The 72089-nt window shown below is 38.4% G+C and overlaps 1 protein-coding gene across 2 annotated transcripts; it reads right to left on the minus strand.

Moving 5' to 3' along the window:
• Nucleotides 1-43498: 43498 nt before the first annotated feature.
• MGST1 (microsomal glutathione S-transferase 1) lies at nucleotides 43499-59510 on the minus strand. Of its 2 annotated transcripts, none has more exons than XM_016197426.2 (4): nucleotides 59369-59510; nucleotides 52803-52951; nucleotides 50527-50621; nucleotides 43499-44104 (listed from the first exon to the last, which is right to left on the minus strand). In XM_016197426.2, the coding sequence occupies exons 2-4, from the start codon at nucleotides 52926-52928 to the stop codon at nucleotides 43858-43860; spliced, it is 468 nt and encodes a 155-aa protein (XP_016052912.1). In that variant the 5' UTR covers nucleotides 52929-52951; nucleotides 59369-59510; the 3' UTR covers nucleotides 43499-43857. The 2 variants fall into 2 exon arrangements, with proteins under 2 accessions (XP_016052912.1, XP_016052911.1); XM_016197425.2 differs by lacking the exon at nucleotides 59369-59510 and adding an exon at nucleotides 59194-59293.
• Nucleotides 59511-72089: the final 12579 nt, after the last annotated feature.

Below are 72089 nucleotides of genomic sequence, written 5' to 3' on the forward strand. Positions count from 1 at the left end.
GATAGGTCATCTGCATGTATGCATCCAAAAATTTAGGCTCCTCATACTCCTCTGAATCCTCAAGTCCTGCAAAGGTAGCCTTTTTAAGAGCTATACTTCCTGCATGTAAAAAAACACTGTAGAGTCCTGTGTTACAAGGCTACAGGGTCACCTTCAGGATTCCCCCCCAACCCCATCTTCTCTTCTGGATCCAGGCCAAAAATTTGGTTTAATCATAGCAAAAACAAGTCAAAGATACATTGGACCTGATTAGTGAGGAAAAGGACCATACTCCAAAAGAGCTTCAATAATTAAGCTCTTATGGGAAAGAGTCTGGAGAGTAGTTGGGAAACTAGATTTTGATGGTTCTTTGGTCAAGAGAACAAGACATAAAACTAGATAAAAATAGTTTATTTATTTGGAGGCATTTCTTTCAAGATACAAATTCTCTACTTGGCAAGTCCCCCAGAGGATAGTGCAAATTCGCTGCTATGCTGGCTTTTAGAAGTCTAGAGAAAGTAACCACCCATACTGAATGAACTGAGTCTCAATTATCATAAAGACTGTCAAAGTTAGAGTGGCAGGTAAGGGGGAATGACTTTTAGAGAATTGTGGAAATGGGTAATAGAATATAGCATCTCTAGAGGCAAATTGATGGGCAGTCAATACTGGTACTGCTTAATATACATAATTTTCTAAAAAACAGGAATGGGTGAACAAGAGGCTAAGGATGGTCACCTCAAATGAAAAAACAACTCATGGTAACTTGTCCAGTTCCTAGACCTGAGTGAAGTTTCAGATTCCAAATCTGTTAACTGAAATTATGACTATGTCTCAAGAAAAAAAGACTTTGCAATACCTTGACAAGTTTATACTCTAATAATTTCTCTAGTCATTCCTCAACTGGACCTACAGCCATTTGTTTGGGTAATTGTAAACTGGGAAACAGGGAATACCCAGACATTTCTACTGATCTTTTTTACACAGGCTCTAAATTGACATTGATACTTAGAAATCCAAAACCTTAAAGTTAGAGTGGAATTGTATGAGAGTTAGGAAGTACATGGAATTCTGTCAGCCTGGCTTAAATTGATCCACAAAACCTCCAAGGCCCAATGGATAATGAGCTTGACATACGTGGCAGTTAGAGTCACCTCCACATTAGTCCTTTGGGTTATGAGGTAAAAACTATCGTATTAGGCCCTGGCCAGTGTGACTCAGTTGGTGGGAGCATCACCACTTACACCAAAAGGTGGTGAGTTCCATTCCTGGTCAGGGCATATATCCAGGTTTCAGGTTCAATCCCTGATCAGGGTGCCTGCAGGAGCCAACCTATCAATGTTTCTTCCTCTCTCTCCCTCTTTTTCTCTCTCTAAGATCAATTTTAAAAGAACTATCATATTGGGAAAGGCCAAGTAGAAGACTGAAACTAACACCCCTGCCAAGTTAGTAAGTTGATGCTAATGTCACATTTCTGAAAATATAGAGGATAATAGTGGCATCCTTAAAGATTTTAAAAGTGTACATGTGGTAGTCCCTATGATAACTGGTCCTTTCCCAAACTTCAGGCTACCACAAACTTAAACAAATAGCATCCTCAATCACAGCTTCCATGCTAGCGATGCATCTTTGTTAGAACAGATTAATATTACCTCCAGTATATGGTGTGTGAGCACTGGTTTAGTGAAAGAGTTTTTCTCTGTCCCAATCAAGAAAAAGAACCAAACATTTTTCATTTACATAGATTGGACAAGTATATATTCAGTTTTTCTCAAGGACTTTTTAAACCGTTTACCCTTTCTCATAAATCCAAAGAGATCTAGATATCACATAGAATATCACATTGATCTATACATCAATAACATTGTTCTTATAAGACAAGATCAAACAAGAGATGGCCAGCATGCTGGAGAATTTGGTGAAACACATGAGCTCTAGAGGATGGAACAGAAATTCTATGGAAATTCAGGGACCTGTCCAATCAGTAAAGTTTCTGGTGCCCAATCATAAGAGATATTCCAAGACAACCTCATCAAAGTAGGCTATTTGCTATATCTTACATCCCTTGCCACAAAGAAGGAACCACACAACACCTAGTAGGCCGATTTGGGTTCTGGAGGCAATACACATTTTACACCTGAGAATATTTCTCTGGCCCATGTAGTAATTGACATAGTGAGCTAACAGCTTTGAATGGGCCTTAAAGCAGAAAAAAGGCCTACAGTAAGTCCAGGCTGTTGTATGAAAGCACACTAACATACCATTAGCATACAACACAGAAATTGTGCTTCTTGGTATTTACCCAAAGGAGCTAAAAACATGTCCGCACAAAGCCTTGCATGTGGATATTTATAACAGCTTGATTTATAACTGCTTGAATTTGGAAGCAATCAAGACATCCTTCAGCAGGTGAATAGATAATAAACTGTAACATCCACACAATGAAATATTATTTGGGACTAAAAATAAATGAGCTATCAAGCCACAAAAAGACATGGAGGAACTTTAAATACATATTGATAAGTGAAAGAAGACATTCTGAAAAGACTAAATATTCTATGACTTAAACTATGTAACACTTTGAAAAAGCAAACGATGGAAACAATAAAAAGGAACAGTGGTTGCCAGGGGTTAGGGTGAAGGAAGGAATGAATAGGAGAAGCAGAGGACTTTAAGGCCAGTGAAACTAACCTGCACGACGGTATAATGGTGGATATGTGTCATTACATGTTTGTACAAACCGTTAGGATGTACAACAGTGAGTGAACCCTAATGAGAACTATGGACTTTGGATGTGAAGGATGTGTCAATGTAGGTTCATCAATGGTAACAAATGTGCCATTCTGGTGTGGATGTCCATTGCGGAGGAGGGGGTGCATGTATGTATCATGTATGTATCTGGGAAGAGAGTATGAGGGAGCTCTGTAATTTCTACTCAATTTTGTTCTGAAACCTAAATCTGCTCTAAAAAATAAAAATATTTAAAAGAAAAAATGAATTGTTCAAAACTTAAAAAGGAAATCAATAAGAATAAAAAGATTTGAAGAATGGATGAACCAAATGTATCTAATTGACATAAATAGAACATTATATGCAACAACAGCAATATGAATATTCCTCTCTAGTTCACATAACACATTTACCAAAATAGACCATATTCTGTTCTTAAAATAAACCATGACAAATTCCTAAGGATTTAAATCATATTCTGATCATTCAAGTATTAAATTAAAACTGAATAACAGATAAATAACTAGAAAACCTATAAATATTTAGAAATTAAGAAACACACTTCTAAATAAGCCTTGATTCACAGAATAAATCACAAGGGAAATTAGAAAATATTTTGAGCTAAGTGATAATGAAAATACAACATGTCAAAATTTATGGGATTCTGCTAAAGCAGTCTTAGCAAGAATTTTATAGTTTTATAAGCATGTATTAGAAAAGAAGAATGGTCTAAAATCAGTAAATTTAGCTTCTACCTCAAAAAGCGAGAAAAAGAAGAGCAAACCATACTCAAAGAAAGTGTAAGGAAGGAAATAATCACAGTAAAAGCAGAATTGGGCATACAATAGACAATCAACAAAATCAAAAGTTGGTACTTTGAAAAGATAAATGAAATTCACAAACTACTAGTAAGAAGGACCTCCCCTTCCAAAAAAGGGAGAGAGAATAAAAAACATAAATTACCGCTATCCAAAGTAAAAAAGAGAACATAACTATTTACTATAAAGACATTTAAAAAGGTAATAAAGTGATTTTTTAAAAAAACTTGCATTCACTAAAATTAAAAAACCCAATGAAATAGAAAAAATTCTTGAAAAACACAAGTTATCCAAACTGACTCAGGAAGAAATAGAAAATCTAAGTAGCTTTAAATCTTTTAAAGTGTTTTTATCCAAATTAAAATCTATTTTTCTCAACATTATTCCAAACATAGAACAGTGTTTTTTGAAGGGTGGGTGGAAATTAACAAGTTGATTCTAAAATCTATGTGAAAAATTTAGGACCTAGCACATTCAAGAGAGACTTAATAAAGTTCAGTTAAAAGACTGTCTCTACCAGATTTCAAAATACAGTAGTTAAGACAAATCTATCAATGGAGTATCACAGATAATCTAAAAGTAAACCTACACATACATAGTTACCAAATTTATGACAAAGTTCCCAATACAAGCTAGTGGACATTATGATGGTCTTTTTAATAAATGGTTCTGGAGCAATTGCATGTATCTATGGAATATAAACAAACCTTGAACCTTTCCACACAACAAACAGAAAAATAAATTGGAGGTGGATAATAGACATAAAGTTGAAAGTAAAACAATCAAATTTCTAGACGGACACAGAACAGTTGTCAAGAACTTGGCTGAAGAAAAGATTTCTTGAAAGGACATAAAAATAACTAATAAATTAAAAATGATAAATTGGACACAATTAATAACTCCAGTTCATCAAATGAAGTCAAATCACATCTGAGAAAATATATTTCCAATACATATGACAAACGAGTTGTATCCAGATATATAAAGAACTCCAATAAATCAATAGGAAAAAGTCAAACTGCCCAATAAAAAACGTGCAAAAAGTGAAGAGACAGTTTTAAAAAGATTATATCCAAATGGCCAATAAGTATATAAAAATTTGCTCAACATTATTACTAATTAAGAAAATGTAAATTCAATCTATAAAACCACCAGAATGTCTAAAATCAATGGGGCTATGGGCTCACGAAACAGTGTGCAGATATTTTATTGAGTTGCACACTTGAAACCTGGATGGTTTTGCCAACCAAGGTCACCTCAATAAATTCAATTAAAAAATAAAATAAAAGTTGCATTAATCACTTCCAAAAAATAAAATAAATAAGATCAATAACTGACAATATTAATTGTTGACAAGGATATAGAACTTACACTCTCATATTTAGCTTTTGAGTGTATAAATTGACCCAGCCTTTTTTAGGAAGTAAAAATATGTTAAAAAGCTAATCCCATACCTATCCTTTGGCCCACCATTCCAATGCCTAAATATATATACTCAAGAAATAGTATAAATGTCCACAAAAATAATAGGTACAAAAATGTTAATAGTCACTTCACTACAAGAGCTTGAACAAGATGGCGAGTAGGTCACAGCAGCACCCGCCGCCTCCCGCAACCACATCAACATCACAACTAAAATCAGAACCACCGTCACTCAGAGCCTCCTGAGATCCGGCTGCACAGAAGCCCCACAGCCAGGGAGCTGAAGGAGCATCGAGACCGGGAGGAGGGGCGGAGACGCGGGCGGATCGGGGCTGAATCCCAGAGACGGGGCCGCGGGCCCACACCCAGTGCCGGAGGGTAAACCCGGGAGGGAATCTCCCTGGTGGGGGTTTCCTGGAGGAGGGAGGGGTCCCAGCCCCACAGCAGGCCCCCAGCCCAGGGCTCCAGGGCCAGAAGAGACGTCCCCACAACTCCGGGCTGTGAAACCAGCGGGGACTGTCCCTGAGGGTTGCGGAGGCTGCAGGAGCCCCAGCAGCTCCTCTCAAAGGGCCCGGCACGGACTCACTCGGACGCTCCCTCTGAGCCCAGCGCCGGGCAGCAGCCTGAAGGGACCTGGGACACTCGGGGAGGAACGAACCTGCCTGAGATCCGGGCGAGAGGCGGAGGGGCGGCTTCCTCCCAGGCAGAAGGGCTGGCGGAGGCCATGGCTCCTTTGGCGAGTCCTCCCCGCACACAGCCGGCAGGCAGGCGCCATATTTGAATCCCCAGCACCTGACTCGCACCTTTGGCCCCGCCCCGTGATTCCCGGAGGCCCCGCCCCTCCCCACCTGCAGCTCATCCAGGCCATTTCCAGGGGCTTTTCTGTGCAAGTGGCCTCTCGAGCCTCATGCTTAGGACTTTCCTAAAATCTCTCAAACAAGCAGCGGGCCCCATACGGCTTGATAAGCGGCCCCAGGCCTGGCACTAGCGGCAGCTGCATTGGCTCATAGCTTGGCCTCTCCTGGGCACCTCCAAGCCCAGCACAAGTAGCAGCCAACTACGGTTTGCTGTGTAGCTCATGCTGGGTGGCCCTGGGCAAGGCACTGGCACAGGCTGACTTTGCACCTCCAGGGAGGCCCCAGAGACAGTGCACCTGGTGGTCAGACTCGACCACGCTGGATTACAACCCTACCACATCCACAAGTGACACACTAAAGGGGCGCACTTGGTGAACACCAAAGCTCCACTGAAGTAAATCCTGCTCCATAGGGGTGTCTGCAGCACAGCAGCTCTCTGGCTATAGTTGCAGCTGGTCCTCACAGCTGATTGGCCTGGGGGTCAATTCCTCCCAGTGACACCAACAGCAACCAAGGCTCAACTACAACAGGTCAGAGCACACAGCCCACACAGGGGAGCACCTAGAAGGCCCAGCTCAGGTCACTGGGGAGACTGAGCCACTGGACCCTACAGGACACCTACTATACAAAGCCACCTACAAATTCCAGGAGACATAGCAGCTCTACCTAATACACAGAAACAGACACCTAGAAGCAGCCAAAATGTGGAGGCAAAGAAACATGTCACAAAGGAAAGAACAGAAGAAATCTTTAGAAAAGGAACTAAATGAAATAGAACCAAGCAAGCTAACAGATACAGAGTTCAGAATTATGGTTATAAGGATGCTCAAGGATATTAGTAAGAGTATTATAAAAACAACTGAGACCATCGATGACATAATAAAGTACCAATTTGAAATGAAGGCTACACAAACTTAAATGAAGAATAATTTACAGGGAAACAACAGTAGAGTAGAGGGTGCTGAGAATCAAATCAGCAATTTGGAAACATGAAGAAACAAAAAACACCCAACCAGAAGAGCAAAAAGAATCCAGAAATATGAAGATAGTATAAGGAGCCTCTGGGACAACTTCAAGGGGTGCAACATTCATATTATTGGGATCCAGAAGGGGAAAAAAGAGTACCAAAAAATTGAAAACCTATTTGAAAAAATAATTACAGAAAACTTCCCCTACCTGGGGAAAGAAATAGACATACAAGTCAAGGAAGCACAAAGGGTCCCAAACAAGAGGAACCCAAAGAGGCCCACAGCAAGACACATCATAATGAAAATGCCAAAGGTTAAAGACAAAGCGAATCTTAAAAGCAGCAAGAGAAAAGCAATTAGTTACCTACAAGGGAGCACCCATATGACTGTCAGCTAATTTCTCAACAGAAACTTTACAGGCCAGAAAGGAGTGGCAAGAAATATTCAAAGTGATGAGAACATGGAACTACAACCAAGATTGCTCTACCCAGCAAAGCTATCATTTAGAACTGAAGGTCAGATAAAGAGCTTCACAGATAAGAAAAAGCTAAAGGAGTTCATCACCACCAGACCAGCACTACAGGAAATGTTGAAGGGTCTTCTTTAAGAAGAAGCTAATGAACAAAAGAATCTAACAAACTAAATAGATCCAAAGACATTGATGCAGGCAACAGACGATCATATTTCAGAGAAAAGAGGGAAGGGGGGTGGAGGGTGGAAAGAGATTAACCAAAGAAGTTATATGCATAACGCATGGATACAGTCAATAATAAGGTGATGGCCTGGGGAGGGGATGGGAGCGAGGTGGAGAGGTTCAATTGGGGGGCGGGGAATGGGACACCTGTAATACTTTCAACAATAAAGATAAATTTTAAAAATTAAAAAGAAAAATAAATAAAAAGAATGAAAAACTGTAAATAGCCCATATGCTCATGGAGAAGATGATGTCTAAAATAAGCCATGACATGTTTATGTAACGGATTCTACACCATAGCACAAGAGTGGACATGTAATTCATGGATGAATCTCAAACATAGTATACTGAATGAAAGAAGTCAGACACAAAAAGGAAATACTGATTACATTTATAGAGCCCATATGTAGTTCAAGAACAGTAAAATAAATGTATTACATATACGTTAGAATAGAAGTTGCCTCTGGTGGTGGAAGAAGGTGTTGACTAGGAAGGGGCTTGAGGGAAACTTCTGAGCAGTTGGAATTGTTCTATACCTTCTTCAGAATAGTGGTTATATGGAGGTATACAAATGTAAAAATTTTTGAGCTCTACATTTAAGGTTTGCATATATACCTCTCTATATACATACACACATATATAATTTCTCCAAAATAAAAAATGCTCACATATACAGTTATTTATTCAACACTATAATATGGTTGTCACTATATTCGAAGTTAGGACTTACAAAGACAAATAAAAATCCTAACCCACAGTCTGGTGGTGGAGTTGCAAAGACAGCTCTTTAAACAGACAAGTTAGAATACCACACTAAAGATTCATTTTTGGAGTCATTATCATGTTTCTGTGGAAACATCTAGGACAAGAACGACTATCTTTTGGGGACTGATGGAGATGGGTTCATTCAAGAACCAATTTGGGGTGTGGAATTTTAAATGAAATAGAAATGTGGTGGGTAGAAAGAATAGGGTAGGTAGAATTTGATATTCCAGGTAGATGGAATAATATACATAAAAGGATAAGACTAAGAAAATATAAGTGGGGTTAATAATTGCTGATTTAAAGATTCCAGGGCATGAGTTAGAAAATAATAGACATATCAAAATCATGTTGAAACTTTCTTTAAAATACACATTACTCTAGAGATCTCATGTACCTCCTTGTACCTTCCACCCCTTCAGTTTGAGAAACACTGTCATAAGGAACCACTGTTACTGACAAGGATATATCAAGTACCGTGAGTGTTTGGGGACAGAAAGATTGAGAATCACTCTTTTGGAGCAAAGCTATAGTGAGCCAAGAGAGAAAAGATGAGAGTCTCATCAAAGGCAGAATCTTCAAGCTATTTCTGAATTAAATGTAATAGATGTGAAAGTCTGATTGGAGTTGCAAGACAAAGCCACTCTTCCAATCATGGGCAGTATTATCTTTGTATATTTCTTTCTGGGGTTCTACCTTGTTATCACATCAGAATAGACACTTTCTGAAATACCTAGTTCTTGATAAAATGATATTACATTAATTATAAATGCAATGAGAATCTTTCTCAAAGTACATATTTTTAATGTTCACTATGTTCTTCTTTGTATCTGGCAAATGCAACTCTGAAGTAGTCCTCTGGTCTTGTGGCAGGGTTTCCCAAAATCATAATGGAATGTAGTGTTCTCTCTGGCTTTTTTACATGTCTTCCTTTTTCCGTACAATTTATGCTACACGGAGAAGGTGGAGATTCCTCACCTTTCATCTACAAAAATATTCTGTGTTGTCAGACTCTTTGAGCAGTGCATTTGACAGGCTTTCGTGTTCCATCTATCCCATTAAAAATCTGCACCATGAATAAATACTGCCCCCAGTAGTTAGTTAAAATAGTATCCTGCCCCTTTCACCCCTTTTGCTCACAAGTAATCTAAACCTAGCACATTAAGGGAGAGATCAAAGTGGTGTTGCTGTTTTATGTACAGTAGGTGCAGCTGGCCCATTTGTGAGCTCCCACTCTCTCGGGCAGAGATAAGACATACAAACAGTTAGCTGTGGCCTTTCCCCCGCAAAATCGAGTTCATGGTGAAATATATGTGATGCACAAAGGAGATAAATAGGAAGAGATGGAGAAATCAACATAAAGAGGAAAAAGAGGCAGAAACTAGACCAGATTTAAACATTTTCTAGATATTAAAATGTCACAGTATTTATAATGAATAATTATGATAGAATTTAAATTTCTTTGTACGTGCTTCCATGGGGAATAGGTCATATTATCTCTGTCCAACAAAAAAAGGACAGACAGACAAGGCACAATGTAACCTCTGTTCCTGTGTTAACCCCTAAAACTACCCTGCGTAGCAACTTCTGAAAACTCTTTTCTAAATGAGAATCTGATTTTTCTCCCAAGCTATGGGGCTTCATCGCCAGAGTCTAGTTCAAACATCAAGTACTGTGCTCCAAAGGAGGAGAGTAACTCCCCCACTGTCAATGTAATTTTATCCCAGTGGCTGAGGACCACATTTTCCATTGTGGAGAACATTTTGCTTTTCCTTTTGTGCTCCTCTCCTTTTATAGAAAAATCACATTAACACCGGCCAGGATGTGGAATGCAGATGTCCAGCCACATCAGTGAGATCCTGCAAGGGAAATGGCAGGTATGACTAAAGTAGGCAGTGCACTTTCCTTGCCATATTTCTTTTGAGGACATCTCCAGGTTTGTGCCACGCAGTTGATTTTACAAGCTCTGGAGCGTGGCACTATATTTAGCATAATATTGTCTTCCAAGAGCAGGCAAAAGCTTTTTTTTAAAAAAAGTGCTGTACCACAGAGGTAAGCTCAGACATGCCAAAGAGTTTTCAAACAATGGGAACCCTGTGAGGACAGCTGGGTCCTATAGGAGAGACTTTCAGGAATACTTTAGAACTATGCATCTAGGTTTTTCACATTTTATGTGACAAAACACCAAGTCACCTTTCAATGAGACTCATGGATAAATAAACCTGTCAGGGGTTAATGTTTGTTTATTCTAACAGACTTTGTGATCCCTTGCCTCCGAGCATGTTTGCAAATGCTGGGAAGTCATCATTTGAAAATTCCTTAAGTTTTGGAAGGGATCACACTAGGTGCCCTGGACAAGTAGAAAGGATGGCCAGAAGGAAGAGGGAGCTATATCTAGGGAATCAAGAACTTGAAGTCCAGTTTGCATCAGCTGTCCATGGAGATGATAACACTGCAGAGACTGGGGTTTATTCCAGGTACAATTCCTGGAAGCCACTGAACCCTGGGCACAGAGTCTTCTTGTTTTGCCAAAGATTCAAGGGTCACCAGATCTGAAGGATCATGAAGAGACAAAGTTTCAGCCTGTTACTCAGGCTCCTCTACCACATGTTTCAAACAGATTTTTCTGCCCATATCCACCACTCTCAAACACAGAACTGTCATTCCAGACAATCTGGTCTATACATTTCTTTCCAGAGCATAGCCTTTTGTTGCTTAGATGTACCCTACTTTGATCCAGAACATGTCCTCTCTCTGGGATATGCTTTACACCTTTCTTCCTAACTGTCTAATCTCACTCATCTTCCCAGGGCTAAGTTCCTCTTCCTTCAGGAAGTCTTCCTGGAATAGTCCAGGTTTCAGTAATCACCCCTTTCTCTAATTGACTCATTTATGCCCTTGCTCCTCATTTAAAGATTAGTTGCAGTAGCTTCAATTTTAATGTATTTATTACTACTTGGTTATTAAAATGTCCCAAACTTACATAAATTTCCCCAGTTTGATTTTGAGCTCTTTGAAAGCAGTAATCATATCATATCATTCATATTACCCTCAGTACTTTGAAAAACATTTCTGAGTGGTGGTTAAGCTGACACCAGACTTCCTGGGATTAAGTCCTGGTTCAACCACTAACTAGTTGCATGAGAAGTTATTTAACTTTTATGCCCCAGTTTCCTCTTTAGTACAACTAGACATAATAATAGCAATTATTTCAATAGAATTGTTGTGAAAATTAAATGAGTCAATACATTTGAACAGTTAGAGCAGTGCCTAATAAATGCTAGCTGTAATAACAATTATTATTATAATTGTTGTTGAAATTATTTGTTCATATTTTCCCTGGAATTCCTTCTTTTACTGTTTTACCTGTGTGAGCTCAGTTAGAAAATGTTTTCTTAGTTTCTATTGATTGCAAAGCACCGTTCTATGCAGTATGGTGTCAGAAAGACATAGGCAACATATTTCCTTTGCTCGATGAATGTGAAGAGTATCTTTTCTTTAAGAAAAACTCATTCCATCTCCTTGATCAAGCCTTTCTGGAATCTTCCCCCAAAAGTAGCATATCACATTTCATAGCTTGCCTAGCCAGATTATAAAACACTTGAATATAGGGTATGCCTTATTGCCCATTTTATCACTCACAGTATGTACCACATGGTAAGCATTGTGTAAACATTTGTCATTATTTCTTTATTACAAATCTCTAGAAACACAAATACTAGTTCTACTAGAAATGTCTAATCTTGTTGGAAGAGGCTGAGTTTCCATAGTGCTGATGTCTGCAGTAATACTAATTAGAAGCTCTAATAATTTTAGGGGAGCCAAGAAATCATGATATCAATTTTGAAAAGCAGTTCTATAGTGATATATATGTATAGTTGCATCAGGTAGGAAATAACCTTTTTCAAGGATATCACATAGGTTCTATGTTTTGAAGTTTTTACATGAATCTATGGCTCAAGGGCTATTGAAAACTCAAGGCTATCCTAGAATAGTATCTGAAGTAACAATGCCCCGAAATACAACACAACATTTGATTCTGTATCTTATGTAAAGATCATAGACAACACAATCATATACAATTTTCAATTTTCCACACTTGAGCCTGAGTGGTTTGTTTTCTATCTTTGAGGTCTATGGTTACAACTGTTTTCACAACTTTTAGAATTATAGCTCTGATTTGATTATATGCCTTGTCTATTTATTACCATCCCTATAGCACTCAGCATGTAAGCAAAGATTAATAAATATTTGTTGAATGTTGAATGGATGAAAATTCTCTTTTATTAATACTCAGAATGTTGAAGAAAAAAGACTATTTGACAAAAGTGTCTTTAACATAGATAAATCAAAATTCATAGTAATAATTTGATTAAAATGATATATGTTTTAGCTATGAATTGGAGAAAATCAAATTTAGAATCTGAAATTCAGGGTGCAAGTTTATTTTATACACATTTCCCTGTAATTCTAAAAACATAATGTTTAATAATATTGTGAAAGTGTTATCTATAAGCTGTAAGTACAAATATGGGGAAATTATGAATAATTTATTATTTTCCCTGTGCTACTTCAACATACATCCATTTGTATTTGTTCTTGTTTCTCATTACTCTTTATTTGTACATTTAATTGGCATAGAGAATTAAATCAGAATACAGGTAATTAAGAATGAATAACAAGATGGTGTTGTGTAAAGTTATGATGTTAGTTGTGCCCCCAGGTCCTAGAATAGTGTCTGACACATTGGCATATAGTAGGAACCCAATAATAGGAGTTGATTTTTTTTCCTGAAAATTAAATTCGTGATAAAAAAAAAACACATCCTTTTGTTAGATATATTTAACAGGATTTCAGATAAATTTAAAAATAAATAATAAAAGAGTTATAAAAACCTGCCAGGTCAAGCTAACAAAGATATCACTTCTCTCACTTATATATCTTATAGTCTTTCAATTTCATAAGAAAATTGTTTTCTAAATCAAACTAATGTCAAATGTGATCTCTGCATATGAGAAAACCACACAGTGGAAGCTATCAAAGTAGGGTTGAATTTACATCCTGTCAAATTGTTTTTTCTCTAAGAGTCCTTGGAAGTCAAGAATGCTGGATAATCCCCCAAAGAGAACTGAATGCTCCAAAACAGTTCAGAACTCTCACTCTTCCTTACGAAAAGAAAAAGAAAGTAGAAAGAGAGCATAGGAAACAGGAGAGGAAATAAACAGTAAAGAAGAAGAATCACTGTTCAGTCAAGGTGACAATGAATCTCTGAATCACCTAGGGACTTAACACATCACGAAATAATTTCCTGAAAGTCTTTCCTAATATCCAGAATATCAGCACAAGCCAAATCTAACTGAAGCATGTTAAAAGTTGAACTGAAACACAAGCACACACACAAATTGAAATAAAATAAATGAGAATTACTTGAAACTATAATGAGACATAACAAGTGGTCACAAAAAACAGCAATTTCCATTGTTTAATCTTCTGTTTTAAAACTAGAAAGTATTTTTAATGCTTCACAACTCAACTATATGAATTTTGCCACTATTCATGAGATGCATTTTTCTCATTTGCATAATGCTGATAATTTCTTCATTAAACATTCTCAGTAATCATTTTATTCATCCATTCATTATTTATTCAGTTACCTGTTCATTCAATAAACATTTACGGTATTCCTATATGAAGAACATTCTTATTGGTCCATATAGAGTAGAAATAAATACATGCTTACATATATATACATACAAGGTACAACTCCTTAATGGGTTATTATAATGAACAATATAATAGGGACTGAGGAAAGGGTTGGAAAATAGAAGTTTTGGAAAATAAAAGCTATTTACTCTAAAACAGGATAAAAGTATTGGAGATGACATAAATAATCTGGGAACTAAAGGGAAGGTTCCTGACCAGATGAAAAATTAGCATGAGCTACTGACTTCCTCTACCAAAATCAATTATGAAGATATCAGAAAAGGGAGATAGAAGCATAGATATCATAAACCAACATTAAAGTTAAAAAAAGCTTTGGGGACATTGAAAGCTATCTTAGATTCGAGTGTGTGTGTTTGACCGCTAGCTTTATGTCAACTTGACAGGGTCACAAGGAGCACTGTCATTTGGTCAAATAGTACTCTGGGTGTTTCTCTGAAGGTATTTTTTAAAATGAGATTAACACTTAAATCTGTGGACTGAGTAATGCAGATCCAATCAGTTGAAGACCTGAATAGAACAGTAAGACTGACCCTCTCCTCAGTAAGAGAGAATTCATCTTACCTAACTGCCTTTGAACTCAGACATTGTTTTTTTTCTTTTCTTTAGACTTGAGCTAAAACATCAGCACTTCCTGGTTTTCAAGGCTGCTATTCTCCAGACTAGAACTAAGCCATCTGTTCTCCTGGTGCTCAGGCCTTCAGACTAAGGCTGGAACTCCACTATTGGCTCTTCTGGGTCTCTAGCTTGCCAACTGATTCTGCAGATCTTGGGACAGGTCAGCTTCCATAATCATTTATATTAAATGTAGTTCAACACCTAACTGATAATTGATTTCAGATAAAAGCAATTAATGTCATGCTATGAAATTTATCATAATGGCAATGAGATATCAAAGTTCTTTTTATCAGAAAATAAAGTGATCTGACCTTTCTTGAGAAAGATCTGTTGATAGCATGGATGATTACTGGCCAAGAGAAGAGACTCAATTCAAGGTGTCCATGAGGAGTCTACTGCAACAATCAAGGCAAGAGACATAAGACCACAACATATCAGTGATGGTAACAATGAATTAGAATGGGAATAAATAAATGTATGAATGTGGTATTTCAGAAATAAAATGGATATGAATTAACTCATTAGACTGAGAGAAAGGGATCTGAAAATGTATTTTAACACTTGAGTGAACAGAAAATAGGGAATCAAGAATGAACTGAACTGGGGAGAAATGAGGAGTTTGAATATATACAGAAGGAATGCCCAGCGGTAAGTTAGACATAAGGAACTGAAGCACAAGGAAGTTCTGAAGGAATATAGCATATTCTTAAGCAACTGCCTTTCTGCTAGACTATGCTTTTTGTGTAGTTGTCATCAGCTAATTAGAAATATCTATATTGGTGTGGTGTCCTATAGCTTAAGAATTAATAATGATTTTAGATCAAAGGAAGATTCTACTTAGTAATCAGTGTTTATACAAAAATAAATATTTATAAAAAATGAAACCAGAAGTCAACTCTTGTGTAAATATAAATAATAAATCACACAATTTGAAAAAAAGAATAAAGAAAAACAAATCTAGATTTCAAATATAGAGCATCCCTTTTAGAACTTTTACCTGTAGGATCTTGTGACTATCTTATCTTATTGCCTTATTATCCTTAAGTTGATAAAATATAAAAGAAATAAAAATAAACTAAACTAAAAGACTATAAAGGCTATAGAAAGAAGAATATTCATCCTGATCCTGAGTTCCTCCTACTTGAATCAAATCAGTTCAGGGTTAAAGCAAGAGATGTTAGGTTCCTAGAAACACCAACGAGAGGTGGTTGAATGAAACAGATTTCACTCCCTTCCTATAGATTAACTCTATTATTGAGCTCCAAGAATCTCTGTTTTGTTTCTTTGTTTAGCAAGTATATATATGAAGAAAGGTCAAGAAGCAGCTTTACTTTGGGGAACCGTGACTCATGTAGGCTTTATCTGTATGAGTAGAGTAATATAATAGAGGATATATCCCACTTTCTAAGTCTGAGGGTTGATGATCATTTTAATGATTATGGGGGAAAATGACAAGGTGACAGTTTAAAAGGTGAGAAGTTCAGTTTGTGCCAGATTTAGCTTTAATGGGTGGCAGTATATGTATATGCCTATGTCACTCAGGCAGGAGCAGATGTAAAACTGGAACACAGCTAAGAAATTACGCCTTGGAATAAAGATTAGGAAACCATCTTCATGCATACAGTAGGAAAAAGAAAGTAGAGCACAGATTTCAATCCTGGGCCTCAGAGTAAGAAGCAAGGAACTAGAAGAAAAGATAAAAATAGCAACTCAAGTGCCCAGGTGTGAAAAGTTGTCCAGGAGGGAAGAGAGTTGGGTGTTATCAATGACAACTAACAGATTTCAGAGGTTTTAGACCACTAAATTTTGCAGAGAGGGTTAGAGACTTTTGTATAGAGGTACATGAAGGGCTCTACTCCATTCCCATGTACTTCTGGAAAGTAAATACTGTTTATTTCAAAAGTTCTCTCAGGAAGGCTTAAGTTAAGGTAAAGATCATTTTAAGATTGCTCAGTTGAATTTAAAGAATGTTGCATGTTCATATAAAGAAATCATATATCCTTCCTTCACAAGAAAGGTGCTAAAAATATTTGATGATTGATTAAGATGAATACAGAATTTATTTAACATCTACATTTCTTCTTGGTCCTGCAGAAGACAAGATGAATAAACCATAGTTCTTGCTCTCTACTGGCTCACAGTTTAGTTTCAGAAGGAAATATACATGACCATAATGCAAAGCTAAATAGATCATTTTGTTGAGTGTAAATAGCAGAATTGCCCTTTGAATATTTTATGGGGAAAAAATATATTAGATGGATTGGGGGACCCTGAAAATTGATGGGATTTTGGAGAACCAGACTAGAGCACTAAGAGCCACCAAGACCAGGCAGGAGGCTAAGATGCAGAACCCCCACAGAGGAGTTATAGCAGAAAGGGTCTGGTGAGGTTGTGCCTGCTCAGGTAGAATGATCATTTTTGTCTAGGGAAGGAGCACATGATTGGCCTACCATGTATCAGGTGCCCTTGAATAGATGAGTGAAATGGAGAAGCTATTGTTCTAATAATAGAATTCAGGGAACCATTAGGAAGGAACAATGGATGTTGAGCAGCAAAATAACAAATCCCCAGGTAATTAGAATTATAATAAACGTACACACAAAAAGCTATAAAAGGGAGGAAGATGGGTAAAATAAGTCTAGGGATAAATAATAATCTATTACAACATGGGCCCTCTGTACATAAACTGTAGACATAAGGGACAACCAAAGTATCTGAGAATTATTTTTTGTTTCACATTTAAGTCAAAATGTTTGCTGTGACATACCTTATGCCTACTCCCATATACTGGAAAAAGGAAATAGCCAGATGATTATAGGATTGTTAAATATCATGTCTGAGCTTACATTAATACTTGAGAACATTGGTCAAAGTGGGGACCAAGTTAATACCCTCCCCAGCCCACCCCCCACATGAAACACCCAAATAAGTGAATAAAATACATGAAACAATGACTTTCAACACATTAGACATTAGGCAGTGAAAGACAGTGATCCCTGAGATTGCTCCAGGTTGTAGCTTACAGGTTGTAGCTCAAAAGGGGGAAACTGAAGCAGAGCTCAGCAAAGTTCCTTAGTTGAGGAAACAAACTGAGAGTCCAGAGGAGACAAAGCAGCTAGAGTTCCCAGGGCAGAGTGCTGTAGATCAGAGCGGTAGAGAGAGGAAGCTCAACAGATCTTCAGAGGCTCCCTTAGAACATTCAGCTGAGTATGATCAGCATATGCATGTGAGAAAAACAATCACCCAAGACCCAGAGAAGTACCAAAAAGATTAGAGAAAACAGTATCTAGAGCTCACAAACAGGAATGAGGCCTTGTTTCCACCCTAACTCATGAGACATTCAGTAGGGTACTCAGAAGAGTTTTGGCCCAAGCAGTCACTTAGTGTCAAATTGATTATCTTGACCCATCTTGACCAAATGGACACACATTCCAAGAATGGGTTTGCCTTGCTTGCTATGCTAGGGCTTACAGAGTGCCCCATCAGCATGAAATTCCATCTAACATTGCTCTAGACCAAGAAACACACTTTGCAGAACAAGAAGCATGGCAGTGATTATATGACTGTGGGCCAATCAGATACCATACCATCTGTTGGTTTGATAGACTGATGGAAGAGCCTTTTGAAGCCACAAGTGAAATAATGATTAAGAGATAATTTCATACCTGGATATGACAATGTCCTTTACATGCAGTTTATATCTTAAATATGCAACTTGCATTTTGTTGTGCCCTCAATAAATAGAATACATGGATCTAGAAACCATGAACTAGAAACAGAAGTGGTCTCACTTGGGCTTCTCAATCTTAAAACTCCAGGCTTTATAGGTTTACTGGACTAGTTCCCAAAAGTGGAATGCTTTCACCAGGGAACAAAACAAGTCTCATTAAACTTTAAGCTAAGGCTATTACCTGGTCATGTCAGAGTTCTCATGCGAAGAGAACAGCAGATAAGGAAAGGAGTAGCCCTCTTGTTAGAAGTAATGAATGAATAAGAAATGATAAGGCTGTTCTTAATCAAAGGGTTTATGTGTTTGATACTCGGGTGATCCACTGGAATGTCCCTTATTATTATTCCCTTGCCTAATTTTATTGATAAATAGACATATGCAACAGCTATTCAGACTCCTCAGGACTGAAGCCTGGATCAGGACAGGTAATCTACACCAAGAGAGATGGGAGCCAAGAATGAGGGAAGTAGGGGAAAGAGACAATGAGTATTAGCTGCAGTCTTGAGACCAATGCAGAGATGGGTTAGGGATGCATCCCACTAACCTTTCTCAGGCAAGTTTCCCCCTAAAAAAAAGACCAATCAGAATCCTGTAGTAGTTGTTCCCAGAACTTATGATGCAAAGCAAATGAATCTGAGAAACTCAATGGGTAGACTGTAATGGGTGATAAGACACTTATTACTTCAACTGCCGGGAATCTCAGCTAATGTTTGAAAGTGCTCAGTTGAGTCCGTCTCTGGCAGTTGCCTTCAGCAGAAGGAGCAGTCTCACCCAAGGCCACCTCCTCTTCCCATGAACAACTCAAACCCAATGACAGTTTGATGAATAGGAATAAAGGTCCAGCTCTAAAGAGCCATCCCAGTTCCAGAGCTCCCCTTAGGATCCAGGGAGGTTTTTTTGTGTGATTGCTTCACAATTCAGCTCCTCCCTCTGGCATTGTCCTTCTTTCACTCCATTACAGGTGTGTGTTGATCCTTGATCCTAAGAGCACTTCTTAATTAACATCTGCATGGAAACCTAAGTTTTATTTCCCAGGAAACCCAACTTAAGACAGTTTTCTATTTAGGTTAAAAAAAAAAAAAATTAAGAATTAGATATAATTGAGTCCTTCTCTTTATAAAAGTTCTTTATAAAAGTAAGTTCAGTGCCTTCCAAAGACAAATGATATAAAATTTCCTTAGATTATGAATTTACTCAAGGTTAAAGAATCAAGATGCAGTTGGCTTCCTCAATCAAAAATCCTGAATCTGCAGTTAGGGCATTTCACCCCCGTGGTAGTGAGCATATTGATGAGGTGATCTGAAATGTCAAAATGCTCCTGAGTGTGATTATTTAAATAGATTAGTATTTTAAGCCATTCATGAGAAAGATGAGAAAAATTATATTTTTCATGATTCTTAAAGCCAAACTTTCATCATACAGAAAGACAAACTTCAAATTAAATAAAATCAAAATAAATTGTTAGCATAAACCTTTCCTTATAAATCACCCTTAAGTCCCTGCACTAGAATCAAACTGCTTTCAGCATTAATATACTTTGCTTTTTTCACCAAAATCCCTCTAGACAGCCTTCATTAGCTGCCAATACGTCTCCATCACTGACCCAAGTAGTCTGTTCACTCTGATTAGACTGTTGGAGCTAATTTAAACTATGGCCTTTGTTATGTCTATAGCAGCTTAATCAGCCAGTAACATTTTCTGACACCCTGACATGCAAGCCATCTCCATGTCACTGAAGCAGAAAGATAAAGATTATGGCCATCAAAGTATATCTTCAGGCAGAGATATAACTCTCCAAACTATTGCTTAGTTAAAATTGTCATGTTTTAAAATCACTGTAAGGATATTCAGATTTTTGATAGAAATTTCAGGAAGCTCAGAAGTGTCTCAGTTGTTTTATCTTGACTAGGTCTTATTTCCCTAAGTATAGGGTGAGCTCCTTGAATGAATAGATCATAATTTTTTTCAATATTCCCTATGGTATCTTAAAGATAGAATGAGTTTATACATATTTATGTAACAGGGCAATTTACTGAGAAATTCCCTGTTGCTTTGAATTTTTTCTAACACAATCTCATCAGAAAATAATGAAGGCATTCCTCTTCCATCAGTAAAGATAGACCAGAACTGTGTTTCTAAACTTTTGGGTTCCGTCTCACCACTTCCACTCCTTGCTGAAGAAAGAATACTTTTTTCTCAAGGTTAGAGAAGAGAATATGCCAGACAAGTTTGGCTATCTTGAAAATAATATTACAGAGGTTTTCATGTTAAAAAGATGTAGGCTGAGGTATCTTAGAAGAGACAAGAACAGAGGATGTTGAAGAGGGAATTGTCTAAACTCAAAATGCATAGTTAGATCTCTAAGACTTGAAAAGTAGATCTTTAAATTTGACTTTCTTAGATTGGTGGTGACCTGACCCCAACCAAATGAGTGGTAGAACCCTGGAGAGAAATGGCTGCAATTTTAGAAGTGCTGGAGTACCTTCGGAAAGAGGCCCTATTTGGGGAATAGAGCCACCATCTCTGACTAGGCCATGTGAGCCTGGACATCAACAATGATCCTCCTCCAGTTTAGGAGTCATAAACTCTAAGCATGTACACTCCAAAGGTTAGGAATGAGATCTTCAAATTAATCAGTGGACTTCAAATTACCAGTTATTGAAATGGATCCAACTTTGTTTACAGTATAAAGATATGTGTTTTTTGCCTCTGAGTACAGGAAATCTATAGTTATTCTATTTGTTTTAAAGTAATAATAGAAAAACTAACATTTGTTGAACACTCACTTTGAACCAGATGCCGTGTTGAGTTTTTTTTTTTTTTTTACATGTATCATCTTATTTATTCGTCAAGTTTAGGAATAGGGCATTATTTAAATTATCTCCATTGAGACAACCAAAGCACAAGAAAGTTTAAAAATCTGTGTATGTATATTTGGTAACAAAGGCATCATTTAAACCCAGATCGTCTACCTCTAGAGCCCAGGATTTTATCTTCCTACTTCACAATGGATTCAATCTCTCAGAAAATTCTCTAAGAGTATTCTTGTTTGCTCCTGGATCCAGCACAAGTGAGTGAACTGAGCTTGGTTCCTGGTACTATTTGTTGAAAAGTGATTTTTGACCAGAGAATAATGAAGATTACAAACCCAGCCCTCCTGCTGATATATTTGTTAATTCAACAAAAATGTAAGTGTTAGCCTTTCCCTATTTCCATCTTCCTACTTCAACTTCATATGTTTTTTCTCTCATTTAAATCTTGCACTAATCCCTGGAGGTGACCTGATATGGTACAAAGAACATGAACCTTAGAATTAGACCAGCCTGGTTCCACTCCTGACTTTACCACTTGCAAACTATATCTCCTTGGGCATAGTATTTAAAATATTTAAATTTAGTTTTCAGTAAAAATGAAGACAATCATCTTTACTACAGAAGGTTGTTTTGATGAATCAATGACATGATACACATAAAGTTCAGAGCCCATGGATGATACTCAATAATTGTGAGTTCCCTTTGCGCTGCTTTGACTGCTTCACTTTCATGACAAAGAAATACAAGTGCAATTAGCCACCAAGTCTTAAGTCTCTCCCTACAGTAAGGAGCAAGGCAGAGCTGTTCAAGCTGGAAATTGAAGATTTCCTACCTCCCATATGTGGAATTGCTTTAACTGAGTAATTAAGAAAGGACCTCAATTTCATTTAAATACTTGTCTTGATACTTTAAATACTTGCTTTAGTGCTTTTGTCTTTTAAAACCAATACCTTTGATGTTTTAGTACTTGTGTTTGGGAATGTTTCTTAGATTTAGAATTTGATGGCTACTATAGAGACTTTATGGCCCATTACCTCAGGCTCTGTAGGTTTGCTTTAATAGTTCCAAAATACCTAGGCTCTTATTAACCTACCATGAGATAGGGGTAGTGATTTGCTTACATCACTGTTGAGTGTTCTCTGTCTTTGGTATTGGTCAGACTTTTAAACTTCAGAAGCAATGTGGTCTTGAAGAGCACTAAGCCAGGAATCATGACACCTGGATTCTTACCTGGGCTCTGCTCATCTCTATCATCAAGACCTTGGACAAATAGATCTCTGAGCACCTCCAGGAGACCACCATTTATCATTTATTTTTATACACAGAGTACCTAAAATAAAGTAAAAACTAAAAAAAGTGTTGAATCAAGAAATATTTTAGTCAATTAGATAATCAATTAATATAGGTATTATAGGCTAAAAAATCTGGTGCGTTTTAGCTGGCTATCTTGTGGTCATACTTTTAATCTGGACATGGTGTAGCATGCTGTCAATGAAAAAACATCCAGCCTAATAAAGAGTCATATAAAAGTTTATTTGAGCCAAACTGACAATTGCCAGGAAACAAAATCTCAACAGATTAAGGTATTGCTGGGGAGAATGGAAATTTTGCAGCTTATTTTACACACTAGAATCAAAGGAGGAGATGGAAGGGGGGTTACATGAAATTCATTGGTGGTAGATTAGGGAGGCAAGAGAAGGTAAAGCAGAGAAATCTCTGAGCTTGGATAGAAAGCAAAATAGAGAAACACATACTCTTTTCCATTGGTCGCTGCAGGATAGTTAACATTTATAGCACATAGAGATGGTATGTGGCCAATGAAATAGCAATGTGGCCTCCTGCTCTGGTGCTGGCTGCATGTTTTTGAGGGGTCTGGAAAAGAATATTACTCTGACATTTCAAAGGTATGTTATCTTAGATACACAAAGACAATAGACAATTTCAAAGTTAAAGATTGACCGTTGTCAAGGAAGCTGCTCATGACAATCCACCATGACCACCGTGTGTGTTTACTTTGGTTTGTAAGGCCCACCATATTGGTCTCCTCTGAGCTGGTCAGGTTTAGTATCTGGCTCCTTGTTCATCCACAATGCTAAATCTGCAAATTTCTAATTTCAGTTTTGACAATGAACTTTCAAGAAGTTTTCAACCAAATCTCTTCAGTCTTTGAGAACTTCCCCTCAATGGTTTCTCTCCAACTAAACCTCTCTAGTCTGTATCAATTCTTTCTACATCTACACCCTCATCCATTTCGTTGTTTACTTTCCTGTGAAAGAAATTTCTTCAAGTTTTCAATCCTTAACAATAGCAGTTCAATCTAGTTCAATATTTAGTTACACGGTTTTGTGGTTTTTTTCTAGGCTAAGTTTGACCTTTATGCATTTCCAGCTTTTGCAAACTATCTTCATTCACATTATTAAAACCACATACTTATAACAGAACATTTATAAAGAATAGTTTTAAGGAGACATATAACAAGTGTTTGAAATAAAGGTGTAAATTCACTTCATAATCAGTGAAATCTGTAACTACAAAGTTCTTTCTTTTCTACATGATCTCATTTTCTATCTTGTTCCCAAATTGAAAATTTAAATTCTCAAATAAAGATAAATAAGCCCAGCTGACCCTATGTTAAAAGCAACTATTTAGTTATTATATACTAACACATATAGAAAGGATTTCTAATCATATGTTGTTTATTTTATTAAAATCTCTCTAAATGAAATGAATTTACCAGTTATTTCTATAATATAGCTGCAAACATTTATGAAAGAAAATTTATAAAATCATATCTGAATTTTCTCCTACTGATGCTTGAAGATAAGCAAATTATTTCTTCCATTGAGAATTTTGGCTTCCCATCCCTTGCATGGTTAGGTATATTTCACTCATGGCCAAGGAAATCTGATGAATAAGAAAAAGGTTCCCTCAAATTAGTATAATTCGCAATGTGCTCTTCCTTATTATGGAAATTAATGAACTGGCATCATGAAATAAACAACATATACTCTGTATGTTACAGAGAAAAGTTCTTGCATTTGTGTTCAAACTAGAAAAATGGCAAGAAATATGTGAAGAGTATCTAAAATCTTAATGTTGTGCATGAAGGATAGATAGCAGAATGTGCTGCCCCAAAATATGTTGCTATGGTATATTGAGTTGTAGGCACTTGGGAAATAGCAAATGCAGGGATAGACTTTCTTTGAATCTCCCATTTACCTAAAGACAGATCCTCCAAAAGGAAGCTTATTGTTAAAAGTACCCTCCCAGGGAGTTTCATCAACCAGGAAAGATGAACTTTTATTACAGGACAGGAGACAAGAAGTCAAGGCCACACCCAGACAAACTTTGTCACAACTATCACACTTCCCATCTACTCTTCTAAGAACCCATTTATCTTTCCTAAAAATAATTTACTCTCCTGTAAGAGACCTATATCCGCTCTCCCCTTTCTTTATTAAAATGGTATTTAAGCCTGAATTCTAAGCCACCTTGGAGCATTACTAATTTTCCCTGGATATTTCTCATGTATATATGAGATATACATGTCAATAAACTTGTCTTGCTCTTGTTGACCTGTCTTTTATTATAGCTAAGAGCTCAAAAGTATAGAGGGAAAATTATTTTTCTTCCCCTATATGTAATTCCAGAAAATGTATATAACAACTAGGAAATGCAAATTTTGCTTTTAATGTTTGGTTCCTTATGTAAATGTTTTGACCTACCATAAATGCTAAAACATATAGTAATTATTCAAAAATATTTTAAAATAACTATATTGAGGCCCAGAAAAATCAAGTAATATGGAGGAAGACATGAATCTTTCACTTCTGGTCAATAGTTTAAACCTAATAAATGGTTTACCAATTGATTGTGAATCTCTGACCTGTGGAATCCACTTTTTAGGCTACAAAAAGCATAAATCTGTGTACATAAAACTAAAAGACAGTCGCTAAAATAGTTGATTGACATACTAAAGCAAGAAAGAGAGTAAGAATGCTTAGGGAACCTAATTATCTTTTTGGACACAAATATTATTTCCCTTGGTAGAATTAACAGTCCATCTTCCTCTTTTTGCAACACAATTCCCAAGTTAACCAACATGTTTTATTTTTATTTTCTACTTGGATCAGAAAAGTGTAGCAACCTATAGTTTTCAGGGAGTTTTGAAATCTAGACAGAAGTCACATACAGCAAATAATACAAGATAGAATAATAAATATAATATTTGAATCATAGTTTGCAATTTACAAAGTTCTCAGCATTTTATTTAATAAAGATAAATACTTACATGTTCAGTTACGTACTGTTGACTTTATTAATGTAGGAGTTTGAAGAATAAAAAGATTAGTATGAGTAATAATGGTCTTGAAAGTCTTTACTCATGGCTGGATTTTAAGAGGGTCTTGAAAAGTGACAAGGGAATAGATAGTGGTGGTCTAGTATGTTTGCAGCCTCTGAAGTAGCTTAACACTGGCATAAACATCTTTTGAAACATTTACATAGGCACCAAAAATCTACAGTATCTACTATTGGAAGGACTTTTTTCCCCCACTACCCACATAGTCCATTGGTTGTGCAAAACATCTTCTGTGAAAGAGACATAATATACACCTGCTACCCTGAGTATTAAATTTGAATCTGGATAGAATATCAGAATCAATTTGGGACTTTTTAAAAATACAAGCAATTCCTCAGGCCTACTGAAACAAAATTTGCCAAGGGGTGAAGAATTTGTATTTTTATAAGCTCCGGGTATATGCTGGAGATGCCAAGATTAAATAACATCTTTAATTTGGTAGTCTAGAAGTGGAAACAAGTGAAACAAATACTGGCAACACACTATAGCAAGAGGTAGGAATACAAGATACAGTGGCTTACCCAGAAGGAAGAGGTAATCAACACTCCCTTGAGAATGTGTAGAAAGAAAAGTAGATGAGGCATTTGAGTTGTATCTATGAGGAAAAGTGGAATTTACTTAAATGACTTGAAGGAAGGGATAAAAAAGTGTTTTAGTGGAATGGGTATTTCATCACCATCCTTTCTTTTCCAGATGCTGGTGCTGGGATATTTCTCTCTCATCAACCTGCACAACCATGTACCTGGTATTCCCAGGGTTCAAAAAATACCTGATCCATGAAAAATTGGTGATCTGTTCACAATGGGGCTGCTGGGATGAGAGTCAGCAAAGTGTTAGGCAATAGACTCATGTCTTTTCTACTGAAGAATTCATAGGCACCATGCAGGTAGCTGTGGATATGATTCTCTCCAGACAGCTACACGAGCAACAGCCAAGACGATTCCTTAACACAAGTGGCATGTGGTAGTCACCAAAATGGCAACACAGCATCCACAGGCATCAGCTTAGCTGCCTCACAGCAAACTGTGGTCAACAAAGAACAGTGATAGTGGCTTTCTTGATTCTAATTTGCTGGCCTCATCTTTTTGCTAAGTAGCCACACCCCAATAGTGACCATTATTACCACCATCAAGGGTGGGTATCCTAAGGAGTTCCCTACATGATTTTCAGTTTATTATTATGGCATATACTGTTTGTTCTGCCTCCCCCAAAGTTGTTGTTCTTGTGTCTTAACAGCCTTTCCTTCTCTCCATATGAAGCAGACATTTCCAAATAAAAAATATTGTTTTCACCCGGCTGGGTGTGGCTCAGCGGTTGAGCGTCGACCTAGGATCTAGGAGATCACGGTTTGATTCCCGGTCAGGGCACATGCCCGGGTTGTAGGCTTGATCCCCAGTCGGGGGCTTGCAGGAGGCAGCCGATCAATGACTCTCTCATCATTGTCTCTCTCTCTCCCTCTCCCTTCCTTTCTCTAAAATCAATATATATATCTATAGGCACCAATATGTATGTGTGTGTGTATGTGTATATATATATATATATATTGTTTTCAAAATTATTGCATTTGACAAAGGCTACAAAAGCCTAATCTGGAGGTCAAAAAAAGGAAATACTTGTTGTTTCTTTCTCCAAATGCTTGTTGTCCATAATTTTTTTTAATGGATAAAAAATCCTCACCCAAGGATATGCTTATTGATTTTAAAGAGAGGGGAAAGGACTCCCAGATTAAGCTTTTGGATAGCATGGATGGACCTGGAGAGTATTATGCTAAGTGAAATATACCAGTTAGAGAAAGACAAGTACCATATGATTTCACTCATATGTGGAGTCTAATGAACAAAATGGACTAACAAGCAAAGTAGAGACAGGCTCATAGATAGAGAGCAGGCAGACAGCTCTCGGGGTGGGGGTGGGGGATGGAGGGATTGAACAAAAAAAGAAAAGAGAAGGAACTCTTGGACGGGGACAACTGTGGTAATTGAGAGGGGTGGATGGAGTGGTGGAGATGGAGGAGGGTATAGGGGAGTTAAATGGTGATGGGGAAAAAATAAATAGCTATTAAAAATAAATTTAAGAAAATGTATAGGGGCTAGTTTTCAGAATATATAAAGTACCTCTATGAATCAAAAAGAAAAAGACAGCCCTGGTCGGTGTGGCTCAGTTGTTGGGCATCATCCCATGCACCAAATGGTCACCGGTTCAATTCCGTCAGGGCACATGCTCAGGTGGCAGTTGGATCCCCAGTGGTGGGCATGCAGGAGGCAGCCGATCAATGTTTCTCTCTCACATCAATGTTTCTCTCTCTCTCTCTCCCCCTTCTTCTCTCTCTAAAGTCAATAAAAACATGAGGAAAAGAAGAAAGGAAAGGAAGGGGAGGGGAGGGGAGGGGAGGGGAGGGGAGGGGAGGGGAGGGGAGGGGAGGGGAGGGGAGGGGAGGGGAAAGGAAAGGAAGGGGAAAGGAAAGGAAGGGGAAAGGAAGGGGAAAGATGGGTAAATCATTAGGGAGATTACCAGAAGATTTGAATGAGTGCTTCCAAGAAGACAAACTCCATTGGCCAAAAAAGTAACAAATAAGATAATTAGTAAACTAAAACCACAATGAGATACCATTACCATTCACAAATTTGAGAAATAGTAAGAAGTCTAACAGTATCAAGTGTTGATGAAAATGTAGTGTAACAGGAACTCTCATATACTCCTGGTGGAAGTGTTTCTTAATGCCGTCTCTTTGGAAAGCTGTAATTACCTAGCAAAATTGGAAATGTGTGTATTCTACAGTCCATTAATTTGTCTCCTATTTATGTGTGCCAGAGAATATATTGCATGTTAGCACAAGGACACATGTGTCTGAATGCTCACAGCTGCATTTATAATAGCAAAAAGTAGAAGCAACCTAATTGTTTATAAACTGGTTAAATAAATTGTGATCTATTAGCAACAACATGGATAAACCTAGAGGGTATTATGCTAAGTGAAATAAGTCAGACAGAGAAAGAATACCATATGATTTCACTTATATGTGGAATCTAAAGAATGAAATAAGTGAACAAACAGAACATAAGCAGACTCATAGATACAGGAAGTAGACTGATAGCTGCCAGATGGGAGGGACATTGGAAGGCTGGATGAAAAATATGAAGAGCCTGGCCAGGCATGGCTCAGTGGTTGGGAGTCGACCTAGGATCCAGGTGATCAGGGTTCGATTCCCAGTTGGGGCACATGCCCAGGTTGCGGGCTGGGCAGCCGATCAGTGACTCTCTCATCATTGATGTTTCTATCTCTCTCTCTCCCCCTCCTTTCCTCTCTCTGAAATCAATAAAGATATATTAAAAAAAAAATAAAAATATGAAGAGATTAAGAGGTTCTAATTGGTAGTTAGAAAATAGCCGTGGGGATGTAAAGTATAGCATAGGGAATGTAGTCAATAATATTGTAATAAATACGTATGGTGCCAGGTGAGCACTAGACTTTAGGGGGGAATCACTTTGTAAATTATATAAATGTCTAAATGTTGAACATCAACTGTAATAAAAAATAGATAAAAAAGAAAAAATCTATTAATACAGTAGATTACTAAAAATAATTGACAAGAAAGGAACTGTACCATTAAGTTGGGGGACTGGGTTTGAGTTGAGTTTTAACTGATACAATATCTTAGTGGTTTAAATGAATTACTAATGTTTAAGTGTGGCAAACATTTTCTGGGCCACTGACGTAGGGAAAGCATAATACGAGAGTATGAGTCAGAATAATACAATAGGCTAAGCCCCAACTACTATAATATCTGGAATCTTATGCTCCTTTCTTCCCTCAAACCCAGGTGGCTGTCAAAGGTTTACAAACGTTCTGATTACAACCATCAACTCTGTTACCTGCTGTTCCTCCAGGCCTCAGGTTTGCTGAAACTATGCCCCAAATCTGTTGTTTCCCTTGCATTTTTGCGTCTGTAGCTGTCACCACAGCAATGGTAGTCTCAGACTCACTGCCCCCAAGAGAGCCTCTGCTCCTGTTTCCTTGCTCTGCAGGTAAAGAAGGGATGGCTGTTCCTCCATGCTCTCCTCCTGCATTTCACTCTTTGGGAGCTGAGGAGGTAAAAGAGCAAGAAGCTCATGCTTCTCACATAACAGGGTAGATTTCTCTTTATTCCTCACATTTCTAGGGACAAACTCTCCTGCTACTGTCACCTTTCACGGATTTATTATGAAGCTAATGAGGCTTATTTGCACAGGTTTCTTCAAAAGGCCCAGAAGGAGCCCTAGCAATGTGTTCACATGGTCTTATTTTTACAAAATTTGCAAAACTAAGGTATTTTAATGGGAATAAGTTAAGACCCCTGTCAATTTCTACCTTAACACCCCCTTCATAAAACTTCAACTCATGACGGGTGACATTAGAATAGCCCAGAGTATTTTTCATACTTGGTTATGGGAAAGTTGAGCTGGAAATACATTGTATATAATATTAGTAGAATATGGATAAATATCTACATCTATCTATTGATCTATCTAAGCCAGATCTATCTATCTACTATCTATCTATTGTAGATTGATAAATAAATGCATATAATTATATAGTAGATACATAGATAATTATATAATATACCTACACAAAGATATAGATCTGGAGTGGGGGGAGAGAAACAGATATTGTTTGTCGCCATTTTGGGGTATGGTTGAATGATTGCTAAGCTTCAATGCATAGGATGGCTTGCAGGAATATTCTTTTTTTTTAAATTCTCACCCGAAGATATTTTTTCTTTGCTTTTCAGAAAGAGTGGAAGGGAGAAAGAGACATTGATGTGAGGGCTGGAGATCGAGCCTACAACAGGTACTTGCCCTTAACCAGAATCGAACCCGAGACCCTTATGTCCTTTTGCCTTTGGAGATAAAGATGCTCCTTTCCTCCAGGTATAGGGAGGGCACCTCTCAATGAGGGTTTCCTGATCTTTTTCATGGGAGAATGGGACGAGGGAAGTCAGGCTGACCTGCTTCTGCTGTTTTCTCAAACTCCTTCATCTTAAAATATTCACTATGCCAAGGCACCATATTTGGGGGAGCATGTCCTGAACCCTATCACATGCTAGAGTTTAAAGAAAAAATTATCCTTCTGTTCTTACAACAGATAATCATTTTCCACAACCATTGTCATTTGGAGAGGCACTCAAAGAAGATGCAATAAAAATACGTAGAAAAAAATCTTAGAGATATACGTGACAATTAAAAATAGTGCTATTTTTATGTATTTTGTACTCTTTCTTAGCTTTTGAAAATTGATATTATGGTTTCATTTATTTATTTTCTCACCTAAATAAATGTTTATTTTCATACTTGCTTTTAAATTTTTAGGTTTGCTTTTTCTTTTGAGATACCACAAGTTATATAAGCTCCAGGCCCCATAAAACATGGATCTACCCCTGCCTCTATTACATTTGCCAAGGGGGATGCTATGGATGTCAGCCCTCACTAGAGTCATCGTTCTAGGAGTATATTTAGGGCCTCTCCCTGGGAGCCCTGGCCACATAAATGTGAACATCTAAAATCAGCCTTAACCTGTGGAATTTCAATCCCTGACTCATAGAGCCATATGTAGCACCCTCACCTCCTTCTCACACTGGCATTTCTCTCTTCTTCCCTTTGCATGCTCGCAGCCCCTCCCGACTCTTCCTCATCACTTCTATTTGATAATCCCTGGTCCAGTACTTCTGGCACTTGCTACTCTATTTTTCCTTCTTCAAGAGATCCAGTGTCTCACTCGGCCACCCCTGGCAGAGTTGACCACAAAAGCTCTGACGATGCCCATCAAACATGGTGTTGGACTTCAACCCCTAAAGAAACAGCTACTGAAACCCTTCTTCGATGTTCCCCTTCATCTGGAATCCTGTCTCTCTGCTGGTTACTGCCATGGGGACTCATGCATTATTGTCATCCCTGCCAGAGCAAGGAAGGTCAGAGAAACCCATTTCTCCACTGGCTATCCCGAGAAAGAGAGGGAAAACCCTTAGACCACAATTTGAAATTGAGACTTCAAGAATTTGGAACAGAGAATGTAATGTTCTCTGCAGCTGTCTTGATATGACCCACAGAATCATAAAAAAGGAGAAAAATATTGCTTCATTATTTTATTTCAGTTACTGTACTGCCTGGTTTAAATGGCTCTCTGTGAACAGAAAACTTAACCCTACTCTCAACATTGTGTTTTGGGCAAACTGTGCTCTTGCATTACAAATAACTGGCTTAATAAATGATTGTTTGGACACTAATGGTTGTTGCATTGAGTAAACAGACTATTTCTTTTCAGTTTGTGAAGCTAGAACTCCCTTGCACTATTTCTGTAATTGCAGCTGGTTGCTGGGTAAGCCATCACACTGTCTATCACCTAGGCGTCACTATGGCTAATTAGTAAAATGAATCCAAGTACATGGTATTTACCATCCCTATGACACCTTTATTTCTATTCTAAAGTACAAAGTGACCCTTTACAAGATTCACTTAATTTCTGCAAGAAAGTTCAGAAGCTGTAAGAACTTACATTCTCTCTTCATTGCTGTTGCTGATGGGGATCGCCCATTGTTTTCTGTCTGCAGGAGCCTTAATCTGAGATTCAGTGCAGTAGCTCAGCGGAAGGTCCAGGCCGGGCCTAGAACAGGAGCCCTGGAGGGACAGAGCACAGCCCTCTGCACATTGCATGAGTCCCCCATTCAAGTCTTCTAAAGTTTCCTTGAAACTCCGCAGTTCCTCATGGTCCACTAGTTTTCATCATGAATGCAGAACTAAGCCTTAGGCTAACACCTATGCCAGTGCCACTCAAATTGTGCTCCTCAAACCAGTGTGGTTTACAAACTGCTACTGGTCAATGACAAAGTCAATACAGAAATTGAACATCTGCATTATAAAACTTTTATAGTCAGCTGGCATGGCTGCGCACGGTCCCATCCAAGCACATAATCAGTGAACCCCTTTCATTAGACAGAAAATACTCAGTGTGGGTGTTATCTAACTCACATGGTGAGTTACATGGGAAGTAAGCTACAGACTGGTCATGAACTGTGAGGCCTGCTCTGCAGGAGATCAGAAGTGCAAAAACTATTTCTTAAAAGCTAGTTCTTCATGATAAATAGTTTTAAAAGCTTTGGTGCAGACTATTAGGAGTGGGCTGAGCGGTGGGGAGAGTTTAATGAATTCAAGTGAGAAAGAACCCAGGGACCCCTATAGAGATAGTCCCAATTTCTGTGCAGTCTCAGAGTCATTTTCAGCTCTGCCATGACCTACTTGAAATCAGGGCACAAGGGCCAAGGTGTGTCAGGTCGTAGGTTGGATGATATTTCAGTGTCAACTGCCTCTTCAGAGACTGCGGAGAACTTTCTTCTATCCAGCAGAGCAGAAATAACTTGCCGTGTGCAGAGCACTGATGACCAAAAGAAAAGCCACACAGGGACATCTAGTGGCAATGGGAAATCACCAAACTACTCAACCGAGTCCAAGAATTTCCAAACCACAAGCTGCTTAGTCTTTAGCTTCACTTATTGAACTTTACCTCACACCCTCACAAATTAGCCACTGCATTTGAAGGCAAGCAGGGGTCAGAGTGATCTGCAGACTCTCTGGCCACTTGTTAGGCCACACCTAATAAGTCACTGTAAAGCCAAATGAAGCAGAGTGAAGGCAATAGTTAAATTCTTTTTAAAAATATATGTATTTTTTACTGATTTAGAGAGGGGGGAAGGAGGAGAGGGAGAGAGAGAGAGAGAGAGGGAGAGAGGGAGAGAGGGAGAGAGAGAAACATCTATGTGAGAGAGAAACATCAATCAGTTGCCTCCTGTATGCACTCCAGCCGGGGATGGAACCTGCAACCTGGGCATGTGCCCTGAGCGAGGATCGAACCAATAACCTTTTGGCGCATGGGACATGCTCAACCAACTGAGCCACACTGGCCAGGGCTAGATAAATACTTTAGGCCAGTGTGCTGAGGAGCAAATAGAGATAGGAGACCCTCATTTTATGGGCAAGTATTTCAATGCTCCCTTTCTAGTTGGCTATAAAACAGACCTGACCCTGGAGAGGCAGAAAAGATGCAAAGCTCCGAAATAAGCTAATACATTTAAAACAGTCCTTCTAATTTGCTGATCTAAAAATTAGCATCAGCAGAACTCTTAATGAGAGTTGCTTGTGAGCCTCGCAGCAAGATGACACAGCTAAATCAAAGCTAGCCACCCAGACTGATAAAACAAAGCCCTTAGAAGAGGCATGCTTCTCCCAGCCTTTGATGGTCAGAGTGAAGCAAAAATAGATACAGTCGCATCAGATTTTTACTGTCAAAAGTTGACTTTTTCACAGGCAGACAAATGTGCAAATAAATTAAATTAGGTCTAAATTAGCTGGTAAAACTCATAGTGGATCTTATTATGAGAAAAATATTGAAAGTCTATTACCACTGATTTTTGCCTCACTACATTTAGCAAGGTCAAATTTTACATAGTAAGATTCATGTGCTCTAATGTAGCTTTTAAAAAATTATCCAATTGATGTAATCTCAAAGTCCTTCCTTTGACCCACCAATCCCCACCCATCTAATGACAAGAAAGCTCTTAAACCTGTCCATTCATGTTCACTAAACCTCTTCTCGATTACAATTGCCCATTACAGTTGAACTCATATTGCAGTTCAAACTATGTATTCTAACAATTTCTCTCTTCAAGTTTCTCCTCCTTTCCCAAATGAAATTTGGGCAAAAGAAGATTATATAGGGGATGTGGTCTAGACATGTATTTCTCCCCTGGCTTCTGCTTCCCTGAGCTCTAACTGCTTTTTCCTGCTCTCTGACCTCAGACTGTCCTGTCAAATCTATTCTAACAAGTCCACACTGGTGAAATCCATGGTCTGTTCCCCAAGCACATTGTTTAATATCATCTCACCCTTCCCACCCAACCCCTGTCCCTTCTTAGGTTTCTACCTCTACTCTCTTACCTCCACCAATGGCCTCTAAGGTAGCCCTCACTGGAGTGATCCCTTGCTATAGGGATTTCTAACACTGCTCCACCAGTCCTTAACTGTCCCTCTGGAAGCATGTCAGAAGTCCAGGAAACAGTCTATGAGTGAACCAAGACAGACTTAGGGGTCTTATTTCTGGATCTTTCTTTTCCAATCCACATGACACTCATATTATTACATAAATAACAGTAAAGAGAACAGTATAACAATTCGTGTACTTGTCACTTAGCTTGGACAGTTCACAATTCACAGTGAACCCATCTCAGACATCACATCATCTGTAAACATTTCAGAGATGTGGCTAAAAGATACCCTTTTTTGCATGTTCAATAACATTATCACACCTGAAAATGTTGAAAACAATTCTTTCATATAAAATATTCTATCATGTTTGCATTTCCTCCAATTGCTTACCATTTTTCACTTTGTTTTTTGAATTAGAATCCCAATGACATCTATACATTAAGAGATGATAAATCTCTCAAAAATTTTTTTTTTTTTATTGTTCAAAATATTACAGATGTCCCTTTTTCTCCCCATTGATCCCTTCCACCCCGCCCGATCTCCCTCCTCAGTCCCTCACCACTCCATTGTCTGTGTCCTTGGGTTATGCATATAAATTCTTAGGTTAACCTCTCCTCCCCCCCCGCCTCCCACCCCCTTCTACCTTCTGAGATTCCTCAGTCCAATCTGCGCCTCCATGTTCTCAAATTTCTTTTAATCTGTAGGTTCTCCCTCTGTGTTTGTCTCTCTCTTTTTCTCTGTCTTTCACTTCAAGTTTTTGTTGAAGAAATGTGTTTCTTATAAAGTTTTCCTTAGTCTGAATTTTTCTGACTTCATCTTCTTGGTGATTTTTGTCTTCTGAATTTCCTATAAATTTGTACTCAAAATTAGAGATGCGTGGAGGTTCATCCTGGCTTTTCTGTCTAGACAGCTTCATAGGTGGTGTTGCAGACTAGCCTCAGGAATAAATGATCCTTGTTTATCTTCTTTTTGTGATGTTAACAGCCATTGATAAGCATTGCTTAGATCTATTAATTTGTTATGTATTGAGAAGATAAATTACTACTTCAGTTTTTAACTGAAATGCTTCAACAAAGAGACAGTTCTTCCCCAACAATGATTGGTTGTGCTAATGTACAGTTTGCACAGCACAGGCAAGATAAAGGCTTGGTTCTTTTTTTTTCTTTTTAAGTTTTCAAAAAGATCCCTAACATTCTTTAAAGAGGACTATATATATGATCTTTTATAAATATTATGTATATAATATATATGTATATACATGTATGTACATGTGTATATTTTATGAACTCATGGATTTAAACATCTTTGATGTCTTGTAATTGATTGCAACTCTTACACTTACTAATACTCAATTCATCCTGACTTTGACATGAAAGTTCATTCATTTTGGCCCCAGAGTCCTTTTCAGATGACACCAGTAGTATTGAACAGCATTCTTATTTTCTGATATGACAAGTTATGTACAAAGTTCACCTTACATTTTCTGCATCTGGCTGCTAGTTCTTTTTAGTGGACATAGATAGAAAACATGGTTATCTTTGTTTTCTTTTAAATAAGACTCATCATAAATTTGAGCTGATACTTGCAATTCAAATTAGGAAGGCTGCTCTTTTCACTTAACCAACTGATTTCCCATCTGTATCTCTCCTGCCATGTCCCAAATACTAGTTTACAAAGACACCAATATAATCACGCATTTGCTTTATCCCATACTACATACACAACGGTCTCAGAGTAATATCAACATTATCACCAATTTTTTAATTACTGAAAATAACTTTTTTAAGTTCTTTTGTCGCCACTAGGGATACACAATCAAATTTTTATGGTTTAAAGTATCTTGGGATAACTTCACTGTGGGAGGTTATGCCATCAACAAGATACACTCTTGTTTCATTTTCTTTGTATTTAATTATTTTCAATTATTATGTAAAATATTTACATTTCAAAAGTCACATCTTCAAAACAAAGCATTAAAAAAATAGTTTCTATCCCTCTCCCACTCTATTCTTTTCTTCCTCTTATAGTTAAGTTTTTTTTAAACTTTGTGATTTGTCTTTTTACTGATTTTTAAAATATCAGCACAAATATACACACATGCATGCTTGTGTGTGCATATTCTTATATTTGGGAGATTATTCAATAGTAAAATATAGAGATTTTAAAAATTATTTTACACAGCTTCATAATAATCCATTGTATGTCTACATTGTAAGTTATTCAACCACTCCCTATTGGTGAATATTTAAATTGTTTGCAGTATTTTGCCATTACAAATGGTGCTTCCATGAATAGCCTTGTTCATAAGTACTTTTGTATCTTTGAGTGGTGTGATTTTGGGTTAAATTCTTAAAAATGGGAATCTATGTAGATTTTTTAGTTCATATTTTGAAATATATTTAAAAACTCAAACTCAGAATTCAAAACAAAATTGTTACTTATGTTTTTGATAGAAGGTTTGGGGTGATTTTTGAATTAGTGAATTTAAAATTTGTTTGTGGGGCAGAGCAATGAGAATTCATGATTTTCCTAGGGGAGCAATATACTATTTCTCCATAAAATAGTAATAAATTTAAATCTATCAAAGAAACTAGGAGCAATTTTAAAGGCAATAACCATAACTATATTATATGCATGCAATATAAAATCACAACCATGAGCATAAATGTCCCAGGAAAAAACAAAGATGTTAAATTAGACCTCATCAGCTGTTTCTGAGTTTTTCATTCAGTTTCATTTGGCCATCACTTATTCTGCTTTCTGTTAGTGTACTACTTGGCTTTGGGTATGAAGTGATTAAAAATTAATGGTTTTAACTACCATTTCTGAGAAGTGAGTGATTTAATAGTGTTACACTGGAAACATCATAATTTCTGTATATCTACTCCAAGCAAAAAGAGACTTTTCCAGCAAAAGAGGCTGTAAAATTTCAATATCCATCATTGTAACACTAATGATGAGTACTAATCTCAGGGAGAAAACTCTGCTACTAGGCCGAGTATATACAGACTCAACAAGCTGTGTTTTCATAAAGGTCAATTAACAATATCTCAGTCCTCAAACAATTGAGCAAATACTTAAATGATTACCAAGTATTCCAGTATATCCCCTACCATATGGGACATAGTAATTTGAAACAAAAATAGATCATTTGAGCCAAATACAAGAGGATCAATATTAAAATAAAGTGGTTTTCTTGGTCACTTTGATTAAATTCTAGCAACAGCTACTTAGTGAAAAAGAATTAGACTAATTTCTGTATTTATTTGTTCTTTTTTTACTCTATTGTATAGCTCAAGGATTGACAAACGTTTTGCTAAAGGTCAGATAGCAAATATTTAAACTTTGTGAGCTCAGAAGCAAAATCAAGTATGTTACGTAAGTACTTACATAAAAAGAGAGAAAACAGATTTCCACATTTTTATTGATGAAATTCAAAAGATAAGAATAATAATGAAGCACAGTTTTGCTTTTATAATTCAGATCTACTAGTAAGAAGAATGGAATTTTATTCAAAGGATAACATATTGCTTAATTGAGCTTCAAGGTTAGTGTTCCCAATCATCAAGTTTATTGCAAATGTTCATTAGTAAAAACCATTTCTAGCTTATAGGGCAAACAAAATACGTAGCAGGCCAGATTTGGCCCACAGGCCATAGTGGACTGACGTCTGGCATAGGTTATTTCCATTATAGTATGGGTTCAGCCAGTTCAAAAATCTTTTGCTTTCTTTACAAGCCCTAGATTAAAGAATCCTCACTAGAATACAGACTCTACAAGGTAGAGATTCATTTGTTTATTCATTGATGTATATCAAGCACCTGGCACACAGGATGCCCTCTGTAAATATTTATTTTATGAAGCAATGAGTAAAATATTTTCTGCTATTTTATGGATAGGTATTTGGGCTAGGTGGACCTAACTCTTTGAAATCAAGATTCTGGGATCCCAGAATGAAAAAGACCAAGATATCCTACTTCACTTACTTCCAGGCATTCTAGTTGTTTGGCCCACAAACAATTGTGACTACTAGTGACTGGTCTACTCAAGTGAGAGCATGTTCAATGTCTGAATGTCTGAAGAAAATTTAATAGAAGGACATCTTAAAACAAGGTAACTCAATGCATTTAATTTTTTCAGACAATTGACAAATGACCATTTGGTTTGGGTGGCATCACATTGGTGATTCAGAGAAAATTATTTTAAAAATTATTATTCTAAGACATTAGCCATAAAATGTTATTAAACTCACAAACTTAGCTTTGGCCTCATTCATAGAGGCTACAAGCTTTCTACTATAATTACTCCCACATCTTGTTACTCATATCTTATCACTGGAAAAGAGGAGATTTACACCTGCCTCCAGAACAAACAGAATGCTTAGAGTCGGGATATTTCAAGTATGTTTTTAATTCAATCTATTTTAAATGTAAGGAAACAGAGAGAGCAAAAGTAGGTGATTTGCCTGCATGTCTCTAATAGTGGCAAAGCTACCATTAGACCAATTCTTGGTTCTCAACTCCAACTATGTTGCCATGAAAGATGAGTTTTAAAGAAAAAGTAAATTACATTCTATTAGTGATCAAGTATATAGATTTAGTAGCTCAGACAGGGATTTAGCAAAGTTCTTATTTTCATAATTAATACAACCCCTAGAAAGATAATATACAATTATTTCAGCAAATACTAACAAACATTTTACATTTGGGCCAGTAATAATATTGTCTGTTTTACATTCAATACGCCAATAGTCAGAAATTGATTAATTTTTATGAAACACTTGGTTGGTAGCCTGGTGCAGATGATAATTTCAAAAGAACAGACTGGGCACAGTTTGGGAAGCAACTTGATTACGGAGGCAATAAGGCTATCCAAATATTTGTTCCTTGCCCCATCTGTCTCCCTAAGGCAACACATTGCAAATGAGAGAGAGAAGGCCAAGTTCACACACCCAGTGTGGCATTTTTTTATTTAGTTATAACTACTGCTATCATACTGAGGATATAACATATTACCACTAATCTGACAAAATTATCACACACAAGAATGAATGCTGTTTTAACTGCATAATGCTGTAGATGCTTTATATGTGTCTGAATTAAACCTCATAACAACTCCGTAAAAGTGAGCAGGTGCTGTAGATTGCATCGATAGCCTAAATTCTTCATCTCTCCATGCATCCATGCCCTTGTGCCATGCGACTTCACAGTTCTTCTCACTAATGGGGTTGAGTCTGTTTCCTAGCACTTTAATCCTGCAGTCATAGATAGGACTTCCTCTGGCCACTAGCATCTTAGTGGCTGCGATGAATGCAGAATCATCTGAAGGTGCTTACACGTTCCCACTTCCTTTCTTACCTCTGTCATGGCCAAAGCACACAGAAGCTAGCCTACTGGAGCCGCCAGAGTCAGCAAACTTTCTCTGTAAAAGACCAAAGAGTACATCTTTTTGGTTTTGTGGGCCATGTGGTCTCAACTAGTCAACTACTCAACTCTGCCATCGTGACACAAAGGGAACCATAAAAGATATGAAAATGAATGAGCACAATTGTGTCCCAATGAAACATTATTTATAAAAGCAGTCTGTGGGCTGGACTAGGTGGATGAGCCACAGTTTTCTGACCCCTGGACTAGAGAGTGAGATACATAGAGTTGATGGCCCCAGTAATGCTGGTTGAGGTCACTCGCAATCAGCCGAGCTCCAGCCAGTTTCCAGGCGTGTGAGCCAACCAGACACACCCAGGGCTGGCCGGCCGGCCTGCAGCTCCCGGCACACCCGCGGGCAAGCCCGGCCAGCGCCAGCTCAGCCTTGCAGAGTCACTAGCAAAGCCACTGAGTCGCGAGTGATTGTGACACAGAATTATGATGGCAAAAGATTATTAATACAGTAGCTAAAGTATTAATGTTGTCATTTTAGAATAAAAGATGAGGCTTAAGGGCATTAAGTACCTTGGTCAGTTTCTCACGCAGCCAGAAAGGGTCAGAGCCAAGACTCCGAAACCCACCGTTCTGCTCTACAAAACAGTTTCAGTCCTTTATTTTTCTCTTTATCTTAGGTGGTTTTGTTTATATAGAGATATAGTTACAGATCATTTAGGCTAATAGATGAAAAATTTTAGGCAGCTACATCTAAATCTCCATTGACTCCCCTCTTAACTTTTAGCTATTAAAAATCATGTCACCCTGGCTTAAAGTTTGGGTTGTATTTTTTAAATTGCTAATGCAGATCTTCTTGTAGTGTATCATAGTCTATACTGTCTTAGCTCATATTTTCCAAAACTCCAGTAAAAGGAAATAACTTAAATGGCCCACTCTTGCACACAGCTCCTCTCTCTCTATTTTACTGCTCCCACTTTATGCAGGGCTGTCAGGGCTTTCTGAATTAAATGTGACTTAGGGCCTGCGCTCGCTGACTGAGGAGGCTCATAGGTCCTATAGCTCATCCACAATCTTGTACTTGAGCTGTCAAGCATGAGAGATTGGTGCCAAATTCAACCCAACGTAGCCCCTTCCCAGCAGTCTGCCTTCGACAACTCCTCCTTGTCAAATCCAACAGTTTACATAGGATATATAGTGAATAAAATGCTCTGGAAGGTACGAATGTTGAGGTGCTTCCTCCGCTGATAGCAGGAACACCTATCAGCTTCCCAGAGGGCTGACATTTCAGGCTGGCAGGGGAGAGATGATCATAGGATTTTCGTGCTGCTGTTTCTAAATGGATTGTAGAGACTCCCAAGGCAAATTGCCTCACTTCTCACCATCTGCCTCCAAGAAGGGTGGGTGCGATGCAACTATGCAACTCAAAAAACTTTTTTTTCCCTGGTATTTAAAAGTAGAATCCTCAGGTGAATGGTTTATGTAATGCATGCAGGATTCCCCAGGCTTGAGTCTCTCTGCATTAAAGTTTAATGTCTAGGGTGCCAGAAACTCTATGCCCTTCTCACTGCCTGGAGAAACATCTGGCTTTAGAATCATTGAATGTTAGTGGGGGGGTAGCTGTTAATAGTGCTTAGGTGTTTCTTGAGGTTAACTAGGAACCAAAGGTCGTATAATGACTCTTTAATAGTTAATCTCCTAGCTGAACACAGCGTAGACATGCCAAGTCACTAGCAGCCAGGTTAATGAGACACGAGAGGTATACTCTTTGTGTTTGAATATGGAAAAAGGAAGAATGTTTCAATCAGAGGAGAGGTTAGATAGCCAAGGAAACAGTGAAAGAGAATAGAAAGATAAGCACCGACTGTGTCTGAAGCACACAGCAGCGAGGCCGCTCGTGTTGCTGTGGTCTTGCCAGTTCCCTTCGCGAGGCGCTTCCAAGTGAGGAGATGAATGCAGGGTGCTATAGACAACGGACCATGAGCATTTCAGTCACGTTCACGAGATCACCTCTATCTTGAAATGGATGTGTTAGATTATCTCAGCCTTATGCCATTTAACATTAGCCTCATCTAACTCTCTTTGGTTGAGACCCATACTCACCAAGCTTTTTTGTCACACAGGCCTACCTACAATGTGCAAAGCACTGAGTCATGGAGTCACTTTGGTTCTTTTGGCCCTGCTTCCTCAGAGAAAATCAACACAGCCTTTCTGATCATGATTTAGCTTCCCAGGCAGCTCGACCACAGGGGATCCTGGCATTTAGAGCACCAGACCATGGAGCGGGAGAGACAGGACCAGTACGTATTCTTTCCCTTCTTCCATTAAAAAATTCACTGATGAATCCTCCAACATCTACAGCTTCTCTTGTGAGTGCGAATACGGTTAGAAACTATTTTAAAGCTGTCTTTATAACTATTATTCAAACTTGGAAATTGAAATGGATAACCTCCAGATTTTTTCCTTATGTGTTCTGGGCATATACATAGTTCTTACACCTCAGAATACAATATTTAAAAGCCTTTTTTATCCTGACAGTTGTCTAATAACGGATATCAAATACTAGTGGCTGAAAGAATAACCATTACAATAACAGCAATCCACTTTGCTAGAACTCTGAGAAGCATTACCAGGGAAATAGAAATAAAAACAAAAAAAATAATGAGAGAAGCAAATGGGTAAAGAAGTGTCTCACATGAAGCTGGGAAAAACTCAGGCATCTGAATCTTTATGATTGATGGATTACTCAAATGCTTTACACATGGAGAACACTTTATTGTTCAGAGAGTACTTTTCATGTGCTTCGCATACATATCATCTGACCTTCAGAAAAAGTTTGAAGAAAACTACTGATCAGACAGGATAAATAGGTTGGCCAAATTTTCAAATTTAGATAATGCAGCGGGGGGGGGGGGGGGGGGGGCGGGGAGGTATTAAGCAGGTATATCCAATTCTTGAATTTTGGACTTGTCACTTCTCAGCTCATGGTCTTTTCCATTAATTATACCACAAAGCTCTCTTGAAGCCAACACCCATGATATGAGAAACTGCTTTTAACATTACAGAAGAAGTGAAGAGAAACTGGTACAGAATCCTCCATAATCAAGGGTCATTTTGTAAAACAACCAGTCTATACGCCTCAAAAAATGTGAAGGCCATAAAATGCAAAGAAAAAAAAAGTTAAAGAACTCTTTCATTTTATCAAAAATTAAATAGAAATGATAACCAAATGCTTGTGTGGTTCCTGTTTGATTCCTGGATCAAAAATAAAGCAGTTATAAAGGACATTACTAAGAAAATTGGGGAAATTTAAATATGAATTATATAATGAATTAATGTTATTGTATTAATATTAAATTTCTCAGGTGTGATAATGGTATTATGGTTATGTACAGACTGTCTTATTCATAGGACACACATGGTGAAGTATTTCAGAGTGAAGTATATTGATATCTGCAACCTACCTTCCGATTATTCAGAAAAACCATTGAATGATAGAGCTAAAGCAAATATGGCAAAATGTTAACAATTAGTAAATCTAGGTGAAAGACATGTAAAGGTTCATTGTATTACTTTTCCACTTTCCCATACGTTTGAAACTTCTGAAAATACAAGTTGGAAAAAGTAAAACCAAATAAAATTATTCTTTAAATTCTTTATTTCATATGCCTATTTCAGCAACATTAAAATAAGTTTCTCATACACTCGCCCTTTTTATAGATTTAAAATATGAAATGGTGAACAAATGTTACAAATTATAATCAAAATTTACAACAACGTACTTTAAGGAGAAGAAAAAACATTTAAGAATTACATTAAATTTCTAGCACAAATATAAACACAAGAGTAAAGGATATTGGTGATGTTAAGATTCAAAATAGGTTGTCCCCACCCTAATTTCTCTGCTCCCTCCCACTTAAAATCTTAAAAAGTATTCATTATAAAATTGTAAGTACAGAATCTTAGAAAATAATTGGATGGTGAGTTGTATGACTCTCCTTACAGGTACAGTCTAGTCTTCAGCAATCTGTAAGCCATTGAAAAAGTAACTCCAAATCCAACAAAAAAGGCTAAAGCGCGATTTGGCTGGGGAAGGGGTAACAAATATGCAATTGTGTGGTAGATCCGTGCTCCGACAAAGAGTCTGAAGTGCAGGATAGCTGTAGAGAGATCTGGACCACTTAAGGAATACAGGAGGCCAATACCAAGAAATGGCACAATATTTTCAAGATCATTCAGGTGGGCCCTGTGGAAAAAGATGATTGGTAAAACACTAATTTTATAATCAGCATAAATATATTCACTTTTCCTCTCCTCTACAACTAACTATAAGTGTTAATAGGTTTTTAAAATGCAAAGAAATATTCATTTTATTTCTCTCAAATAGCCTTGCTTCCTTGCCTGGTTTTTATTTAGATTGTCTCATTAGTTTTGTTTCTTTTTATTTTTAGCGTATCTCAACATATAACAGAGAAGGCATTTTGCACTGTTAAGAACATTAAAATTGCATCTATATAGTAAAACTCACTTCATTTTGTAGATGTGAAATACTCTTTCTTCCAGGGTTCATAAAACAGCAATTCAAAATTCTTCTCATAAAAACTCTTCCGCCCGAAAGAGGGTAGTCCTTCTGGTTATGATCTTTCTAAAGACTCCTCCCTCACTTCTGTTAGTCCTACTGAGACAATCCTGGCTCATTCACCCAAACCACGGGCTGCCAAGAATTAATTTACCAACTTAATATCAAGAATCTCATGCTCTCAACATCCAAATAACAGAATATATAACTAGCCTTTCAAATATGGTAAGATCTTAGCAAATGTATCCTCAAATTATAAAAGGAATTAGCTAAGTGAAGAGGCAAAGTAGAAAGAATATGTAAAAATGGTAGACAACAGAGAGAAAGGTATGTTTCCTAAGTTTTATCTTTATACCACAGCTAGAAGAAAAAAAAAGTACAGTTTAACCACAAGTTTTCCTCCAACTCATAGCACCTTGGGTTTCTCTGGCTAAGAGTGTGAATATAAGACACATCTATTACTGACGATATATTTTTTAATCACTCGATTTTAAAATCCGATGTTCCTGTTTAAGTCTCCAGAGTTAAAAATTACTTTAGAATCCAGGGTAGAAATTAAGATTTTATAGAGTTTACCAGCTATTGACACATATTCAAAATGAAAAATATTTCTGCTTTATGCTACTCTCCTATCTTTTAGCCAAAAAAAAAAAAATGAATAGTGACCTACTGTCTACTCAGTGATTTTCCCCTCCTTTCCTTTCTCCTGTTTTCCATAGATTATCTATAAGGTTGCCTGACAGAGATGATGATGATAACATAAAGGTATAAAGAAGGTGACAGTAATCAAGAGAAGTAACAGTTATAAAGGTTTAAAATAAAGAACTACATGTTCCTAAATAAAAGCAAAGATAGAAAGATAGGAGTGTTCCTGTTCCCTTTTTTCCTGGAACAACCCAAGGGCTCCTGAAAATAAAGTGGACAAGAAAAGACAGAAATACTATTTTCTACTAAAGAAGGGCCTGCTTCGCCAGTGACATCAGGGATATTTGCTTTGGTTTTCTGGATTCTGCTGGACCACAGATAAAACTTCACCTCCAATCGTGGGTGGGCATGTTAGTTTTCTCCTTCACAACATTCTAAAAGGACAGATATTTCACATTTGGGGAGGAACCTTCAAAAAGAAGACCCTGTGGAAATCAATTCACTTCTAAGCCTGTATCAAGTGATTGGAAGACAGAAAGCAGTGTTAGAGAAGAAAGCCAAGCACAATAAGGGATAATAAGCCTTATTGGGACCAGAGAGAAGGAAGGTCAGGGGCAAGGCTCCCTTTGACCTTACTGGCCTCTTCATTTTTTCTGACCTCCCTCTCTTAATCTTATTTCTTTTCTACAATTTTCTTTCCGTTCTCAGCCCACAAAATATTCTCACAGATAATATTCCTTATTGTACTGTAAAAGCCTGTTTTCAACAGACCCTCATAGTCTTTGCTAATTTATTCTATTTCATATGACTACTTTTTAGAGCCTGCCCCAGGCATACACTTGCGCAGCTCCGCCAGTGAGCCCCTGCTGTAGCTCGGTATCACCCTTGCACTGGAACCCCTTCTCTGCTCCGACAGAGCTCATCCTAGAGAGGCAGCTTCCTTCATTTTCATGTCATTTCTAGATGGCTGTCGAATCTATTACTCGTGGACATCAGTTGTTATGTGTGACCACTTTCTATCTGGGTCTACTCCCCACACTATGATTCATGTTCCCATTTTCCTCTCTCCTTTGGACACATATCCCTTGGAGTATGTGGCTGACCTTCCCACCAGCGCTGCTCTATGCTCATGACGCTCCAATCACGCCTCTGTCTCAGACCAGAAACTCTTGAATCTCGGTGTCAACCTGTCCTGGGCCGGGGTGTTACATGCCTTCCAGAATAGTCAGGGTGTGGCCAACGGCAAAGGCAGCTTCACCCCAGGCTTGTCCTGTCTCCTGTCTCGCCGCATTGAAAAGCTAGTGTCTTACCACCAGGGGGTGCTATGCACACCTGCTGCACCTCCTCACTGTCTCATTTCACAACTATTGGCAATTATTTCACTAAAATTTATTTGTTGCTCACAACTGGACTAGAAGATCAGCTTAGATAATGGAAGTTTCCTTTAGAAGTACAATCCCATGGGGGAGGGGGGGCGGTGAAAGAAGGGGGCAGGAAGGAGAATGGAGAAGAATTTCCAGCTGATACCTGAAATATAGAAATGAAACTCTTTTCCCTCCGTCTCCACTTTGCTCTCTATTCATACTCAACAAACTGAGGAAGAGTAGTCAAATTTACTCATGATGTTTCCCATCTTAACTCTGCCTCATAAACCTAAATATATGCTCACTTAAGTATGGCTAGAAAAACTCTTGTTTCTGTAATTTTATATAATTTTATTTATTCCTTGAAATATGCTTAGAATTGTGCCAGTTTAGATGAGCATTAGAAAATACTAAATGAGAAAATGGTATGTAACTTTTGTTTCACATGTTAGAAAAGGTAACTCATGGACGGGCAATGCAATCTCAATATAAAAATTCTGCAGGCGGGTCAACCAAGACACAGCATAGGAGGCTTTGAATTCCCCTCTGCCCACGGGCGCACTGAATGTACAGCTATTCATGGAGCAATTACATCTAAAATAAATCCAGATACCAGTTGAACAACCCCTACACATCCAGTGAATGAAAAAATACCCACATCGAAATAGGTAGAAAAAACTGAGATACACTCTCACCATAAACCTCACCCCTGGCACAGAGCCATACAATTAGGAGGGAACTCTCAAATTCCAGCTCCTTCCTCAGGAGTAAAGGGTTGGACCTCACATTTACATCCCCAATTTTAAGACTCCCATTCTCAATCGAGTGATGGGTCCCCAAAGGATGTAGCTGTGAAAGCCAGAAACTTGAGTCCATGAGGACTCAGGAGACTATCCTACACAAAGGAGCAATGGTTAATGGTCGCATAAGCACTTGCTGAGGCTATCACCCCAGGCTCACTGAAGGGGCAGCAAAATCTCCCACACTTTTCCAGAAAAAGGCCCATCTGCATACTCTGGAAGCTGCTGCCTGATGGCCAGGCTTCTAACTCAGCACGCCTCTACAGGCCGGCTGTAATCCTCCCTGGAGGTTAGGAAGCTGGCGCACGCATCCCTGCCACCTCCCCGTAGCCCGCTCCAAGTCTCCCGTATCTACTTGGAAGGAACTTACACATGTCTGTGCTCCAACTTTTTTCGCTTCCACCTGAAGGACAGATGGGTCCCAGGAGAGCCTGGAGCTGAAGGCCAATATTGTTTCCATTCCTAAGTCCCACCAACTGTAGCAAACAAAGGAGTTCTTAACTAGTTACCACCAGGGGCTCAGCAGAGAGTGAAGAGATAAAAACACTCATCTCCCATGATTTCCCTGAAAGGAATCCAGTTGCATACTTTAAAAGCTGCTACCTGAGGGTTAGGCTTCCAATCTAGCACTCACCTAAAGGCTGGCTTTAATCCTTTCTACAGCAGGAAAGCCAGCACACACCTCCCCTGCCTTTACCCTTCACCCACTCCAAGTGACCTCCAAGTTACTGGTATCTTCCTGGAGGGAGCTGTGCACACATCTGTGCCCCAGCTTTTGTACCTGCAGCACAAGGGACAGGTCCCTGGATTACCTGGCTCTCATAGACAACAGGGCTTCCATTTAATAAACTGTGTTGGAAAAAACTAGATTTTCAAAGGCAAAAGAATGAAACTCAAAATGGATTAAAGGCTTGCACATAAGATCTGAAACCATAAAACTCCAAGTTTATGAGTCCAAATTTCCATGAGTCTTGGAAATGATTTTTTTTTATTTAGCACCAAGAGCAAAGGCAACTAAAGCAAGCAAACAAACCCACAAACTAAAAAAACTTCTGCTCAGCAAAGGAAACCATCAATAAAATGGAAAGGCAACCTATTTAATGGGGGAAAGTATTTGTAAACCACATATCTGATAAGCAGTTAATATCCAAAATACACAAGGAACCCATACAACTCAATAGCAAAAAAAACAAAATAAACTAATTTAAAAATGAGAAAAGAACCCGAATAGACTTTTTTTTCAAAGAAGACAAACAGTTGGCCAACAGGTACGTGAAAAGGTGTCCAACATCACTAATTGTCAGGGAAATGCCTATCAAAACCATAATGAGTTACCACCTCACATCTTTTAGGATGGTTATCAAAAAGACTAGAAATAACAAATGCTGTCAAGCAAGTGGAGAAAAGGGAACCCTTGTACACTTTTTTAGGGAATGAAAACTGGTATAGCCATTATGGAAAACAGTATAGAGGTTCTTCAAGAAATTAGTAGCCCGGCCGGCGTGGCTCAGTGGTTGAGCATCGACCTATGATCCAGGAGATCACGGTTCAATTCCTGGTCAGGGCACATGCCTGGGTCGTGGGCTTGGTCCCCAGTAGGGGGCGTGCAGGAGGCAGCCAATCAATGACCTCTCAGCATTGATGTTTCTATCTCTCCCTCTCCCTCTCCCTTTCTCTCTCTGAAATCATTAAAGATATATTTTTAAAAATATTTTTAAAAAAGAAATTAATAATAGAACTACCATACAATCCAACAATCCCACTCTGCATATATATTCAAAGGAAAAGAAAGCATTGCCTTGAAGAAATGTGTTTTCTCATTCCCTTGTTCATTGCAGCATTATTCATAACAACCAAGTTCTGGAAAGAACCAGTGTCCAGCAATGAGTGAATGGATAAAGAAAATGTGATACAGTGAAATATTATTCAGCATTAAAAAAAGAAAATCCTGCCATTTGCAAGAATTTGAATAAGACTGGAGGGCATTATGCTAAGTAAAATAAGACAAAGACAAATATTGTATGGTATCACTTATATGGGGAAATCTAAAGAAAAAAAATAAACAAGTCAAACTTATAGAAATAGGGTAGAAGCAGTTGCCAGGAGTTGGGGTGGCGTGGGGGGGATAATTAGGGGAGTTTTCTAAAAGGATATAAACTTTTAGTCAAAAGATGAATAAGGTCTGAAGATCTAATGTATTACATGTCTATAGCTGATAACAATGTGCTATATAATTAAAATTTGCCAAGAGTAGGGCTTAAATGTTCTCACCAAAAAAAGGAGGGGTTAACTATGTGAGGTGATAGATGTGTTAATTAACCTGATGGGGGGAATACTTTCACTAGATATGTATATGAGATCATAATGTTGTATACGTTAAATGTCTTCCAGTTGTATTTGCCAATTATACCTCAATAAAGTTGAATTTTTTTTTAATTTACTAGACTTTATAACAAAAATTAAGAAATATACCTCCAGAATAAAATTCCATGTGCTTTTAAAATAAGTATATTAATTGTATTGCTAGGAAGCTGTGTAGATGATATCTAGGCTTATTGGTTTTCATTGTTCATTGAATTCTCAGTGCATTAAACATAATATCTACAAAGGAGATATATATAAATGTGGGATATCTCTCTCCCTCTCCCTTCCTTTCTCTTCCTCTCTCTGAAATCAATATAGACATATTTATTGAGAGAGGAAGGGAGAGGGGGTGAGAGAGAGAGAGAAAAACATCAATGATGAGAGCTAGTCATTGATCGGCTGCCTCCTGCACGCCCCCTACTGGAGACCAAGCCCGCAACCCGGGCATGTGCCCTGACCAGGAATCGAACCACAATCTCCCGGATCCTAGGTCGATGCTCAACCGCTGAGCCACGCCCGGCCAGGCCCACATTTATATTTTGAATCATAAGCAAAAATACCTAGTTCTTCATCCTTTTACATAAGTTGACAGCTTCACCTCTGGAGAAAGATAAAATTGCAAGAGCCTACCATGCTCACTTTCCCTCCCACCTATCAGTAGTTCTGGAACACTCCTACACAGAACAGTCATTAACCCCAACCAAGTGCACGGCGGTGTAGCAAAACTGGCAACGGCTGTAACTGCCGTGGTAGTTGAAGACTTCTAGATCCTGTAATAATTTCTGTAATTATTATATGGACTAGGTAAGAGGACTGACTTTTCTTCATTCTTCCTCGGTATCCCAACATCCTCACTGAATTCCTTTGACCAAAATTCTTTGACCAAGTGAATGATTTCGGGAGATAGTGAGTTTACCTTCGTACGCGTTCTACTCTGTCATCTACCCGAACATACTTCTTGGCATTTTCTCCTTTGCCAAAGGATGCACAGTCTTCCGGGTTGGCAAAAGCCTATTCCAAATACCAAGAAAAAAATCTTTCAAATATCAGATAACACTGGGGTATTCTACCTAAGTTATTTTCATTTTAACAGAAAAAACAGGCATCCAGGATGGCCCTATGGAAAGAAAATTTGAAGCAGTAGATCAAACACAGGGGGAGAAGAGAGCATCCATAGTTTAAATCTGAATTTTTACGAACAGTGCAAAAATTTTTTGAAAAGAGAAGCATAAATAAGAACTTAAATTAAAAGCCAATGTATAAAGATAATGAAAAGGAAGCAAAATGGAAAAGAGGGCACAATTCTAAGTCATCTTGACTGTTTTTATGGTGAACTGGCATTTTTCCTAGTGATGTTCATGTAACTTCTTCTCAAGGGCATTAACATTTCCAACTGATTGCTCACCTGAAAGTCATAAGTTTACTTGCTAAAGATATTAGAAGGGCAAAGGGCAGGAAATGTATTCTGTACTTTGTTAGGATATGGGTACCTCTTTTCTTTTTCTGAATTAACTAAAACTTTGGGTTGAATAATATAGTGAAATATAAGAAGTTGATTACACTCCTATAAGTACCAAGTACACATCCCAGGGAATATGTTCATGTCTTCCTTTCTGTAATTATTATTCTGTCTGAGATGATTTCCCCATCCCTTGAAACTTGAAATGTGCATTTTAAAAATATTTAAGTATGGTCCATTGCTTTATAATTTATAGTAAATTAATAAATAAAAACATGAAGTATAAAATTAACTGTAATATAAGCTCAGAAATCTCATAAATATTTTAATATTATTCTTAATGTGATATGAGTGTTTATTCCAGATAAAGATGTTGAGAACTGATGGACAGGCATGCGATAAGGCATCAGCTCTAGAGGTCAGGTCTGCCCATCCTGTTCCTAAATAAAAACCTGGCATATACTAGATAGCCAATAAATATATTTTGAGTAAGTAAATAACTGTATTATAATGGAAAGTATGTGAGATTTGAGTTTAAACAAATATGAATTTGAATCTCAGACTCACCCTGTACTGATATGAAACCTTGAATAAGCTTTACTCCTCTGACTTTCAGTTCCTCAGCTATGAAGTGAGGACATTAATGAGGAACTCACATAATGCTGACAATTATGTGAAACGATTCTGGGATCTGGTACTTTTAGAAAGAGCATCCTGACCCCTGGCACATATCACAAGCACTCTACAAATCCGAATTCCTTTGTCTTTTTCTTGTAAGACAGGGTACATTTCTGCTATCTTTGGAGCCACTGTGCTTCTGGAGGACAGCGGGGACCCGGTGGTAGGCTGCTCCAACACCTTGTCCCATTAGAGAGTTAAACATGTGGGTATGTGCCCCATTAAAATGCAAATAGCCTTGGGGAAGGAATCACACCTCAAGGAAGCACAGGGAGCACAAAGAAATGCCTTAGGAAGGACTATGACCTCTAGATAAAAGCAAGGCCCTAGAGGCCAAAACGGACAGGCACTGAGAGAGAAAGAGATGGTAAAGAAATAGATGGTAAGGAAAAAGAAATTGCTGAACAGGCACAGGGACCACACCAATGACAATCATTTCATGCTGTCAAGGTCGATTTGCTCAGCTCCCCTCGCCGGGTCATACACCTTGATTGAAAACAGGCTATGTGCTCCAAAGCTTTCTGCCACCTTCCCCATGCCTCCAGTTGTTTGTTTGAATCATTCTTATAATGCTGGGTAATAATATTATTCACTTAAGAAATCAGAAATATAAAAAATTCAAACTATACAAAATGCCTTGTCCCACAAGAAGCTCTGCCATGGGAATAAGAACTTAAATTTTGTCCCTAAAGGCGTATCCTGACCTGTAACAGAAATGAAAATACCAGTTAATTATCTGAAAAATGGCTATTTTATTATCTCTCGTTGGCAAAATTAACTTCAAAATCACAGATAGCTTCCTCAAAAACTTTGATACTCCAGAAATCTCATATGCTGGAACAGCATGACAAAAGGTAAAATCCACAATGAAAAAAAAAATTTACTAGCTTTTGGGGGAAAATACTTGTTCCATAAATATATCAAATCCATTTGTACCAATGATCACATACTTCATTGGCAGCACTAAACAATGTGGCATTGGACTATACAAAAAAAATTGCTTTTCAGAATTCCAACTCTTAAAAGTAAGAAAATATTTCCTTCAAACTTCATACCTTTCTTGTCATTCTATAGAATGCAGTTGCAGTGCTCATAAGCATCATTTTTGAAAGAACGATCGTTGTGTAGGAGGCAAATGCCATGAATACTTCATTTTCCATTAGCTGGGCAAGGTCAACCATTTTTTCCACTTTGATCTGGAATCCTAAAAAAAATGTAGACAAGATTAAAAAAAAAAAAAAGCAGATATAAATATCCCAAATAACTTGATGGTCACTTGGTGTGCTTATATTGCAGTATTAACTGTACTGTTCTTTAAAATATCTTCGGTTACTTACAGAAAAAATAATCACTTAGTTTTTCTAAAATTTCAAAAATAAACCTTTTTTTCTAGTTTTGTGTCATCAAGCTTGAAAACATCAAATGAGTAGAATGAAAATGAAAATGTAAGGGGTATTACAAGTCAAAATAATTAGGCAAAATGCTGTAAAGATAGACTCAAGTCATATTTTTATATCAAGACGAACCACAAGTTGGACACAAAAGACGAGAGTTCATGGATTGAGCCCTTTAGAAACATCAAACTGTGTACATAGTAGTACCACTAATGTTTGATTAGGAATGCCTAAGTTCTCATGTATGTTCTGCTTTAGAAACCAAACTTACAGCTTTTTTCATTTCAGTAGTATTCAAGAATTCAGGTTCCAGGAATTGAATTTCAATCCCACCATTTGGTTATTAACCTTGTTTGAGAGATTTGGCCTCTCTGAGGCTAAATTTCTTTATTTATAAGATGGGACTAGTAATAGCTCCTAACTTATTGGGTTGTTGTCATGATTAAATTGAGACAACACGTGGGATATACTTAGCACAGCACCTGGCCTGTGAAAAATCCTCAATAAAATGTATGATATCCTTATCAGGATCATCACTATCACCATGATCATGGTCATCATTAATAAAATGAAACTGGAGAAAAAGATGAAGGAATGGAAACAAAGATAAGATAGGCTTGCAAATGCAGGGTGAGAAATCAGCATTTATGGTGCTTTCATTGAAGGAATAAGGGAAGGAGGATTAGCTTTACATAGTTCTTAGGTTACTTCACATGCCATATCTATTTCCATCTAAAAGATGTCAAGAGTAAATTGAATGTAACTATCTTAGTCTAGAGTTGAACATATAATTGGGAATGTGCTCAGGAGGAAAGCTAAGGCACACTGGTGATACTGAAGTCAAAGTGGGTAGGAATTTAGGGTAAATCTTAAAACTTAAACACCTTGTGATAGGGACACTTAGGGTGTCCAAAGATTGAGCACCTGAATTAATCTGAAATATACTTATATTACTTATAAAATTGTAGAGCACATATACTTATGTGAGCAGGAATTTAAGTTTCTTTTTCCTTAAGTTTTTTTTTCCTAGGCCTTTACGCCTATACACTCTCCTTGACTGCGGACAAAGCAATTAAGGAGGTGACACAGCTGTGGACAATGTATCCTTGAACAGGCATGGTCAGGCCGGCCCAAACCAGGAGTCAAGATGTCACCTTACCCAGACATCACTAGATGACCAAGAACAATAGCTGACGCCTGTGGACCTCCAGGGCTGCACAATAGCTGCATTCCGTTCCCAGCCTCAGTTTACCCCATTTCCCTATATAACCCTATCCCTTGGGCCATTCCTTAAGACAGGTTTTGGATGGTCATATGCTCCCTGTCTTCTCGGTTGGCCAGCCTTCTCAGTAAATGCCTTATATGATTCAACCCTGCCTCCGTTGAATTGGATACAGCGACAGGCAGCCTGAACCCCACCAGGGTTTTCTAGTAACACTTGCACTATCTGAGAGTCATGATTTTTAACCAATTTGTGTTCTATTATTGACTCTGCTATCTGCTTCTTCTACCTCTTTCCCCAAAACACATCTTTTCTTGTACCCACGCTTAAACACTATTTAAGCTGCTTAGCATGGAGAGCAGGCTCTTCTAGACAATGTTCATTCCTAACTTGAAAATTCAATCCCTGCATGCAATTGTATTAGACCGACCACTGTCAAATTCTAATCATTTTCTCCATCTACTAATAATCTATAAATCTGTATATCTTTCTCTATTCTGTTACCGGTCATATAGTGGCCTATGTGCTACTGATGAGTGTGATATAAGCCACATACTATATATATATATATATATATATATATATATATATATATTTAATTTTATGTGTCAACTGTGAGTCCAACTATGCCATGTACTTTATGTGCATTGCCTTACATAATCTTTGTAACTATAATATTAAAATCCTCATAACTAGATCTATTTTAATTTGAATACAGTGGGAATTAGATATGTTAAGCAGCCAAGTCTGAACACAAACCCATGTCTCTGACCTCACATTTCATACATGAACCGCACTGCACTGTCTCCTTCAAGAGATTGCAAACTGCTTCATTCTGATTCAACTAACAATGACTGAATGCATACTCTGTGGCTGGCACTGTTGGTGCCCCTTACATCTGTTATCTCCTTCCCTCTTCCAATTATGCTACAAGATGGGTATTATTATTCCCATTTTGCAGATAAACCAAAGTTTTCTAAGTAACCATTCCTTTAAAGGGTAAACCAAAAATGTACTCTTTAGATTTAGGCAAACAGAAATAATATATAGGGTGTCCCCAAAAATGTACACACACTTTGAATAATTATTAATTCCAATGGGTTAAATCTGAAAGAAAAGAAACATCAATTGAGCTATCAGAAAAAAAAAGTGTATACATTTTGGGGGGACACCTCATATTCTAGTTTAAAAAACAAAACAAAATACATGTGATAAATTAATTCACCTCCACAAGTTAGTAGTCTTGAAAGCACAGTATGTCAGATAAATGCTCTGTGCAAGGTAATACTGTTAGTAACATTTAATTAGTCTGCACTTGTTCTAGTACTGAGGGGTGAAAGTCATGAATAAGTGGCTCTGTCCTTCAGAGCTCAAGTAAAGTAATTAGCTTAATAAGGGATTCTAAAGTCCTATGCTTCTGGAATGAGACCTGAAACAGTGAGGAAATTAATTTTTAAAAATTAAGAAAAGTTTATCAAGTAAGAAGTGTTGCTATTTAACAATAATTTTAAAACATAACAGTTCCTGTAGGTCTCTACTAAGGTTCCCAGAATGAAACATTTAGCAATGGAATAAACGTTCAGAGAATTCTCCTAGGTGAAAACTGGTATGGAAAGAGTAGAGAAAATGTGGAAGCCTTCTAGAAATGTTAGTGGGAAAAGAGCACACAGATGTCAGCAGTTGGAGGAAATGGGAAGCTTCTTCTGTAAATGTGAACAATATATTGAAAGTGCACCTTACACAGTTTCTTATTCACCAAAGATGTGGCTTAACTCCTTAGGCCTGTGGTTTTGGGAAATGGGCCAACAATGAGCCTCTGATCCATGTGGGTTCATGGGATCCAAGTAGGTTCAACACTGAACCCACACCATGTGGGTTCATGACCCACCTCCCTGGAACCAACATCTTGCACTCCCAATACACTCTAGGGCTAGATGTGGAGGAATAAAGGTAAGACATTAAGAAAAATCCCAGACGGGGGTCTGCAGGAGGCAGCTGATCAATGACAAATCTCTCATCATTGATGTTTCTCTCTCTCTCTCTCCTTCTCCCTTCCTCTCTCTGAAATCAATAAAGATATATTAAAATATATATATATATATATATATATAGGAGTCATTTATAGCATGAGAGAAGGTGTTGCTAGTCCAGACTTTTTTTTTTCAAAGCTGATTTGCCAATAAGTTGCCTTGAACCTATATCATGACTGGGCACTGCACTCAAAGTGAAATTACTGAAAACTTCTTACCCAAAAGTGGCCAGGACAACAGACCACAATACAGTAGTAATAATAAGAGGGTAAAATGTGAGATGATTTGAGTATTCTAGGAATGAGGTAGAAATAATCTAAGTAAAGTAAGCAGAGTAAAATAGGAAACTTGGTTATAAATTACAGAAAAATAGTATTACAATGTATAGTGTGGTATTCTTTTTTTTTTTTAGCCATCACTGGTTGGCATAATAGAGAAGACCTCAACCTGTCTCACCAGAGAGCAGGGCTCAGTTCCCTCATGTGGAGGGGACAAAGGGCAGAGTGTTGAGCATACAAACTCTGGAACTAGACTGGAGTTCTGGTGGATCTCTATTCTGTGACTTCCTAGCTGTGATTTAACTTCTCCGGGGCCTACTTATCTTACCTGTAAAATGAAGTCAGTAATACTTCCTACCTTGCAGGAATCTTGTGAGCATTAAATGAGTCAAGTGTAAAGTACTTAGAAAAGCACTGGGACCTGGGGAGTGCTCTATAAGCATTGGGTAAATAAATAAGCTCTTACTTTGGCTCTGTTATAAGCAGTGAGCATAAAATTTTAGACTTTTCCAGAAGCTTTCACATTATCTCACTTGATTTGGAAAACTCTACTATAGTCAGAGGAAATATTTGTCTCCACTTTTAGCACATAAGGAAACTGAGGTCCAGAGAGGCAGAGCGACTAATCTGACCCAAATTCACAACTGAGGGACCAACACCGGAACCTAGTTTTCTCAAGTGTTTAATTCGTGGTCTAGCCATCGTCGGGCTAACAGTTCAAGATTGCTCTGGTCTTTTGGGAGAATTTTCTGCCAAATGCCATTCTTATCTTGCCCTCCCCTCCCCCACCCCATTCCAGTTGAGTCTTCTCTCAATTGAGAAATATTCTTCTTCTCTTTATAGGTTCTTGGCCAAAAAAGAACGAAGTTCTTTTATTCATGGTGGCCTCTCTATGTCAATATTGTGAAACACAAAGAAAATCTGGGCGCACACCCCCCAGAGCCATGACTCTGCAATTTTATACTTTCTGAAACCAACAGAATGCTACCCATGAGATAAGGGAGAAAGAGAATTCAAGGCCCTCTGGTCGCTGCTTATATGAGTTCTAGAATTTCCTGAGCGGTTGAGGTGACTGCAGGCTTGGCCTCCTGTGCTTCAGAGCCCAGTTGCTGAGAGGAAATTGCTGGTGGCTCTGAGGGGACGTGGGGTAAGGCTGTTCTCAGGTGACCCTGCTGACTTTCTTTTCCAGCCTCAGTGACTAAAAAACTCCACTCTAAAAAGCAAAACCTTGCCCGGCCGGGCGTGGCTCAGCGGTTGAGAGTCGACGGACCTAGGGTCCAGGCGATCGGGGTTCGATTCTCCGTCAGGACACATGCCTGGGTTGCGGGCTCGATCAATGACTCTCTCATCATTGGTTTCTATCTCTCTCTCTCCCTCTCCTTTCCTCTCTCTGAAATCAATAAAGATATATTTAAAAAAATAAAAATAAAATAAAAATAAAAAGCAAAACCTTAAAAACTGTACTTCTCTGCCACAGAGAGGAACATGCACATGTGACCGGTTTGCTGTTTTAAAAAGTGACCCAAGATGGTCAACACACTTAGTGCTTTCCTTTGGGACACAGCAGAAGACAGCAAAGCCCCCCACCCCACCCTACCTCCCAGACTGTAAGCCCAGGGGAAATGCGAAAGGTGTGTCTAACTTGGTAGCCACAGTGGGCTAGGGCCCTGAGGTCTCCGGGGTTTTAGTTGGAGGCCTGGGGAAGTTTCCCTCTGGCCACAAGCAAGGCTTGATTCCAGCCCACTTGGCCTCCCTGGGTGAGAGCAGGGACAGGAAAAACGACAAAGTCGGGGATTGCCTGGAGGCCTTGGAACTATTCAAAGGAAGCAGACACATGGAAGACTTCCCTCTCTCCACCACCTGCCCCGAGACAACAATCATCTCCGAGGCTTTCACTCCCAAAGAAGGCTCCCTTCTCTTTTACTCCTTCCACAGGCTTCCTCCTCCAGGCTGGGGGTGGAGAGCCTTCTAGGGAGTTCCATCCTTAGCTTTCCAGCCAACGGGCCATAAAAATATCAGTGTCTAATCCATGTCCTCCTGCACTTTGTAATTTTGTTATTATTATATTGCAGGGTCTAATCCATGTCCCTTACACTTCGTAATTTCGTTATTATTATATTACAGGGTCTAATCCATGTCCTCTACACTTTGTAATTTAATTACTATTATATCTCAGGGTCTAATCCACGTCCTGCTGCACCTTGTTGTTGTTATTACTATTATTTTAAACTTGCTGATGTTCCCCGTGCTTATCAAATGGAGAGAGGCTCGGCCCGGTCTTCCAGTGGGTACAAAGGCCAGCTGGACCATGAAATGGGGCCGTTTCGGGATTTTACACTCTTGGGGTGGACAGAGGTGGCTGCAACTGCAGCGACTTCACAGAGCTCCCCACCACTCGCAGGTGCTTTCTACTCCCCCAGAAGTTCAAGGGGGCCCTTTCAAAGGGCGTAAATCACCGCTTGACCATGCCAGGAGGACTCCCTCGAGTTGCCTTCCTGGAGTCCGACAGCGGGAAAACTTACCTACAGGGGTACAGGGACCCAACTCGCGTTCAGGAGCCGCCGACCGAGCAGCAGAGTCTGCAGCTAGACGGAGCAGGGAAGTCGCAGGCAGAGCCTCCCCGGCCTCCGTCGCCACCGCCTCCCCCGCGGCCGCCCCCTCGCCCGGCCTCTCCCTCCGCACCCGCCCCGCGCCTACCGTGGATCGCGTGGGTCGCGGCAGGAGCGGAGAGCAAACCGGTCCGGCAGGCGGGTCGCTGAACTGCGGCGACTCGGGGCGCGCGCGGACCGGGACGGCGGGCGCCACGCCCACTCTGGCCACTTTCCGAGTAATTTGCGCCCGGGCGCTTCAGGCGCGATCGCGGCCTCGCCAAGCCCCGCCCCTGAATCGCCTGATTTTCCTGTCCCGGGGTAACCACGGCCCAGCGGCGCCCCCTTTTCAAACGCTCGTATTTGGCGCCCGGAGCCAGCAGCCCTCCCGGAAAGGCCGCGCGTCCCGCGGGGCGGGGCGGGGCGGGGCGGGGCGGCTGCCCGGGACCCTGCACCCCGGGGCCGGGGGCAGTGGGAGGGCAGGCCGCGGCGCTTAACTCACTCAGCTGCGAACGATGCAAAAAGGTCCTCATGTGGACTCTTGAAAACATTCGAAGCTTCATAGAAAATTTAAATCTCGGGGGGGGGGGGCGGGGGGGGATACTGATTCGCAGTCATTGGTAGCACTGTGTTCCCTTGACCTGCACTTGACCTGCCCCCGTGCAAGGCAAAGGCCGGCTTTGACACAATGTAAACGTTTAGTAAAGGTCACCAATATTATTCCAAATCTGGGATGCCAGGCAACTTGCTTCCTCAGTCTGTCCCCTCATGTTCAGAATCCAGAATGGAAGTGGAGATTACATAGTTCAGTTCACTGCACAGTTTAGTGTGATCTTTACAGGACGTTTCGGGAATGCCTAGGAAGGCACAGCTGTCCTAACATCACTATCTGCACGGTGGCTGTTTCCAAGCTTCCTAACCCCACTACGTTTATGCATCTAGCTCCTGTGGTTTATCTAAAAATGTTTAAGGGTTTATGTTTTCCGTCTCTGTTACTTCCCGCACCTTTCCCACCTGCTATGTGTAGTTCGCTACCTTTTTTCTTTTTGCTCCTAATGTCACCTCCTTTAGGCTTTCAGAGGTGCACCCAGGACTAGCTGCCTCGGATTTGACTGACAAGCCCAAGGTCTACCAAAAAAGGAAGTAAGCCTTAGCAGTTTGCTCTAGGAAAGAGGAATTAATCACAGGCCCAAAACCAATTTCTCCATAAGAATATCAGTAGGAGTAATGGAAAATCTAGAGTCAGAAGACATTAGCACTTCATTTTCATGTCTGTATCTTTTGGAAACTGTATTTCTTCACCTATTTTGTTCAAGTACATGGGAACCTGGCTGCAGCGCTAACTGGAATAGGACAGAATTTGAGACAAGTCTGTTTGGAGTTCTTGCCACGAGAGTTTAGTACTACAAGCATTTAAACGACTCTTTTCATTTATTATGAGGTGATATGGCCCAAATCTTATGGATAACATTACAGAAAAAGTACAGCTATAACTTAAATAATTTGCTCTACAGAGTTCCAGATGAACAGTTCTAACATGCTTTTGAAAAGAGGAGCACCTGACTCTTCCGATGCTCAGTGATAAAATGTACTCACTTAACTAATTAATGAATAAATAAATACTGAGTTCCTGCTATCAATAAACCATGAACAAGTATTGCCTGTCTGTTACATGTATGACACTGTCTGTGGTACAATATCAGCACTTGACTATAATAAATTTACTATAATAGCCATTTATGAAGTAAATACAAGGTACTTGGCTTGATGTTAAAATCTGAAACTAAGGTAAATAAAATCAAATAATTGTTCTCAAAGAGTTTCAGTAGAGTAAACACAAGAGCCAAAAAAGTAACTAAACTTGAGGACGAAAAGATTTCAATTTAGAAATGAGAATGAAAATTGTGGAGGAACTAGGGCAATAACAAGAAAAAGGTTGTAAAAGGATTTACACTTTCTATTCACCTTTGATATGTGCTCTTGAATCCGTGAAGAGAAAGAGTTATTATTTGGCTTGCTACAATTTGGGCAAAGGAAGAGTTCAGACTTTAAACCCACCTCCTCACCACCATTTAAAGCCTATTTGGAAATCTATCAGGGACACTGGATCCAACCTTCTGGACAAATAATTCCCTAGTAAATATTAAAACAGTTTAAAAGGTTATTGATTTGGGTTGGGGATAGCAAAGGTCACTCATTCAGCAAAGAGTAGCTACCACAACAAAGAAAAAGGAGATCAAATGAGAAAGGTCTAGAAGAATAAAGCATTAGAAAGAAGTCCAGTAGTTCTTGCCTTTTAAAAAACAGACAAAAGAGAAATATCAGAAAGGATTATCATCATCACTAGATTAGGTTTCCTATAAGTGGAAAGGAATCAGGTACCCATAACTCCTTTTAATTATATTAGATATTTCCCCCCCTCTAAGTCCACAGACGAGGTATCGCCATCATCTGAAACTAAAAGTACACACCCTTGTTGGAAATTTCAGAAAACATGTCTCAAGAAAAAGCAAAACAAACAGTAAAATTAAAATATGCAACATTCTAAACATACAATTATTATTTTAGAGTAATAATATATTTTAAAATGTATACTAGATTATTTATCTCTCCCAAGGACCCTATAAGGGAGTTCTTCTCCTATTTTAAATGTAAATGTCTATCAGCAGAAAAGTGAAAAAACAAATTATGGTATATTCACATATGAATATGAACTATATCACAATAAAAAATAGACTACTGATATACATAATAACATGACCAAATGTCAATACTATGTTAAGTAAAAGAAAAGAGACACAAAAGACTGCATACTGCATGATTTCACTTGTAAAAAGTACAAAAACAAGTAAAATTATGATAATAAAAATTAGAAAGGTGGTTATTTCTAGTGAGATGTGAGTGATTGGCTGAAAAAGAGCATAGAAAACCTTTTGAAGTGATGGAAATGTTCAGGTTGTTAGTTAAATGAGTACTCTATACAGATGTCAAAACTCATTGAGCTAAACACTTAAAATCTGTATACTTCACTGTACACAAATTCTACCCCAATAACAAATGAATTTTTAAAAATTCATTAACTGTGAAAGGTGGCAATGAGCTAAGCCTAAAGTAATGGCATATTCACCTCTATCAATTCCATCTTAATATGAGATAGAAAGTGTTGGAGGAAGAATGTAGGTAAATATAGAGAAGACAGCAAAATCATAATGTATTTCTGAGTTTCTCTTTCTGAGGAAGTGAAAGATTGTTTTCCCCAGAAGAGGGATATTCTTAAGTGCAACTGCCTGTCAAGGGTTAAGAAGGGTGTCATCCTGCCCAGCCGGAGTGGCTCAGCGATTGAGCATCCACCTAGGATCCAGGAGATCACGGTTCGATTCCTGGTCAGGGCACATGCCAGGGTTGCAGGCTCGATCCCCAGTCGGGGGCGTGCAGGAGGCAACCGATCAATGGCTCTTCATCATTGATGTTTCTCTCTCCCTCTTCCTTCCTCTCTCTGAAATCAATAAAGATATATTTTAAAAAAAAAAAAAGCATCATCCCTTTCATTTCAAGCAGTCAAGCAGCTACACCTAATCTGGCCAAGATTCTCTGGCAAATGTTTCAGGCAATGTGGAGATATAACTCTTCATTTGTAGGATTAATGTTGACTTTTCCAGCATACACCACCCCACTGGTTCATGGACCCTATGGTCCAGGGGAGGCATCCTGACACTCCAGTCACAAAAATTTAGTTACAAACTCAGGTTTACTTAATCAGTCCCTTCAGTGTAGGTGACACATTGGAGGCTTTAAAACAATGAATTCACAGAAGCAAACCTGAACATATTATTTCAAGTTTAGAAAACAAGAACAATGCAACATATGTTAATATCTCCATAACAGCTCATTTCTTTGACATCCTATAAGTTGACTGACTGACAACAATTATCAGAATGTACTAATAAAAGTTACCATCATTTCTATCACCAAGCCCCTTTTAGAAATAGCAGAGCCTTCCACGTGCTGAGAAAAATCACTTGGCAGATCTTGTAGAAGCTATTTTTCTCTGGCAAACCTCTTTAAAATTCTTTTTCTCAGTTTTGATTTAGTAACTTTAGATCTCTACATTATGTTGTGTTTTGCACGGAGCTATTGACTGCAGCTAAGGAACCGTGAACAATAATTATTTTGCATGACTAAGCTCTGGTACACCATTGTCAGATAGGCACTTTACAGTACCACCAGTTTCAAAATTTAGAACAGAACTGTCAAACAAGCACATGCCTACACCAAAGACTTCTGTTTTCAAGCTACAGGCATGAGCTCTATGATGTGCAATAATAGAGTGAGTCTTTGAAATCTTGTGAGAGCTCCTGATTTGACAGTCCTGGAAATGAAAGCCTGATTCTTTCTAGAACAAATATATCAGTGGAAGTAACAGTGCAAATGTTCAAGCAAGGCTGAGGCATGGCATTAGTGCTGGAAGAGGGAGACTTGGCCATTGAGATTATTAAATGGTGTTAAGAAGGACTGTATTTATGGTGCTCAGGGAACAACTTACCCCAAACTGAGAACATCTGATTTTGCTCATCTCAGTTGGACACCTTCCCAACCATTCAATAGAACTTTGATGGAGTTAGCAATTTATATTAACTAAAAATTTTATTCTAGAAATAATATAAGTCAAATACAAATGTTTCTCAACATTTTACAAAGCCCAAGAATGGAGCACACTATAGCAAACATTAATAGACAGGAGCATATATCTTATATAAATTAAATGTATTTTACTCTTCAGCACAGCCAGGTATGGCCCATCAGGAACATAGGGCCAAACAATTTCTGTTTATGAAGTTGACCTTTTATCCCTTTAAATTTTATAGCACGTTAATTTTTTTACAGTTTCTTTTCTTCTACTGATAATTTGATTCTTAAAACAAGTATTATCTTCCCTGTGTAGATTAGGAAACTAAGAACAGAGATTAAATGTCCTTGAAAGGCCATATGGCAATTAAAAAATAAAGTGGGGGAAGGGGAAGCATGGTTAAGATGCCTCACAGATACCTCTGCCTTTAAACATTTTGTATTTAAATATTTAGTTTAATATTAAAATATTTCTAATATTTCTTTTTTATTAGCCCAGGAAAGTGTTCAGGCTCTCCAAAATGAATTCATACTAATATATTTATTATTGATGATTTATAAATCAAAATTACAATTTGTTAAATTAAAAAGGAGAGTTCCACCTTTCCATTGATCAAACTACTCATACCTACTTTATAAAGTACTCCCATTCTAGGTGGAAAACCAAATGGGAAATAACAAATTGTCCAGAAAAAAGAAATGCCTCACCTGGCAGCAGTAGAACTTGGAGAATTATCTCAGGTTCTCTTCAAGGACACCTTGCAAGTGGCCACAGAAATACTACCATGAGTTTTAACTGGATTCTCCAATTTTAGCTTTTCTTCACACCAGTATAGCACTGCCTACATGGACTTCCTGAAGCACAGCTCTGATCAAGCCATTCTTCTACTTGAAACTTGTAGTAGAATCTAAGAAAATTAATGATTTCAATCAGTCTACATTTCCAATCTCAACTATGGGATGCATGATATTGCAGTAAAAATAAAGTATGTGGAAATGGAATGAGCCTTCTTACCTGGTTTGGGCAGCTTCTGGGTTGTCAAAGTCTTGACTGTAACAGTGAGGTTAGCCAGACCTGCATGTAGTTATAATAGTACCCAAAGGTACTATTGAGTTATGTATAACTCAAGCTTCTCTCTCTGAAGATTATGAAGGGCTTATTGAAAATCATTAAGCAAACATTTTGAAAGTAAACAATAAATCATAGTATACAAATATAAACTTGTAAAATTTGTTATTTACAATTTCCTGACACCCTCAAAAGAAGCAGGCAACTAAAAGAAGGGTTTAAATAGCTCTAAGGTGAATAAAAGAAAGATCAAAAGGGGAGAAGTTTCCTAGAGCAGAAACCAAACCAGCAGGCCACCAGGAGCCTTTGGGAAAAGGGTTGAGACAGAGATGAGGTGGCTGGTAAAGAAGGGGAGCTTCAGAGGAAGAACAGAAGGGGTTAGTGAGGATGTTTACCAGGATTTCAGGCACAGCATGTAATGTAACCATACAGCCTTCAGTAGGGTATCCAGCTCTCTCTAAATTCTTAGGGAGTTGATTTTCCTTCGGGAACTTATGAGAGGTGCTGGTGGGCTTTTACCAACAGGTTGAGAATGTAAGGGCCCCTTGAGCACAGCCACGTCTTGGTTGAACAACTCATGAACAATGAACATGCAGCAGGCTCTGATCACAGTTCCAGCTCCTCCTTGGGGAGAAACTAGCAATAATTAGATTCAGTAACTCAATAACTGGGAGTGACTTGATTCAGAATGGGTTATTCTCCTAGATGTTCCACTCTATTTTGGTTCAGCAAAACCTATGCTGCATCTTGTTTTAGAATCCTTGTTGTGAATTCTCAGTCTTTACTCGGACACTTGCTCATAGTGCAATCTACATATATGGAAGTCTGAGCATGACCTCAGTGGGAAGGTTGTTTTTGCTTTTGTTTTCTTAAGCATGATCTTTAAGTGCTGGCAGGCTATGAATGATGATGCTCTCCAAGTCTGCCATCTCTTTGTAAGATCAATGACTTTCTATTCTCTTACAGGGAATAGGATCAATAGGGGTGGAGTTGTGATGATTAAAAATAAATGTATGTAAAATTATTAAAACAGGGCCTGGAACACAGAAAGTATTCTATTGTATTGTCATTGTTGTTGTTATCACCATCGTCTCCCTTCACCCCTACTTTTCTTTCCAACGTATTGAGTTCCCAGTTTCCCCACATTACATGGCTTGTAACTCCCAACTACCCTTCCCATGGCTAGTTTTACCAGATTCCTCTCTCCTCTCCATCATAATTTACCCATGCCAACAAGATTTTCATCAGTGCATTCTTTCCATCATTTATAAAGTCGAATAGGCAACCTAGAATCATAGATTTTAGAACTTGTGGCAATCATCTAGTCCAGTAGTTTCCAAAGTAGGTTGCACAGAAATCTTGATATATGCAGTTGAGGAGAAAATACATTAGGATTTATATTTTTATATATTTTCAGTGTAAATTTTAAGAATAAAATGAGCTTATTATGTAATAAGTGAATTTACAATAGTATGTATGTGTGTACGTGTGTGTGTGTGTCATATAGTTCAACATCACTGTTGAACTGTGTGTGACTTAAATATATGTTAGAGGGTAAAAGCTCAAAGATTTTTTTGCACTCACAGGATAATATAATTTTTTAAAAAGTTGAGAGACCAGTGATCTTGCCTGGTCCTTACTTCACAGAGGAGGGAAGTGACCTGAAAGAAGGGAACAACTTGCCCAGGATCTCATCTGTAAGTAGAAGAGTCTGGTTGTCAATGGGAGAGAGTGTGAGATGAACATAGCTAAGTTATTTAACCCCATTGGGTCTCAGTCTCCTCATCTTTAAAAGGGAAATCATGAGTTCTACTAAATAAAATTGTTGAGTGCTAAATTAAAGGAGAGCATATATAAAGGGGATAGCACAGTGCTTGGCCCAATGTAAGGGTTTAATTAATGTTAGTTTTCTTCCTCTCATGCCTCAGAGTAGAAGTAATTTTGTTTAAAGATAGTGCCTTTCAAAAACTGGAATAAATAACAGTGTATTATTTGGTGCTAATAAAGATATATGTTACTAAGTAAATTTTTTGCAATTCAAAACATTTTTAAAGGATGCAAACACTATAATGATAATAATAAAATAGTAATAATAATACCTCAAGTAACAGAGTAGACTGTTAGCTGAGGGATGTAGGAGTAAGGAGCTCCTTTGCTACCCTCCCCAATTCAAATCATATAGTTCAACATCACTATTTGTACCAGAATTCTCTAGTGGAGGAGTTTAGGAGCAGTTATCTATTTGGAAGGGGAAGCCAGGGGCCTGTCCTAAAGCTGGTTGCATAGAAAGAAGAGCATTTACTTAATTCATATTTATTTGGAGTGGTATTTTTAAGGGGGTTGTTCTATTGCCCCACCCCCACTCCAGCCATCACTGGTTGCTGCCACTGGTTGTCACATATGTCTGTATTCTTAGCCAGCAGCATTTCCATTCCTTCTCAAAATCCTACGCAAACAATAGTAAATCTTCTTCATATTCATATGTGCTCTAAATAGCTGCTACACTATGCGAACTGTTCACTTCAACTTAATAAGTCTTCCCATCCCTAAATCAAAACTAATTAGCTTTGTTTTTCAAATTGCTGACACTGGGGGTCTTCGCTATAACAAACCTGTGTGTGATTAGTGATATAACGGCTGGTGCTGAGCTTGGGCAAATATTTATAGAGTAATCATATTGGATAGGGTTGAATAACCTCTTGGATTAAGCATGAGCTTCTGCCAGGCAATGCTGCAAAATTGTGCTAATTCACTGGTACAGTCCATTCTTCTGTCTGCTGATACAACCTCTATAGACACTGATACAAATATAACCAGGAGTATTAGGGGACAGTATGTTTCCTTTACTGGCACCCTTGACAGTAATGTGCCAGAAGAACCCAAATGTCACTTTGCAAATATAAATTTCGGATAGGTAAATGAAACCTTATACAGGGAGATTAAATATATACACACCTAACCCAGTGATGAGCCTAAAGTAAGTAGTCAGTGGGTTCATAGTTGTTACATTGTTCATATATTAGATACCATGGGAACAATTCTGCTTTTATTTACTTTCAGGAACAGTAAACAGGTCTTAATGAGACAAGCCGGTTTTAATGTTAATGAAGGATTTCTTCTCTATCAAAATGTATTGATATTAAGCCAACCTCTCACAGAGACACAGAAAGTAAATCTGAAAATATACAGTTAATTCTTAATACGTCATCCTTAACCTGTAGTCTGAAAGGAGACTGAGACCTTAGGAAGGAAAGGATGAAGGCAGTAGTTTTGGGGTTCAGGGTTTTTTTTTGTGTTTTTTTTTAAATATATCTTTATTGATTTCAAAGAGAGGAAGGGAGAGAGAGATAGAAACATCAATGATGAGAGAGTTGTCATGGGGATCGAGCCCACAACCCAGGCATGTGCCCTGACTGGGAATCGAACCACAGTCTCCTGGATCCTAGGTCTTTGCTCAACTGCTGAGCCACACTCGGCCAGGAGAAGGCAATAGTTTTTAAAGGTCATGCAGTTAGTCAGTGGTCAAATGGAGACTAGAAATCCCATTTTCACACACCCTGCCCAGTGCTTTCCCAAGCTGGGCATATAGACCTATTAAAACAAAATAGTATAATATCATCATACAAATGACTTGAGGGAACTGGGTCATTTCCTTACACATATTCCTTTCTCATGCTGTTATATAATTTTTAATTTAATAAAGATTATATATTTGATATGTATAGGCAAAAAGACCTTGAGTTTTTTATTTGCATTGATTAATTGCAATTGTACCATTTTTGAAAGACTGTGGAGCTATCTTTCTTAGACACTCCAACCAACCAGTTAGCTATATTTAGATGTGAGGAGGAGGCAGAGTAATTCTTAAAGAGTTCTATGTTTTTTACAACTGACTTGACTGACAGGCCTTAAGTGCTATTTCTTTCAAAGCAAATAGGACTCATAGCCCTCAGGTAGAGTGTGTGCACAGGCTAGAAATATTGATCTGTCCACATCCTAGAAACATTAAAACACAATAAAAAGAATTTTTAACTTAATTCTGAATAATGCAATAGCAAAAACATACAAACAGTACACAATCGACAATGGTAATGTATGTGTAATGTTTTATAATGTCAAGGATGTAATTTAAACTCAAGAAACAGAAACTGTCTTTCCAGCTCAGACTCACCCCCTTCAGCTTAACTGTGACACTTCCTAGAACAGTAAGTGCCTAAAGAAACTTATTTAAAGATATAAATAAATATGCATTATTCAAATCATATACCTACCTTGTAAGTAACTCTAATCGCCAGCTCAAAATTTAGAAATGAGAGCAACCAGCAGGCAGTTTGGTAAAACTTCGCTTTGGAGTTTGCTAATAATGGAATAAGGAAATGTCCTCAATTACTCCAAATCAACACCACCCAGAGGAAAATAGAGGTCGTGGCCCATTATGAGAGGTAGCCTGGGACCTGGAGGTGTCAGGCGACAGATGCTCCCCTCCCTAATGCTTCCTGAACTACTTGAAAACCCCTTTTTCTGCTTGACCCTGGCCAGCCTTCTGCTACATCTGATTTCTGGTTTCCACAAAAGACAGGAGAGAATACTGAATACTGCTGTGGGTTACAAAACACAGTTGTCTTAATTTCAGCTCTGGTGGCTCTCCCAGCCCCATGGAGGTGCCAGCAGCTGGGTTGTTCCTTCCAGCCAGGCTCAGTGACAGGACTGCAGGCCACACTGCTGTCACCACCTTAAGAGCACTATTTTCAATGAAACAAAAAGAACAAACAAGCGGAACAGAAACAGACTCACAGATACAGAGAGCATTTTGGCCGTTGCTAGACTGGAGGGGTGTTGGGGGAAATGGGTGAAAAAGGAGAAAGGATTAGGAAGTACAAATTGGTAGGTACAAAATATAATGGGATGTAAAGTACAGCACAGGGAATATAGTCAATAATATTGTAATAATATGCATGGGTCGGACACATAAGAGATACATTGGGATGATCATTTAGTAAGTTGTATAATGTCTACTCTTTGGGGTGTACACCTGAAACTGACACAATATTGTATATCAACTTTAATTGAAAAATTAAAAATGATTTTAAAAAATGAAACACAAAGAGTGAGCCCTAATGTAAACTATGGATTTTAGTTAATAACATGTATCAGTATTGTCTACCAATCGTAATAAATGTACCACACCAATGCAAGAGGTTAATAATAAGGAACTGTTAATATTTCTGTAATCCTAAAACTGCTCGTAAAATAGAGTATTAATTAAAAAATACGATTACTAAAAAAAAAAGTTACACTTTCTACAATTAGCTCTGTTTCCATTTAATAAATAGAAACCATGGGGCAATGGAGATATGTTTCCTAGGGCAATGGAGATATGCTTCCACACAATTACATTATTTGGGGAACAAAGGTCAATAGATGAGAGGAAAATGGGCTAAAGGCAGAGAGGGCTGGTGAGTGTGGGAAGAAAAAGACTGACATGTCACCCGAGGACATTTTCCACGCCTGCTGGCTTCTCCTGTTTCCCAGCACTGCCCCTCTGCAGATCATTGCCACAGTCTCTCATCCACTCCTTTCTCAGTAACTCCCTGGAGTTGGCAATGATGTACTAGGCCCTTGCCATTAAGATCAGATTATTGCTAGGAAAATACAAACTTAGCATTCATGTATAAGCTAAGACTTGCCCTTACAGTGCAGTCAGCCCAGTCCTTAGATGGAAGAATTTAACGTTCATATTTAAGAAGTTTTATCCCCATGTTAAATCAATTTGTTTGCTATTATGACACTGTGACTAGTGTGACCAAGTTTCTGCAAGGCTGGGTTCCTGTCCCTGAGCCGTCTTTGTTACCTGGTCCTTCACCAGCTTTGTGCCCCATCTCTGCATCTGGGTTTCTGACATCTACTCTGAGCACCTCCCTTTGTGGATCACTGCCAGATCTCGCTACAGAGACGGGGTCTCCATAGACCCTGGAATAACTCCCTGCTCTACCCCTGCTTAAAGTGACACACGAGATTCACACCAACCCTGTTTCACATGCAGGCTGCTCCTTCCTCTTGGAGCCATCTCCCAATTTTATATTCCCTTTCTAGAGTCACACTCTGTCTTCCCAAGGCTAGATCAATAATCTAGTTACAATTCGATTTTAGAAGCCCTGGGGTGTCTATGGATGCTTGATTCTTAGCTTCTTTGATCTGATGCAGCTCCATACCCCAAGTATAACAGATGCCATAGAAGTAATAAAAAAGCATTAATGAAAATAATAATTTCTGTTTGTTGCAAGTACTGAACCCTGTGTTTTCAAGCATTATTTTAATATTCACAACCATCTTTTAATTTTTACAGGGCTGATAGGGCTGTAGCCTAACCAATCGTGAAAATGCTGTAACACTGTCTCACGGGCTGGTAGTAAGTAGCTACCACCTCAGTCTTCCAAGTGCCCTCACCTGACTCCCCAGCTACACAGGCTCTCTTGCTACCATCTACCCTCCTCCTCCCCACGACCCAGCAGTTAAAATATTGGTGTCCAGCACAGTGCTCTGGCCAGTGGTGATTCCGATTGGTTGCTGCCATGCCATTCTGACCGTAGAATGTTTTTAATATCAGCCCCTGACTATTAGTATCATCCTTAATCTACAGATCAGATAAGTGAGGCTTGTAGAAGTTTACTTGCCAGAGGCCTCATACTTAGTAAATGATAAAGCAGAGACTCAAGCCCAAGTCTGTCTGTCTTCACAGACCATTCTCTTGCCCCTGTATCAGTAGCTCATAGACACAGAGAGGTTATTTCCCAAACTTGTCTGTTAGTAAGCGTAAGCTTTTGTCAAAATTACAGATTCCTGGGCCCCTCCCTTTGGAGATTCTAATCCAAATCTGTCTGGTTTCAGAATAAAATCTGTATTTTCAAGAAGGTGATTCTTATTATTCAAGATTTGGAAACACTGTACTATGCATTTTTCCCCCAAAATCATTGTGATTAGAATTATAGTGATATCTCCATGTTTAAGTGAGTAAGTAAAGACATTAACACAATTCCTGAATCATAGGAAACATTTAAGAAACAGAATAGGATATGCGTTTCAGGCAGGGGCTACTTGCTGGTTGTCTTAGGTGAGGTGGTGGAATTCAAAAGGT

The sequence above is a fragment of the Miniopterus natalensis genome, chromosome 2 (assembly GCF_054644295.1).
Source record: "Miniopterus natalensis isolate mMinNat1 chromosome 2, mMinNat1.hap1, whole genome shotgun sequence".
NCBI classification, from domain to species: Eukaryota; Metazoa; Chordata; class Mammalia; order Chiroptera; family Miniopteridae; genus Miniopterus; species Miniopterus natalensis.

Coding starts and splice junctions, on each gene's coding strand:
- MGST1 (XM_016197426.2), bottom strand. CDS start 52,928: ATGGTTGACCTTGCCCAGCTAATGGAAAATGAAGTATTCATGGCATTT. Junction 50,622..52,802: donor TCTATAGAATGACAAGAAAG/GTATGAAGTTTG, acceptor TATTTGGAATAG/GCTTTTGCCAACCCGGAAGA. Junction 44,105..50,526: donor AGAGTAGAACGCGTACGAAG/GTAAACTCACTA, acceptor CTTTTTCCACAG/GGCCCACCTGAATGATCTTG.